Consider the following 57655-nt stretch of genomic DNA (forward strand, 5'->3'; position numbering starts at 1 on the left):
AAATAAAATTAACATAATTGTATAAAACTCATAAACTATGACTCAATGGCCTATGCTGCCGAAGCTGTAACGATCAATAAAAAAAAAAAATTAACATACCAATATCAACTAAAATTATTAGAAATAATATTAGTTAAGTATATAAATTAAGTAAAAAGTAATGTTAAATTAAAGAGGTTAAGTATTATGAAAATATAACTTAATACATTTTTTCAACATAATGATACAGAACAGTATAGTATCAGACATTCAAGGGACCACAAAAAATATCTAATGTTGAGAATACTTCGAAATAAAATATATATTTGTTTTAATAATTGTATACATACCTATATAACATCTTATTATAAAAATGTTAAATTTTAATTTGTCTGCCAAACCAATTAAAAGATTGCATTTGTTTTATATATTTTAAGTGCATTGTGTTTTTCAATTATATACTAATTGTAATAATTATCATCTCCTTTTCTCTGGACCTATCTGAATAAAACATTGCATTCTTGTTGTTCAGAAAACAATTTAACCTACTCATGGTATAATATAATATTCTTCCAATTTTAAAAATATATAACTTTTATAAAGAGTTAATAATTAAGCATAAAAATATATGTTTTTAACAATATTATTCAATTCTTTGTTTTTAGTGTATTTGTGTATTATTAATACATATATTTTAAGTTATAATACTAAGCAGTATTTAAATTAAAATATCAAACAATCAATATAAATTGTATCCATATTTATTATTATATTATTCATTTCAATTAGTTTTATTATTTATAACTTCTTAAAAGATATATTCTTGTAGAATTAGCTTTGTTATAATTATTTAATGCATGCTTAAATACTATGAATTATATAAGTTAAAATAATCTAATTTAAGATATGAAAAAAATGTGATCAATTTATATCATCTTAATATTGGTATGTGTACTTAGTGATAATTAAGGTCACTATAGCCATTTGTATTGGTGCATAACATCAAACATGTATCAATAAATATATTATTTTGACATACTTTTCATGTTGTATGCAACAAACATTGAAGATTTAATAAACAATTTGTGAGTTAATAGTCCCTTAAACATGATAGGTTCATTATATTTTAGAAAACCAGTAAATTAATACATTTTGTTTACAACTCTGTATAAATATACATTCCGTATGGCTAATATTTTCACAAACATATCAAAGTACATTCAAACTACTCTTTCGCTGATAATCGATTAATAGATATCAATTTTAACTATTTTAGATAGTTTATTATGTTATTGTGAGGTAGTTTAGTAGCTGTAATTATTACTTAAGTATTATAGAAATTAATTTGTATCTTTTTTAGATGTAGTGTGTATTAGATTTATTATGTAATGAACATTTAAATAGATTAAAAAAACTAGTTCTTAGTCTTAATATAATAATACCCAGTTAAATATTGTGATTTACTCATCACCTATGTATTATTAACAGTACTATTCTATAATTAAGTTAGTACTTATGTAGACTAGTTTAGATAGGTAGTATTAATTTATTGTAATTTTAGCCTTAAATCATAATTAATCTTCAAAAATATTTTAAACCCAGACACAGATTTTATACCAAATTGTATCTTATTGCTTTTATTTCATTTCTAAGCAGGAAAATTATTTTAATACCAAAACATTTGTTACAACAAATGATCAATATAATATATAATTTCAATATTGAATTTAAATTTTTCTGGTTTTGAGAGAACAATTTAAAATTTAAAATGGATTTTCTTAAAATATATTATTTGACTTTTTTCTTGATACTTTGATTTCAGCTCTCCTGTAAGGGACTGTTTCTGAAAATGTAATGGTTTTTACTCTATTATCTACTGTTAACACATTCGATTTATAATTTAACACTTTAATTACTAAAATATAAATTTCTAATAACTATTTTGAATTTATGCTATTACTATTATTGAGAAGGTTTAAACTTGTAGATTTTTATTAAATTAACTACAAAAATATAAGTGTAATTAATGAGTTTCTTAAGTCTTATCTTGTGAAATAATTTTTTTTTTTGATAATTTTCAATTACAAATTATAAACAATGCTATTGTATATTCATTATTTTAACTTTTTATTGTTAAATGTTTTTTGTATGATTCAACGGCCTCAATCATATGAAAGTATATCTGACTTAACTTTATTATTATTATATAGTTTATATACTGAGAAATATTATTTCTTATTTATTACTTCTGAGAAACGATAACAATAGACCATTAACAATGGGTGGGTCTTGCAGGAATTATATTGACTATACAGTTGATAGAATACCTACAGAAACCGATTTTATCGTCAAACATTGTCCTATAATTAATAGTCTTCGGGTAGTGTAGAGTAGCCATCGTAGCATATTGTGCAGTGTGTTCGTTTAGAATTTAATAATTATAAAACTGCTGACAGGGTAGTGTATGATAAATAATAAATAAATATCTTATAATATTTCAGTTTATTTCAAAAATTGGTCGATTTTCGACCCAACATCTAGAAAAAGCACTTGCGCGGCCACACGTTCGAGTACATTCATGACACATTTATAACAAGGTTAAGCCATATAATACTATACAATACATATCATACACAACCGTTATGTTTTTAATGACCATATAGAGATATGTACGCAATCAGTATCACCATCCAGATGTTTATACATAAAAAAAATTTGTAGCAAGTAAATCGTTGGTAAATAAAAAGCTGGTTGACATTTCTTAAAATATTTTGTTGTTCTTTGAATAAGGTAATGCTCATAACATTATTTAGGCTGTTGAAAGAAAATACCGTTTAATTAAAAAAAAACCAGTGTGTGTGTTACCAGTACGCACGCGGGAAGTTAAAATTCTTTTAACGGTACACGTGAGTGAGTGAAAAAGAAAGAAAGGCATGGATAGACTGGAGTAATGAAGATGATAAAGAAAGAAAAGAAACGATGTAAATTATAATTTTTTATATATTTTTTTTTTAATATTTTTATCACTTGGGTACGTGCACAACTTAGCCACCGCGGGAACGCGGGCAGCCACCGCCGCCGCCGCCGCCACTTCCACCCACCCACAAATCGAAAAACCGCCTCACCGCACGACCTTGACCTTTAATCGCAAGTCGCAACTGCGCGTGTATGATATTATTATTATTATCATAGTCGTCGTCGAAACCGCATCGGCTGTCTACGACCAACATTATAATTTATAATACGTAATATTATGTACAAATATACAATTATGTACTGATACTCTTCGCACCGCCGCCCCGACGACCGTATGAAATCATCCCGGACGATCATTCCGTTTTTAAAGAAACCCATTTCTACATAATAATGATTATTTTAGATACATATTTGTTTAATATTCGAAAATATTAATATTAGATAGGTATCCGTCATATTATTATGAAACAACTACCTTCCAACTCGTTCAATCTATTTTCCAATTGCAGATTTATTTCTATCACTTTTTGAAACTGTACAATGTCAATACTACCGGATACAGCTGCCGGGTCTAAATTGACTTGAACACTTGCGTTGATAGATTTCTCACTCACGCTTACGGCTTACCTAAAGCATAAGAATAAATAATAATCACATATTATTTTATGGTACCAACTACCAACGACCTACATCGAACAGATACATCGTTCGACCCTATATTATTATTATTAAAACATTTTACCAATTTCTTTGGCATGTTCTTCCGTGCGTCATGAAACGATTCAATCAGATGTCTCATGTTTAAAAATGCTAACATCCCGACAACACTAACACGTACGACCTTCTATGATTAAACAATTAAACTCATAAGTAATAATATTCGCAATGCAAATGCTTATAAAGACAGAACTGAATATAATAATACTCAAGTAAACTAAATTGCATATTTACACATTGTGTACTGCAGGGATAGTATACGTTGTTGGTTTTTCTTATTCAAGCCAGGAGACAAATAGTATAATTATTTTTAATCTCCTATGCGGTATGAGGAACGTGGTATAACATTTTCAAGACTTTTGATCCAACGAATTTTTTAATTGACATTAATTTTAAAAAAAATAATAAAAATCTAAAATAGTTTATACCTACTTATAACTTGTTCAACATAATCATTGAACATAATGAGTCAAAATATTTTGAAAGTTTTCTGATTTAAATCTATTATGCCTATAAATAGCGCATAATTCAAAAATGGTGTGATGCATAGATATTACTAATATAATTCAGTGAAAATTGTATGTACCTACTTTTTACTTTTTTTTTTTTAGAGTTCCACTAGAAATAAAATTGATTTCAATACTCAATAAAACTTATACTCGTAGGTCCTTGGTTTTTCCTGACGCCTTAAAAACTATTAGGAACTTTTTACTTTTGATGCTCCAGAGTACCTATTAGATTCACTTTCCTAGTTTTCATTTCGAGTCTGCGGCCTTCCTTTTTTTATTTTTAAATTCTATCAAATTTTTTCATAAATTTTTTTTATTTTGATTCTTAAAATTCATTTGCCTGCGCCTACCTATAATGCCGATGGGCAGCGAAAACCAAAGACATAGCGTAGGTATGCACGTATTAGGAATAACATAACGGGAAGGGGGTCATGGGCGCCCGCGGGCAAATGAATTTTAAGAATCAAAATAAAAATAATGTATGAAAAAATGTACATTAAAAACAAATATTAAAGGCTGCAGTCTACAATATCAGTATTCCTAAACTCAAAGCTTTATTTACAATAGTTAGATCATGAAACAATGAATTTTTATAATGCAGTATATGGTTATCAAAATTTAAAAAATGTTTTTAAAAAATTGAATTAGAGTTTAATTTAAAAATAAAAATGGGAAGCGGGTCATGGGCGCCCGCAGGCAAATGAATTTTAAGAATCAAAATAAAATAAATTTATGAAAAAATGTACATTAAAAACAAATATTAAAGACTGCAGTCTACAATATCAGTATTCCCAAACTCATAGCTTTATTTAGAATAGTTAGATCATTGCATTTTTATAAGGCAGTATATGGATATCAAAAAATTAAAGTGAAAGAGGTCCAAGGGCTCTTTTACGTAAAAGCTATTTTTAACTTAAGTAGTTTAATGAAAAAAAAAAATATGAAACCAAAATTAATTACTAATTCGGGCTTCGGCGGAATTCCTGATATTGTGTGTGCACTGGGAAATAAATCAGAAATACGACTGAACTTAAGTCTGAAAATATTGAAATTTATTATGAAAAAAAACCGTACGGATCGCTTCATGTTTCTTGTTCATGTCTGCAGCTTTGCTAACTGAAATTTTAGATCGATTGCGTCTTTGCGACTACTTCGACAATCGCCACGGATTGCATTACAATATTTTATAAAACGTCAATATGATAAAACCATAGATATATAGTGTATTACAAAATTGTATATCAAGGAGGTCCGTGTTTGAGATTTGATCATTAAGATAATGAAATGAGGTATAACAATAACCAAAATAGTTTATAATTTTAAAATTTAAATTACAACAATATAATATAAAGTACCTATTATTTTAATTTTTAATTTAATAATTAATTAAGGTGGTGTTTAAATATTCGAAGCACAAGCATATTTGTTTATGAGTCATTAAATAAAAATCTTAATGTAAATAAATGTGATCACTACTTTTTAGATTTAACATATAGGTATTCAGTGCCTAATGCATCACATTCACCGTATACCGACTATACCTACCAACTATAGTCTATAGTGTGTAAAATTCCGAGTTAAATTTTTTCTCTGAATACTGTTGAGTACGAAATTAATAATTATTATTTTATGTATTAATTTTGAGTGCATTGGTTAGGTATATTTTAAACAATTCGAGAATATTTAAAATTTAAAATGTCCTTATTTAATTTCCGATAGATATTCAATAATCAGCAGAGCGACTTTACAAGCTTTATAAAATAATTTGATGTTTGATGTACGACGGCGTCACTTAAATTCGCGGTTCGACCACAAGCAGACGGCATAGTAATATTCATTTATTACTCAACATATTTTATATAAATTAAAAATAAAAATTGTTGTATTTTACGGGACATAAGAACTCCCGTGTACTGTACTACTGTATAGTATGACTAGTATGTACAACACTATTTATATCTATTTATTTATTTATTTATTTACTTATATAAAATCGACGGGCCAAAGCCCTTTAACAATGAAAGAAAAACATTATATATGAATTGGCACAATATGAAAACAATAGAAAAGTGATAATAATAAAAGTAAAAATAGTAAGAAATACAAAGACAAAATTTTAGTATATAAAACATAACCATAAAATAAATATTTAGGTACTATGATTTAAAAATAACAAAGTTTTAGATTTAAATACTTGACGAGTTAAAACGAAAAAATCCAAGACTGTGGAGATTCTATTGGCGTTAATAATGGCTCTTGAAAAAAATGAATTTTTTCCACTATTAGTATTAAAATTAGGTGAATAGAACAAATCAGAATTACGTGTAAACCTACTAGAGATTCTAAATCCAATTAAATTTAAAATAGCTTTGCAGTTTATATTATTATTTAAAATATCACAGACAAACATTATATCAATTAAATCACGCCTGATGTTAAGAGGACGTGATACCCGCATGTGTTGTCTCCGTCTTACAAGTGCGTAACATAGCAAATTTTACGCTCAGCAGAACACGTGTAGCTCCGTTAGTTTAAAAATTAGTGCGTATTGACCTCTTATAAAATCTAAAGGTAAGATTATTATCTAGTCAACCTCATAGGTTTTTTATTATATTTTTATTTTAACGTGAGTTATGAGTATTTTAAGATGTATAAAATTTACAATTTTAAAATACTCATAACTCGCGTTAAAATAAAAATATAATAAAAAACCTATGAGGTTGACTAGATAATAATCTTACCTTTAGATTTTATAAGAGGTCAATACACACTAATTTTTAAACTAACGGAGCTACACGTGTTCTGCTGAGCGTAAAATTTGCTATGTTACGCACTTGAAAGACGGAGACAACACATGCAGGTATCACGTCCTCCTTAGAGAGTCAATACCTATAGAGTTTTGAACCAAAAGGAAAGAGTCCCTGGATATAGTACAAATAAGTACAATGCGAATTATTGTTGATATCGTCAACCGTTATTACCAACATTCATTATAAAATAGATGCTAGTATTAATAATCAATGATACTGTCGCCACAATACCACGAATTACATTTCGATAATTGTATGATAATATTTTATATTATTATTATTTAGTGTGGCGATTTATCACGCGGGTCCCTATATCTTCATAAACGCGGCGATAAATCGCGCAAAATAAAATTCATTTAAATTAAATTCGGTGATTAATCACCTAATGTGTAAGCCACTAGGTTCAGACACATTTATACCCTCACTTTGAATAATAAATAACATAATATTATACATTTCATATTATCTCTTATCTATACCAAGGTACACAATTTATTTTGTCGAAAAACTTCGTAAAATAATGTCTCAATCCTCGAAGTAGGTACGTATCAACTTAAAATTTGCTAGTAAAACATGGGAATATGGTAATATTATATAAATAGCATGTACTGATTGGATATTGTTCTGAAAGAACAATTTTAATAAAAAAAAAATGAATAATGTTTGAATAATTCGTGAAAAATGAATATTATGATTTAAATAAATGTATCTAGATAAGTAAATATGCCATCTAAGATAACCAATAGATAAATGGCACAATAGCTATCTAGATAAGATAATAGATGAGTAATTTTTTATCTAGATAATTATCAATACTGGTTACCAGTACGCGCGCGGGAAATTAAACTTCTTTTGAACGGTGCACGTGAGTGGATGAAATAGAAAGAAAGGCATGAATAGACTGGAGTAATGATTATAATAAAGAAAGAAAAGAAACAATGTAAATTATATTTTTATACATTTTTTTATTTTTATTTTTGTATTATAATGATTGATTATCATTTTGCTCAATCGGTATAGTAGTTATGGTTGGCATATGATAACTAAAATAGGAAAAGTACATTTGCGACTGAACATTGTCGATATATCGCGTAAAAATTGAATCGATTGTTGTGCCTGATTTGGTAGTCTATATTACTCTATAATATAGTTGGATCATTATTCAATTGCAAACTGAATTTGTATAAGTTACGAGTGGTGCAGAATCAGAAGATGCAAAATTAACATATTATAGAATATTAATGTATATAATAAAATATTATTATGTAGTAGATATGTCATATTATGTACATGATACGCTTCGTATAATTATTTATCTCATTATGACGTATTTAATATTATTGTTAGCATTCAATATTAATTGCGACTATCTATTTATTGAGTTGTATAGTAACCCAACCAAAAAAACTGCCACTTAATGTTATACTTACAAGCAATGTTGGTATTATTTTCACTTGTCACTAGATAATTTTTTTTCTCTGCATTAAATTATTTCATTTAATATAGCTGTTTAAAAAAACAAAAAACACTATATAAATCATAACTCCCTAACCAAAAGTCGGATAACGTTGAAGTCGGTACCAATCGATACAGAGGAAAGCCCTCTATAAGGCCCGACTACAAAAACGGTTTGACATGCCTAAAAAAAAGTGTCCGTGCAGAACACCTCGAAAAACTCAAAATTTAAACTTTCAGGGACCCGGAAGACAGGGAAAACGTCTTGTACAGTCTCGACACAAAAAGCCGAATTTCATCACCGACCTACGAACTATAAGGAAACTTGAGTTTCAGAAACGTGGGACGACACCTCGAGTTTTTCTGAAATAATTTTGAGGGGGGGGGTCAAAATTACCCCGAATATGGTGGGGGGGGGGCGATTTAGAGGGTCTATAAAGACAAAATTTTTGGTGGTAAAACGGGGTACCCAATATGAAACCGGACTGAGATATACTTAAATAAAAAAAAAGGGGGTGTAACTTTCGGTATATTATACAAGTGGCCAACCAAAACCCATAGCCGCTTACAAAATACAGCTACGACAATCCGCGGCTGCGCACACGGCTATGTACGCATTCGCGTTTATATGATCGACGTTCGTACGGCCGCCTGTTCGTACGGTCGCCCGTTCGTACGGCCGCCCGATCGCTTTTTTTCCTCACTACCCTGCGTAAAGAAGTTTAACTTCAAAAAATTAAAATAATATTGTATCCACGTATGAAACGTATTGTCTTCATATTATATTTTATTTACTTTCATTGACTTTGACAGTGAACTTTGTAAACTATTCATTGTTGTTAAATGTTGTAACTTGATACTGATTCCTTAAAATTGAAGCAACTGATTGTAATAAATATAAATCTAAATATACTTTTAAATAATCAATTGTTCAAGCACATATTTATTAAAAAACAAAAACCATAGGTACTGTCAGCTGAATATTTATTGATTAAAATACGTTTTAAGATTTCAATTAATGTTAAGCTCGGTGTGGCAACAGCCATAAATTAAAATTAATAATCGTTCAATAATATTATGCTATATTTACTACGCTAGTTGTGTCATGAGGACAAATTCTTTCTGAATTACGTCCTAGGTCTTAGATTCTGAACGGTACGATCAATGTAATAGTGACTTAACAAAAATGTGAGTTTTTTAGTCTGTCGTTATATTTTAGAGCATATAAAATGCTACAATTGTTCATAACAATTTTGGTCATTCATAACAATTAAAATTTTTTTGATCTGTTGTGACTTTTTTCCGACCGACAGTACCTGAATCGCTATTAGTACCTATGTATGCGTCGCTTAAACACAGTTGATACGTAGTTTCTACTCGAAATCGGTTAGTACACTAACTTCAAATCGTGTTTAGACGGATTTATATAAAATATAATACACCTACATATAAATTATAATATCAAATATGTATACTTATATTATATAACTAGCAATTCCATACATTTGGGAATACCAGATTTCCTAGGATATAATATCGACGAATCACTAATAATACAATATTATGACGTTATACGAATTAAATTCTCAAATATTTCCACAAAATTACAGAACTATCGCATCATCAGACGTTGAACAAATACTTTAAACTATAATAATGTACTCTGGCATAAACATTTATCGAGCCAGCAATAATACCTATTGTTAAATATATTTTTCAAAATGACCTACATCATTGATACTATTGAAACAGGGCTTAAAGAATATATAGGCCATACAAATATTTAAGCCTAAATGTACTTACAATATACATTTTTTGGTCGCCAATGATAGCATTTAATTTTTTTCTAAGCATCGATATTATTTTATTTCTTAGATACAATACGTATATTATAATAGGAGGAAAAGGCGGAGGATGTGAACGGCATGTGCGAGACAGACTTGACCACATGTAGATAGGTATTGACTGTCGGTCGTCCATTATATAAATAATGGTATATTGGAACGACGATAAAAAAAGCGGACTGTTGATCTGCGGGACTTCGGCATCGGTCGGTTACTAGGTACATATTATTATTATATACAGTATACAAAAATATAATAATATATGAAAATGCATTTGAAATCGGCGCTTTCCACCCTCATCCATGCCATGACCCGGATGTCGTCCATTTTGTATTGTATACATGTAAACGGACCCGAAGATAATAGTCTGTTCGGTTGCTTATTATTATATTTGAAAGTAATGGGACGACAAAAAAAAAAACGGACTTACAATCTGCGGGGTGTCGGCGTCAGACGGTTACAACACATACCATATTATAATATATATTATACACGTGTACCTTCTATAACATAATGCAAGGAATTTGAAACGACCCTGTGTTTTCTATTATATCTCTGGAGATATTTTGTATTAAAGTGAACGGTCCGAAGATAATTCTGTTCAGTTGTTTATCGTATTTTAAAATTAGTACTGCGACAAAACAGCCGACTTACAATGTGCGTGGTGTTGGCGTCAGTCAACATAATCGACATTTTACATCTATATCTTTTTTTTTTCTCTCCATTTTGAACTGACGGCGCCGCGGAAATTGCTTTCGCATTGCTGCCGCGAACATCTATATCTAATACAACATAATATAATATAATGTAGAAAATAAAATTTGAAAATGGTCACGTTTTACCCTCATCTATGTCACGAGAACAGAAATCGCTCAACTGCTTGAGTTTGCGTTTACCATCTCAATCAGTAGCTAGGTAGGTTGTAGATCCCCATTTAAAAGTTGTTAGGCAAAATCAAGAACGAATCCGGTCCCGGAGAATCTGGAGGCCTATAATGCGAAGGCCTATATGGCTTAACATGGCCGCCCGAAACATATGATGTTTTTACGTATTTTATCAAATTTCCAATTATTTTGTTTAATTATTGAAAATATTACTTTACGTTAGGCAATAAATACATTTATATGTATACCTATATAACTACTCGTATATAAGTTTGTATTTTTCATAAAATGTTGAACTCTATTTTATTATTTCTATATGATTTATGTTTAAATGAATATTAACATCACCGTCGGTATGCTCACCTGAAGTGCTGCGGCCTGCGAATGGTATAAAATTGCCTACCTAGGTTGTACATTTGCACTTAACTCGATGGCTCATACCTCTCAATCTGCCGCAAGCGATTTGCCCGTTTGACATTGGTGATGAGTGATGACTGATTTGCTATACATACTCAAACATGGTCCTTTAATTTTACACTTTTTTTTTCACATGAAAAAGCACTGGACAGACGCCGATGGCTTAGTTACAAGTAATTCGACTCACAGCGGTGATGACTGATAACTTACATGGCTATCGACTTGACACTTTCTTTACATACCAAAGACCAGACCCCTTCTATACTTAACGTCAAGCATTACCCCAAACAGGATCTTTCTCCATGCCATAGACTCGGAGGTCATCTTTATTATACATACATTTTTTTTATTATTATTGATGCAATACCCTCGGCGACATGGGCCATTGGGTTTCGTATATTCCATAAGTAAACGGACTCAAAGATAATATAGTATGTTCAACGTTCGATTGTCAATATTATTTTAAAAGTAGGTTGAACGAGGACGAAAGTGGATGTACTATCAGCAGAGTCACGTCTGCCGGGTAATACATATTATAAAAATATGATTCTATTATAATAAAACGCATTAAATATCGGCAATTTTCTACCCTTGTTCACTGTCGTATGTCATCTATGTTATATTCTGTGTAAATAAACGACCCAAAGAATATTTTGACTGTTCAGCTGTATAATATACAGTGAGTTCCGCTTAATGTGATCACTGGTTTATAGAATCAACCGTTTGTTAGAATCAAAAATGAAAATCCCAAGCCAAATTGTATGTTACTAATGTTAAATTGACATTTTATTAGAATCACTAAGTACCGGATAATTGAATCACTTTTATGAACAATCTTAAAGTTTGTATGGTATTTCAAACTGATTAATTTATAAAATTCATTTTATTTTTGAACTTATTAGTATGACAATATATCTTTGTACGTTATTATGTTATTCAATTATCTTTGTGCATCGTGAACTAGTGTCATTTATTATGTATGTTACATTAAATATGTAATTCTAAATAAATATGTAACTGTACAAAAAGATTGAATCATGAAAAAAATGTTGTAAATGTTTAATAGAATCAACCGGTTATTAGAATCAAAGTTACCTGCATCAAAGTGATCACTGAGTGCTTCATTTTTAGTACCTACTACCAGTATATATATATGTACTTGCCGAACTGCCGAAAATATGGTTTTTATGTTTATAGTATATGTAGAATAGTCAATAGAGATCATAATAATATAGGTACTTATATTATATTAATAATATAAGCAAAGTTATATCTATACGATATTGTTACCAAAACGAGTTGTTTCTATAATATTATTACTGTGGGTGACGTAAAATATAGAAATATCATATATCATAATATATTATATATTATCTATAGGTACTGTTATAATATTAGAAAGATATACAATATTGTCTGTGTGTACTGGCCAAGAGGTAATCTTGGAACAACTTACCTCATGGTTTGAATTATACGGTGACACAGGGTCAAATGTTAATGATAAGCGAGTAGCTAATTTTCTACTAAGTGGACAGAATTTGAAGGATTTGAATCAGGCAAGAACCAGCAAAACGACGACGAGCCGCAAACAGACACCGACGAAAAACCGTTCGGCAATACCAGCAATCGCCTGCGTATTAACAATCCTTACTAGCCACGATATTAAATCCTCGCTTCTAATTGGCCTATTTGAATTACTATTACTGAATTATTATTATTTACCGCCAATAACTGTGGCACGTATATTAATATTAAATCACCAAAAACTACCATTTCAATACAGTAATACTCCCCTTTTCAGTTTTTCAAAAATTAATAATCACTGGTTTAGCGACTTACGTCTATTATACATTCAATTTTAAAGCAATGATTAATCATTCAATATTAAAATATTTAAGTATTCAATAATAAAAAATACATTGAAATAAATCAATGATTCACGTATACGTTATATGTACTTACATCCTACATTAATTTGTTTTGAATAAGATAAAATTATTGAAAATATGTAGACTAAGTAATATTGAAATAAAACAAAATTACAACTTTATTACAAACAGGTGTAATTTGTAGGTTTAAATCAAGGTTTATAGATAATCATTATCTATAAACCTTGGGTTTAAATAGCAATATTTACCTAAAAACGAATTTTGTTTACTTATTGTCAGGTTAAAATGTAATTTTTACTTTACCACCATTTCTTTGAGAAATTCATTGATTGAAATATTTTTTGGATAGGACATTAAACATATGTGAATTCATTGTAATATTTTAATTTATTTTATTTCAAAACAACCCTACAATATTCCCATACAGGAGTCAGAAATCAAATGGCTCTCTTTCACATTTGAGACTGCAAGTAGCGATCCACTGTGATGTGGATATGCACTTGGCAATTAATATTCTAATTAAAATTAGGAATGAATACAACTATGAATGTATGAACTAATAATGAGAATTTTTCAACAGTAAAAAAATACTTGGTTACAAGAAAGGGAGTAGTTTCAGAAATAGTTTTAATTAATGGCAGCTTTTGAATTAGATTGGTAGTTTAGAGATTTTTTTATTAAATACTACCAAAAAAAAGATCGATAAATCACTTGTAAATAATTTTTTGGTAGATAAGTTATGTTTATAGATTATTTATTATAGGTAAAACACTTTGGAGACGAGAAAAACCAACGAAAAGCACCGAGAACATTTTAATGCGAAGGATATGGCACTGGACGACCATGTCCAGGAATAATTGTACAGTATCCTTTTCAAGACTCTAGCGTACAAATCAAGTACTTATTATTTGAACTATCATTAATAACTTTCATTGGATTGGAACTTGAATAATGTAAAATGTCTATGTGGATTAGTGGAATACATTTACCAGTATTAAAATGTTCAATATTCTTTTGTCAAATGATCAATTTATAAACACTTTAGCAGTTGATTTATTATTATGCCCTCCCTTAGCTCTTTTAAGTTCTAGATAGCCTTGACTCAACCTATATACTTTAATATAATTAAACCTCGATCTCCGGTAATTCGGAGGTGGGGTCGTTGTTAGTGGTATTCAATAAAATAATAAATTACTAAAAATTAATAAAATAAATTACTATAAAAGTAGGCCGCAATCGTCACCACGCATCAGCCGTTTTTAGTAAATCCAGGGGTTTTCTGTTTGGGAGTATTATTATTATTAAAGTGCAGATGGTTTTCAGGTAGTATTTCAAATCATTTTAGTTTACATTTTCATAATATAATATTAATATTTGAGTAAGTAGTAGTACATTACACAGTTTGAAATTATATTAGGCAGGAAATTGTTTGGATACCCATGCCGTAAAATGGCCGGTAGGCGTGTGACGATCGCGGCCTACTTTTCGTCAATCGCACTATAGTTTTGTCTTTGTTCGGACGATTTCACTTCGCATTTCGCTGACGCATGCGCACGCGTTCGATTTCAGTTGCCATGTTGGCGTAGCGTGTGGATCCCGAGGCATTCTCATCGCTCCACGGTTCCCGTCATTACCGAACTCACCGTCGCCGATAGCCTGACCAACAAGTGCACCATTCTTGCCAGTCGACACCACAGCAGTTTTTACGAATTATTTTTTTTTGTCCCTTCCTAGTTCCCGCCGAACTGCGACAGATACTTCAAAAATGAATTCTGCTATCAACGATCCTGCAAACAAAGGTAATGTTTTGAAATCCAACTATTATATCCACATAGGTAACGTAGTAATTTGTTTTTATTATGTTCGGTATAAGAATGAAAGGTATGCTGAAGCCGTGTCAGTTTGGTTATCGTTATTTATTATTATTATTAATATTACCATATTTTGGTACACGAGCGCTATTATAGTATTATAACAACTAGAGTCCCAACTTAATTCACTTTTCTGTCATAACAATTATCATTTCTATACTATATGGCTATATCATTTAAGTCTAATAACCAAAATCAAATTATTTTTTAAAAATAATAGAAGAGATATTCATAATATTAGTAGGTACCTACTTACCTATTTTATTAATTATTTTGGTGACAATTATTTGAAAATATCTTCTTGAGGTTGTTTTATTCAAACAATTAATTTAGAATGGTAACTAACATTAACCATTACTGTTTGTGCAACGGCGTTTTTGCTCCGCGGGACATCGCATCGGGTGTCGAACATTCGCGAAGATGAACCCCGACCCCCTCATCCACCCATGATCGCGCTGCCAGCCGCGGGCTACAACCGTCAAGACGTCGAGTGTTAACTAGTTCTCCCCGCACGTCCGTGCTTGGACGGTCGAATATTGCCTTTTCGTACCCGCGCCATCTTTTGCCGTTAAAGTAGTGTCCGGATCTGTCCGTCGACCACGTTTGGTTCAAATACACGCCGTTTTATCTACGCGCGTTTTTCGCTCCCTGTGTTTTGTTCGTACTCAGCCGTTTTTTTCGACTTCCACGTGTGTGTCAACGCGCCAGTCCGTTACTGACTTAGGTAACGTCGTTCTCTAACTCTCATTCACCGTAGTGCGTGTTCGGACCCCCGTGTCGTCCATCGCCGTACGCGTGAGTAATCTGTGATCGCGCTCGTGCGTCATACCGTGCACGCCTGTCGCATTGTTAAGTGCGTCCCCGTTCGCTGCTTTGTCGTGGGTCGTGATCGGCCGAATTTTGGTTTTCCCGTAAGTGTCCGTTGCGCCCTGAGGTACGCCATGACGCCGCGAGCGCCGCACCATTCAGGTGTACCAACTCCGTCATCGCGGGTGCGTTCGAACGGGGCACTAATCCCACATTGTTGCTGTCAGTTGGTACCAGTGTTGTCATCGTCGTGTCGGGACGGATACAGATTTCCCGATTTTGATAAACGAAAAATTTTTTTTGATATCTCGATATACCACAACTCGTACCAGAATATACCAGAGATCCAGAAGTGACACCACCAATAAGAAATAATTTACAATGATACCTTGTTAGCGGCACTCGTCGCTACGCTCCTCGGCGCCGTCGCTCCGCTCCGCAAATCGAACATATCCCTCGACTTGCTATGCAACACCACCTGAAGTTGGTCACTGTGTAACCGCTGTTATACCAAAGAACAACCACTCTTATCATTTTGGCCAAAAGCTTATCACTACCGCTATCAAAATCGGGAAATCTGTCTCAGCCCCCGTCGTGTCAAGTTGTCAGTCCAGGCCACTGTCACCACCACCGGCATATAAGATTGTTGTTTGTTATTTATATATTTTTTTGTACATTGCCATTCCCAATCAATAGGTTAGGTTAGGTACGGTATAATTAGGTATTTGAGTTAATTTTATGAGAAAGTAAACTCTAAAGTGTTATCTACTAACACAGTGTCATTTAATTATTTTTCATTTTATTGTTTTTTAAAAGGTTTTTTCTACATTTCTAAATTTGGGTATTTTGAATGAAAACCGTTAAATTTGATATAACTTGATCAGGGCCTATGTACTGGATGAAAGCTACATTGAAATTTATATTATTACTTTCTAAAAATATACTTAAATTGTTTTTTAATTATTTTAGCAATGTCAGAAATTAACTAAATTGGGCAAAAATTATTTACTCAATTAGAGTTCCCCTTTTTATAGATAGTTGTGTTTATGAAGACTTTAAAGAAATCCTGTGTAACTAACTGGAAAATACTTTATTACAACCTTCATCCATGTTTATTTGATAAGATTGCTATTTACAATCCTGAAGTATGAATACAAATTAGTTGAATTTTTAAAACATTTGAAGAGTCTAGGTTTTATGGTTTCATTGTACCAACAATTTTTTTTGATAATTTCTTATTTATATTTGTTGATTTTTAGTAGTTATAGATTTTAGCAAATGACGAAGTCGAGAAAGACATGTTCTTCTAATTTTTATAAATCAACATTTTTAAGTACAATTGTTCAAAATCCATTTTCGAAAAAAAACATTAATACATAATTTTATAATTACATTTCAGTGATAAATGTTATAAATGAACACAATGATCCTAAAATCAATGAAATGGCAAGAAGAATAGTTCAAAGTTATTCAAAAAATGAGTCAACTGCAGTAAAACAAACGTTGGCTATTGCACCAACCATTAATAATCAAGAACAATTATATGAAGATATTTTAGATATTTTTAGTATTAAAGGTAAGAAATTAAAAATCTATTGGTGTTTTGAAATTTCCATGAAGGCACATTATATTTTATGTTCTTTTTTGAAATACAGGGAGGTTTGGTGTAGAATTTATCAGCAACCAAAAAGTGCCATACATCATACGTGTTATTAATGGTGAAAAGTTAAAGTTTGTTTCCATACGGATGGCTGAAGCTTATGTACTCAAAAAATTTTTAGATTGTTTAAATCCAGATATTTATGCATGCACATCAGTAAAAAGTTATTTTATCACTGACAATGAAGCATTGTTATTAGATAAAATCAACCAATATCATGCTCATTTCGCTTTTGGGAAAAAAAAATTCTTAAGAACAAAAGATTGTATTGTACGTATAGAAGATGTTCATCAAATGCGTACATTCATGGAAGTATGTTATACAACATTTGCTTGCAATATTGATACAAGTCGCAAACAAAAATGCGGTCTTATAAATATTAACAACATTCTATGCTCTATACCATATTGTATTAAAGATAACCAAAAATACATTCCTCTATTATATTTTCAATATTTAAATGAAGAGGAAATACAAACAGCTGTAAAGTTTGAAAATTGGGACTTGGCCTATCTGAAGCTGTGTTGTAAAGTTCATGGTATCAATGATGATCTCATCACTAGTGACTCTTGCATGGTGGTCAGTCTTGATGACATCAAGACATTTTATTCAACAGATTTAAATTTTGAGGATTTTTGGCCATTAAATATAGATTATACACAGTTCATAAACGTGAAACGGAAAGATCTATCGGGGACATGGATCAGAAGACCCGTTACTGTAGTACCTGCAAAGAATAATATTTCTCGCGCTTTGACAGCATCAGCAACCGTGACATCTAATAGTATTCCAGTAATGATGAACACCAATCAAAATGGACAGCAAACAAACAAAATGGTATGTAATGTATACCAAGTTTATTCAATTGCTTTTATGTTTTGGTTCTTAGAGACAAAATATGTTGCTTGTGTTTTCACTATGTATTTAATATAACCGTTTATTTTATGCTTAAAATTATTTTTAGTATTGACTTTTAAATTCGAATAAATAATGGATCTGCAATGTATAAAATATAAATAAATGTAAGATAAATACATAAATTAATAATTTGATATTTTGTAGATAATAAAATAATATGTAAATGGAAAAATGATTTAAAGGCTTTTAAATTAACTTTTCACTTTATTTTCAATGCAATTTTACTTTTATTTCCTTATTTAAATTATACATTGCAGTAGTAGTTTTGCCGAGCATGTATTTTAATAAACAATTTTTGACTTCAATTACAAATTATGACTTCTTATAAAAACCAGCAATTAATTTATAGCGCATTAATGTGGAACTTAGTGTTATAATTTCTTATTTTTCTTCTCCTTATAAACCACTTATATGGCATTTCTCAACCTATTATCTGTAGCTCAAAGTTCACACTGTTGACTAAACAGTTTTTGAAACTATAATATCTAGTCACCTTTAAAGATAATAATATAACCATTTTTAAACGTTTATTTTATAGAAACAATTCTTAAAATCTAATTGCCATTCATTAGTTGGTAATTTAAACAACTGAACAATTGTATTATACTAAACATTTATTTACATGTACTTGAAGACTCAAAGAAATTTTGATATATTGATAAATAATAATTTAAAAATAATGTATTTAGCTTTTTTTGAGTGGAAATTGATAATACTTTTGGCCTTTTAGAGTTTAATATAATTGACGCTTTACCAAAGTCCATAATTTAATACAACTATTGACTACAAGTTTTGCTGTATGTGTGATGATAAATTAAAGAATTTGGATTCAATAGTTTTTTTTATTTTTATAATTTTTAATATTAGTTTGTTAGCCATGTACCAATAATATTATTATATATATATCTTAGCAGCAGCAGCGCCAACAGAAGCAGCAGCAGCAGCAGCAGCAGCAGCGCCAACAGCAGCAGCAGCAGCGCCAACAGCAGCAGCAGCAGCAGCAGCGACAGCCGCAGCAGCAGCAGCAGCAGCGACAGCCGCAGCAGCAGCAGCAGCAGCGACAGCCGCAGCAGCAGCAGCAGCAGCAGCGCCAACAGCAGCAGCAGCAGCGCCAACAGCAGCAGCAGCGGCAAATTACAATTCCACAAATTCGACTGTCACATAGTGGCCAATCTGTGCTTGACATTATTGACTTGTCATCACCACCATCTAGCCCTGTTCCTCCAACTGTAGAAGATACTTCTCTCGGCCCTTATTTTAGAATTGAATTCAAGAGTATACCTGAACAGGAGGGGGCAAACAAAAATGCTGCACACGAGGTTAATAATATTTAATATTTTCAGTGTAGATTAACGGACATAATTTTTACTTTGAATGAAATTATATTGTTTTTTAAACTTTAATACTGTCGTGTGTGTAATTACAGAGGTCCACATAGAAATAACTTTTAGTGATAAAAGTGTACACGTTTTCTGAATGAATCAAAATAATAGTAATTTACAATAGCATGTGTATGTTGAATGACTAGAAAGTGCTTAGTTCTTGTAGGCTACGATACATCTGCATGTGCTGTAATACGTACACCATTATATGTGGTATCAGCTACTTTGTTTTGGTGGTTTGCGCGTTGGTAGGTGGATAGTTATTGTTGCCAAATTCATAAAGACAACTAGTTTCAACGATATCTAAAATCAGTATCTGGCCGATAATCCCAAGCTATTTGCATTTATGTGTTTAGGATTACAGTCTATAGATTATGAATCTTAAGCATTAAAAATTCGTCAATTCGCTCTATATGTTAGTACTTTTAGTACTTTTTGAACTATTTACTTTTTTTTATTTATATTAATTATTTTTTTAAGTGGTGGTGTCGCCGAACATGTATTTCAATTATCAAATTTTTTCTTTCTTTAATAAGTCTCCGAGATTCTAAATAAATAAACAATGATTTTGTGGGTTAATTCATATATCATCCAGACTTGACCGCCATCAATAACAAATTAAATCAGCTTATCAAAACCAGAAATTAAATTATAGTGCTATAATGTAGTACTTATCGTTATAATTTCTTAATTTTTTCCTCTCCTTACTGACGCATAATTACCATTTCTGAACCAATTATCAGTAATCCAAAGTTAACACTAAAAACTAAATCATTTTGACTTGATAATTTGGTCACCATTAAAGAAAATAATACATAAGCCTTTTTATACTTTTTATTTAAGAGAAACAATTATTAAAATCTTATTTCATTTATAAGTTGGTAATTCAAACAACTGAATAATTGTTTTAATTAAACTAAACATTTTTTTACAAAAACTTGAACAATCAAAGAAATTTTGATATATTGATAAATAATAATTTAAAAATAATGCATTTAGCTTTTTTTGAGTGAAAATTGATAATACTTTTGTCCTTTTAGAATTTAATACAATTGATGTTTTAAAAAGTTCATAATTTAATAAAACTATTGACTCCAAGTTTTGTTATATGTGCGAAGAAAAATTAAAAAATTTGGATTCAATAGTTTTTTTTATTTTTATAATTTTTAATATTAGTTTGTTAGCCATGTACCAATAACATTATTATATGTATATCTTAGTGAATGAGAAGTATTATATTTAGTTTTCATTGTATTTTCAGAGTTCAACAACGTCACAAGACAGCAGTTTTGGATACGGTGCGGTTCATGTGGTACCACCACCGCACCTGAAACAGCAGCAGCAGCGGCAGCAGCAGCGGCAGCAGCAGCAGCAGCGGCAGCAGCAGCGGCAGCAGCAGCAGCAGCAGCGGCAGCAGCAGCAGCGGCAGCAGCACCAGCAGTGGCAGCAGCAGCAGCAGAAGCGCCAACAGCAGCAGCAGCAGCGCCAACAGCAGCAGCAGCAGCAGCGCCAACAGCAGCAGCAGCAGCAGTGCCAACAGCAGCAGCAGCAGCAGCGCCAACAGCAGCCGCAGCAGCAGCAGCAGCGCCAACAACAGCAGCAGCAGCAGCAGCAGCAGCAGCAGCGCCAACAACAGCAGCAGCAGCAGCAGCAGCAGCGCCAACAACAGCAGCAGCAGCAGCAGCGCCAACAGCAGCAGCAGCAGCAGCAGCGGCAGCGGCGACAGCAGCAAATTACAATTCCACAAATTCGACTGTCACATAGTGACCAATCTGTGCTTGGTAGTGTAACCAACATGATGCGTAATGTCAGGAATAATGTAGAGCTAGACTCTTCTACGCCCTCTGACATTATCGACCTAACATGACCACCATCTAGCCCTGTTCCTCCAACTGTAGAAGATCCTTCTCATTAATACTTCTTGTAATTATTATAATGTAATATTTTTTTTTTATTTAAGAAACTTGGTGAAAACTATTAGTTTCAACAATTACAATAAACATATAAATATATAATAATCTACTAAATTGGAAAAAGTGTTTTTTCTTTTTATTAATTTAAATTTTGAAACCAGCTTGGTTGAATAAATTAATAAATGAAAAAATAACGGATTGAGAATTGTAGGAAATGATACATTGAGGATTGGCTGGAATGTTTAGAGAATTAATTAAGGATAGAAAGCTTTTGCGTTTGGAGGAGATATGTGGGCAGTTAAAAAGAATGTGAGTGATATTTCAAGTGGTGGGAGTAGATTGGCGAGTGCAGAGGGGAGAATCATTTAGGCCAAGCTTGAATGAGTGCGAGGGTAGTAAGGTGTGTCCGAAACAAAGGCGAGAGAGAGATGAAATATTCTTGGGAGATAGTTCAGATTTGTCAAACCATTGGAGAGGAGAAATGGATGACGCAATGTCTCTGTACCAAGTGGCAAAATGGATGGGAAGACCTTCCCATTATCTGAGCCACAATTTATCAACGCTATTTTTTAGCATTGGGAAAAAGTCAGGCTATGGGATTGTGCTGAATGGAGGGCAGCATAAGCAGGCTGTCGATTTAGCTAGAGTCTGCTGTCTCATTACCAGAGATCCATGTATGGCCAGGGACCCAGAGAAGCCGTACATTAAAGTCTAATTCGGCGAGCGTATGAAGGAGCGATCTGATTGTAATAATGAGTGGGGAGTTGGGTGTGTTGAAAACATTTGAGACAAGAGCTTGTAAACATGTAAGAGAGTCGGTTATGATTAGAAATTTGTTAGGGGTTACCGTGGAGATGAGAAGTAGGGATTCAATTATAGCATAGCATACGGCGGTATAGGACGATGCTGTGGGAGGTAGATTATTAGTGAAGGAAGTATGAAACTCCGGAATAACAAAGGCAAAACAGACTGAAAGAGGTGTAACAGATCTACAGATCCGTCATTGAATATAAAAATAAAATCAGGGAAACTGTTGTTGATGTAATCCAAAAATAGGCCATTGACGAAATTAGGTTGAGCCGTTTTGGGAAAATCTATAGGAAACTCCAAAAAGTTTTTACTGATATGTATTGTGGGACAAAGAAGGAGCGAAGGGAAGTTTGTTTCGTACAACGGTAGTTTATTCGATTTAATGATATATTCTCGTATTGGGGCGAGCGAATGAGCAGTTAGAGCAAGAATGGGAAGCGATTTTGATAATGTGATATTATATTATAATATTATTCTTTCATTTTATGATTTTATTTTTATAATTTAAATGCGCTCAATGCCTCAATATAAATAAAAAAACTTTTTTTGGTGCACATCATGGTAATATGAGACGGTACACCGTCACTTCATCGTGGCTATTTCATCGCGATCCTATTCGTTGTGTGTCACTTCATCGCTGACTGTTCGCTCTAAACACCTTCGCCTGCATTTCGTCGTGTAACAGTTTATCGAATACATTTCATCGCATGGCATATCATCGTGCATGACATATCATCGCAATATTCATTAATCATTATCGTATACCTACATAAATACATTCGTCATAAATAATTTAGATGTTTTTATAAAACGTGTAATTTACTAGCTTCATTAGTTTTATTGCACAAACATTTCAAATATTACAATTTAAAAACAAAAATAATTTAATAAAACTCGAAGTTTGACATTTAATGAACACGATAAAATAATAATTTATTTTTGGTTTAAAAATCATAATTTATTCAATCTTTAATATTGATATTTTATTTATATTTTCTATTAGTTGAATAAAATATATTTTATTTCCAATATCAATTGAAAATTAAATGTATCTTATAATTAGGGCTGGGATTTCGATGCACTTAGCATTGTTTTTCAAAGCTTACTGTGCAATGCTCGTCTTGTCACAAATTTGTTTTATGTACATTTGAATAAGAATAAGAAAGTTTATTTTGCATTTTTTGGCATTTTTTGGCATTTTTTAGTTTTTAAGTCATTTTCTTAATTTTTTAGGGCATTTTAGAGTTTTTGGAGCATTTTTTGAGTTTTTGGAAACCAAGTGCATGAATTTGAAATTTTATTTTAAGATTTTTACACCAACATGGTTTTTAAATAAATATAACAGATTATAAGTAGGTACTCGTAATTCGTATTATATTATCGATTTGTCGACATTATAGGAGTATTATCGAGTAACCTCTACCCGCATTTCCTGTTAAATAATCTTAAATCGGTAAAATCGACGTCCGATGATATCGTTCGACGTTCAGTACGAGTTTTGTCGTGGTTAACACCGTTTTATTACTCAGGTTAATTTTTTTTGGTAATTTAATATAAAAATGCCAAAAGTAAAATGTTCGACAGCGAGTCGACTGCGTGCGTTTGTACAAGAATTTGGACATAATATTTTTTCTACCGACGGATTGGTGTTATTCTGTAAAATATGCAACGTCAAAGTTACTGCTGAAAAACGATTTGCCGTACAACAAAATTTGTCAAGAGATAAACACATCAATGGAGTAGAACGGAGTAAATTACAAAACGAAAAAAATAATACAAAAAGTTTTATTACAGACGTACCAAACAGGTCGGAATATTTTTTAGATTTAACTCGTACATTTTTGTCATGTAATATTCCGTTAAATAAACTCGAAAATCCTGCGTTTTCTAAATTTTTGGAAAAATATACCAATAAACAAACGCCTGATCGCTCCACATTACGAAAAAATTACGTCAGTATATTATGTTACGATGAAACTATACAGATGATTAGGTCATACGTAGAAAATAAAAAATTATGGGTTTCTATCGATGAAACGACGGACGCCAATGGTCGTTATGTTGCCAATGTTATAATAGGTACATTAGAAGTAGGTAACATAGGTAAAATGTTTTTATTAAATTCAGAAATATTAGAAAAAACCAATCACAGTACAATTGCCAAAGTTTTGGATAAGTCTTTTATCAATATTATGGCCACAAGGAATAATACACGATAATGTCCTTTTATTTTTAAGTGACGCTGCTCCGTACATTTTAAAAGCAGCCACATCGATTCAAACTTATTATTCGAAAATGATACATGTTACATGCTTGGCGCACGCCTTGCATAGAGTTGCCGAAGAAATAAGAATACATTTTCCAAATGTTGACGAATTGATAAATAACGTAAAAAAAGTATTTTTGAAAGCACCGTCGCGAATCCAAATATTTAAAACAATGGCACCAGATATTCCACTACCTCCTCGGCCTGTATTAACACGTTGGGGCACTTGGCTTAATGCTTCTATGTACTATTGTGACCATTTTGAACTAATTAAAGAAATTATTAATCAATTAGACGGAGAAGATGCAGTTGCAGTTTCTAAAGCTCAGAATTTATTTTCTAATGTAAATTTGAAACATAACTTAATATATATAAAGGCAAATTTTAGCACATTAGCAACATCTATAACTCAATTAGAAACTTCCGGAGTACCTTTGATTGATTCCATTAACATTATTCTAAAAATAAAAGCTGAAATTCAAAAAGCACCAAATCAAATAGGAAAAATAATATACCAAAAACTTACTACTACTTTAAATAAAAACAAAGGATTTAAAATCATTTCCGATATATCTGATATTTTGAACGGTCAAGGCGCAACAAAAGAAATTCCGGATGATCTTACAGCAAATGATTTAGCCTTCTTCAAATATTCGCCAATCACTTCAGTAGATGTTAAAAAGAGTTTTTCCATCTACAAGAACTTACTGGCAGACAACAGAAGATCATTTTTATTTGAAAATCTGAAACAAGCTCTCGTGGTTCAGTGTAACAGTTCAGAATGTACAGGTAAATAAATATACGATCTAAACGTATTAAATAATTTATAAAAATATTTTTTTTTCAGATTGAACGAAGTCCACGTCTATGAGATTAAGTCTATGTGTACAACTTTTTTTTTAGATTTATACTTGTAATACATTTTTATAATACATTTTTTAAAAATTTTTATTGTAATTTATACTAAAATTATTAAAAATAAAAAAAAATTTTAGTTCATAAAAGCAATTTTTTAAGGGCATTTTTCGGGTTTTTTTAGGGCATTATTTAGAGTTTTTAGGTCATAAAAGCATTTTTTTTAGGACATTTTTCGGGGTTTTTTAGGGCATTAAAATCCCAGCCCTACTTATAATGTAACATTAAATAACTAAACAGTATAAATATTTATTTTTTGTTAATACTTATAATTTATTCAATATTTATAATTATTATTTTATTTTTATTTTTTATTCATGAAATAAAATATATATTATTTTCAATGGAATTTTCAAATTAAATATAACTTAAAATGTAGCATGAAATAAATATATTAGAAAAATATCTATACTCTCAATTAAAATAAAATATTTATTAAATTATCTTAATTTATTTAAAATGATGAATAAATATTTATTAAATATTGATGTGCTGTGTGGGCAATTTTTCCGGAGACTTTTTTTCCGGGACTTTTTTTCCCCGAGACTTTTTTTCCGTTCCCCCTTCATTATAGTGTGGGCAATTTTCAATTTTTGACAACGAATAATGTATTGCAATTTATAAAAAAAAAACTTAATATGTATATTTTATTAAATTAGCCAAAAATTATATAATTATGTACTTATTTAAAATATATTTGAACAATTGTATAATTAAAATTAACGACTAGTTGAAGAAGGTGAACAGAAAAAGTTACTCACAACATCGTTATACTGTCACTATAATAGGTCTTTAACGAGATCCTTACCTACCAAAGTTATGAGTTGTAATCAACCTATAGCTAATTTTCCATTATGATATTGAGTTGTAACTATCATCAGTAACTATAGATAATAATATTATATTATGTGGAATAAGTTATCGTATATGATTCTGAAACCTACTCTTAGACTTAAAAATATTACCTAGATTGGACACCTATACAACATAGTACATACAATGACGACGATTAACGCGATAAATTGATGCGCGATGAACTGTCGCAGAATCATAAGAGACACACTGATTGAGAACCTCCGTTATAATATGCTCTTTATTATTTTGTCCTTGTTATATCCATAACAGAGCTGGTCATCTACGGTTTTATGAATAGTCTATGTTTGTTACTCTTTCACAATTTTTTACACGGTTGGCCTAATGGACACAGAAATCTGAGCTTGACACAAATTCCTCATTTGTCATTCATTTTTTAGGCAACATGTTTTTCTTAAAGATTAAAAATTAATTAAATTTTTAATTAAGTTAATTTTAGCTTAGTTAATAATTTTTATCAATTAATTTTTAACTTGATGAAGTTATAAATCATCTTTAACTTAATGAGTTAAAAAAAAATCGTTAACTTGCCCAGCCTTGCTAATAATTAACCTATTATGGTGTGTAAATAGATTACTTGCGCTACTGGCTACATCATAATTTATTCTCTTTCATTGATGGATTTGAAAGTTCAAAGTAGTAAATTGGTGATTAACAATAATATAGGTAAATAGCCTGTACCAGCTAGTAGTTAACGGTAACACATAGTTACCTATGGTCTGATTTTAATTGTTCAAAGCAGTTTTACAGTGCTTTCATATTATTGTTCAAAAATTAAAACTTAATACCTTCATCTATACATTAAAATGTCAAATTAATACAACAATAAAAACTAAACATACTCCTATTTTCATTCACGCAAATGAATGAATGTGACCCCATTCACTCAGTCACTTCATAATCTTAACACAGACTTAAGAAAACTAGAGGTACCCGAGGAACTTGACAAATACCTTGATATTTTGTAGGTAAACGTTCCTGACTGCTGGTAGACGCTTTTGATTTTTTATATACTAATATATTTATTAGTACTTATTACATGACTAATTTAATAATAATTAATATCATACGTTTAATCAATGACGGCTTATCTAAATATTTGTTAAGAATAATTTAGTGTCTTCTATCTTTGCTAATGTTGATGAATTGAATAATATCATGTTGAACAAACAAATTAAAAAAGAACAAAACCTGTAAATACAAAAAGAAATTGTTTTTTATATTCATCTGACTGAGCCAAAATAAGAAAATTGACACAATACACTCTGTAAATGCTTAGAAAAAAAAAAATTCAACAAAATCATGGACGGTCTACAATATACACACACATCTTATATGCATATGTTCATGAAAATTTATAAATACAAAACGAAAAAAACAAATATTAATTTTTTTATTATTAACATTAATCTATTCACAAAAACAGTTAGCTATATAATATACGTACAGTAAAATCAACAAAGAGTAATATTGTTAAAAAAATTTATAATTTCATAGCTTAAAATAACCTAATATAATATGGCATCGTTTTTATTTTACAATCATTAAACAAGGTGAAATATAATGTAAACATCATATGAATATGGCAAATTCAGCATTTTTATTTCTTCGTGGTAGAATATACACCAGCCAACAACCGCTGATATTTCTTTTTTCTACCACCTGAGAACAAAATTATTAATAAAAATGGGTAATTAATATAATTTATAATTATAACAGTTTAAAAAACAGATATATAATCAATTAATTGAATACAAATAATAGTATTTTACTATTAATTTTCATTCATAGTGGAGATACGCTTATATCGTATGACTATAATATACCTGCAGTTTTGATAATTATGATAATTATTAAAAATGATTAATGAAATTACATTAAATTGACGCTTTGGGTGTCAACTAATTGGTTGAGTTATTTTTATTTTTTGACTAGAAAAAAATTAAATTCATGTATTTTTCACAGAATACCATAATCATTAGTACACATACAAGAGTGCATTATCCAAGTATCACACTAGCACCCCCCATTTAATTTAAACTAAAATTGTATAAATATGGGATATATTTTAAAATAAATAGATTCTTGTTTTAACATAAAATGCAATGTAAAATTGCCTGAAAAGTTATTTTAAAGTTTATGAGATCATGCCAGTTAATTTATTTCTGTGTAAGTTGGTGATGGTTCAAGACAGGTGCCACATGGTGGTTTGAAATATAAATTAGGCATGCAAAAACCTATTTATAAATATGATTAACTTATTATTTGATATAAAATCAATGAAATTAACTAATATAATGTCAATAGAATAATAATATTAATATAGGATGTATATAAGTATTATATAAATGTTGATAAATTGTTATTCATGTATTAAGATTAAGTCATTGATACAGTATAAGTATATGTACACATTTCTTTTACGACTTATGTATGGACATGCATGGAGAGGATAAGTACATAAATAATCTTATTTTAATTTTGACCACGTAATTAGCATAATGTAGATTTATTGCTATTGGTTAATTGTTATTTTTAGAATATAAAATAATAGTATATTACTAGCAATTCAGTAATTACTAATTAATATTGTTCTATAAGACATATGCTACTATACATTTATACATACTCCTAGGTGTATAACATATGTCCCGTTATGATTTCTAACCTAACTTAACCTATGTGCGCATTATCATGGTGAACTGTCTGAACTAGGTACACTGTAGTTAGAAAAAGTTGTTTTAGACAGTTAATTGTGTAAACTTAATTAAATATTAAATTTATCGATTACATTAAACGATCATAAAGAATGATTTGACCAAACAATAATATTTCATTCATATATCCTATATTAAACCTATTATTATGTAATTTATTTGATTTTGACAAAAATAATGCTGCAATTGTCATAACGACTCAACAATAATATTTAACTTATTTTTAAAGTGGTGCATTTATTAAGTGATTTCATTCAATACATTCCAAAATGTCATCGTGTGTATACTGTATAGTATGTACAATATTGAAATATACTCTACAAGGCAACCACAAATATATTTATCAACATCACAATGAAATAATTAAAATCATTATCCTTGTTTTAATATGTAATTTTTTCCAAATTTGAAATTAAAAAGATTCTGTAAAAAAAGTGTTTATATATTTTAATAGATTTTTGGGTTACAATATGAAACTATTTATGAGAATCAATGTTATACATTTTCAATTCTTGACTATACAATTTTTAAAAAATATAAAAAAATTATGAATATACAAATCGTCAACTGCTATTATAACATCTTATCGAAAACATTGTAGTACATTTTTAAGCTTTTTGATCCAACAAATGATAATTAATTGGCATATTTTATAGAATAATAAACTAAAAAAATTGAAAACATTTAATGTTTATAAATACCTATCTCATGATGAGTCAAAATATTTTTTAAATTTAATCATTTATAGAAAATGATAAAATGAATGTTTGATGAAAATTTCAAGTACCAACAATAGTTTTTGAATAACAACAATATAAGAAAATCGTTGTATGACAATTTGTCAATTTACGGGTGAATATCCAATTCAAACTTCAAACACTAGTAAAAATTAATTTGACTTTCTGGTAAGTTTTTTTTTTGTTAAACACAGGAAAGCTTAAGGTGGTTTTGTATAAACATTTCAAATCTTAGATATACATTGAACATTTTTTATGAATTTCTAATTCCAAATAATTTGACAATTTTTGTGATATTAGGAAAACTAAATAATTATTTTAACTTTTCTTGGACCTTTAATTTTAAGGCAGAATATATTTTTTTGAGAAGTCTTAGATTTTATGACTTCCATAATGTCATATATGTTAATTTATATGAGTTGGCATATATTGTTAACATCTTCACATCCCTAAAGGGTAGATTTTAAATTTGTGGTTAAATTTTTACAAAGACTTCCCAACTACTTTCTAACTTTTACATTCCCCTAAATTCGATAAAAATACTGCAGTACGATCAAATAGGTAATACCAAAACACGTACGAAGCAAATGTCAGGTGGACGAATAGCTCAAATCGTCTTTAAGCCACTGTGGGATGGTAGTGTGCTCCAGCTTGCGCAATAGTTTCACCAATGCTGTGTTGTACGGCATATAATACTCTCTGAGGTATTTGTATGACTCCGCGTCCATGGTGGCATATTGCCGCCCTTTGCCCTTTCCTAGGCACTTGTTACCACCGCCTTCCAAAACCTTGCAGAAGAATCCCTTCTTGGCATCATATCTATAAAATGTAGGGCGACCAAAGGTGTTAAATTGGAGATAGTTCAGATATTGAGCCTGAGCTATATCATTCTATAATATGACTTAGGTATAATATAATTGCACCTGATGTGAGAAGAATAATCAAAAGGCGGTGTGATTTTTAAGAACTTTTGAAACTGGTCGAGCACATCCACGGGATTGGACTTTAGCTGGTCGCCATCAATTATGTGCAAGTTATTGTGATGGAAATAATCCAACCAATGTTCTATGTGCAATGCATACTTTCCTGGGTTTAAGCATCTGAAATTGGAGTCAAAATTTGAATAAATTGTCAACCATGAGCATATTTACAATGTTGATTATAGTCAATTACAACAATATTGAATGTTCTTATAAATTATATTTATGATATTTATAGTATTAGATTGAATAAAAATATTTTTTCCCTAGATATAAGTACCTACAACTTTATAAAATTAAAAGAAATAATTACAATTTTATAACTAAATGAAACTAGTTGTACGAAAATAATAAATAAAACATAAATAAATAAATCCAAAATAATACCATAATAGCTGACAATTATGCTCAAGACTTTTATAGTCTTTAAAAGGGCAATTTAAACAATTAAATAATAATAATAAAAATACATTTAATTAAATTTACAAAGTAATTCACAATAATGTAATAAATTGCATAAGTATATTATATGGATAAATAAACTGCTTACAGTGCTTACACTATTAAATAAAATGTTTCTACAATTTCTTCTAATATTATGAAATCATTGTTTTTTTTTCAGTTAGAGTCTTATAATTTATTATGCAACTCTTGATTTTACAATACTGCATGCACTAATCAATAATAATAATTGATATTGTATATTCTAAAAATTTTGTTTCTCTATAATGTTAAGTTAGGTTCAGATATATATTATATATTAAGTTCAGATTTTGTTTGTAATAATTTTCTTAATTTAATTTATAGTTAGAAAATTATTTTAATACGTATTAAATAACGACAATAACTTTATCCAAACATACTAGCAACAGGCACAATTTTTTTTAAACATTAAATGTTATTAAGTCATTAATAAAATAAAATAAAATAAAACTATTTTCAAAGACTTATTTTAGTTTCATAGCATATAATTATGATTAAGATAATATAACATGTATATTACATATTTTAAACATATTTCTGACTTTTACTATAGAAGATCATTTATCTTAAAATTTACCAATTATTGTTTGTAAAAACCCAAAATACAATAATCATTAATAGGAGATTGGCAAGATTTATTACCAAGATCAATTGTTAAAAGCCAGGGATTTAGAAATTTGCAGCAGTTATTGATTGGGAATTGGGATTACTGGTTTTCGTACTTTTATACATTATATAACTATAAATATATTTTTTTATAGCTATTTCTATTAAAGGTATGAAAGCTTTCAATGATTATTGACATAACAGTTATCATTGATCAGATATATGTATAGATAGATATTACTAGTTTAAAATATATGTAATAAAAACATTATGACATATTATATAATGAATAAGAAACATATAAATCTGAGGACGTTTACAGTTTAACATTGTTATACAGTTATATAGAAGATAAAACTAAATTTATTAGGGACCTCAACTTATTTAAATTGATTATTTATGGTGGTAACCAAAAACTCATTCAGTCTCATGAGGTCTTTTAAAATAAATTTCAATCCATTTGAAATGTTAAAAAATATGTAATAATTACTAATAGCAATAACCTATTACGAAAGTCCCTCAGTGGTTTTGGCGCGACGGATTCGTTGGCTGTTATCACTTGGTGAAATGAATACTTGAGAGTGTTTGGATCGCCGTGGGCTTTGGCGTGTTGGTACCAGCTGTATGCTCTTTTGGCTGGTGAAATTAATATGGTTACCTATATTCACAGACAATAAAAATGTACATCAAAGTCCACACAACAAAATGGTAAGTTACAATATGAGTATAAACAGGGCTGGTTTAAAATATCTGTATACTCTAAAAACTTGAACCACTAGGTGGTCCTGATGGTCTAAACTTTTGAAGATAGAATTATTGGAAAAATATCATCATTTTTAGCAGTAAAGTGTATTAAGCATCAAAACATAATACGAACATTCAATGTCCATCAATTTTTTTTTTTATTAGCTTAAGTATTTTTGAAATTTTTAGGCTCTTGGATATGTACCTTTAACTCCTAATGATTAATTAAACGAATACAATACTATACTTACAAGTTTTACGTTGGGCAGTAGTGCCTGCACCCGTTTGGGCACAATGTCTGAATCAAAATAAGTGGCGGATTTTTCAAACACAATCTTGTTGTCCACAGAGTCATTTGAAGGGAAGAATTGCATGTACCTAGAACCAAATGCATTTATTAAAAATAATAGTGATTAGCAGCTTTTGTTTAAAATGTCACTAACCAATCCAATCCCTTGTAATAGTTACGACCATTGAAGAATTGGATTTCTTCAAATGTTTCTTTGCTTGGAATGTTTGCTGATATGTTTGGGTGCATTGACAGGAATGTGTACAACGCCGTGGTGCCAGTCTTCTGAGGTCCAATAACGAGAAACTTAGGAAGATGCTGGCAAGATTTTTTGTAAGACCAAATCTTAAGATGACGTTGGTCCAGGCAAGGATTCTAAACAATCATTACATATTATATAATGTATGTATATTATATAATAATCGTTATGCTAGTTACTGTTTGCATAGATAACTTTAATGACTTTTGTAACTTATAATTTGTATTAATTATTAACTCTACAACTTCATATAGAATTATTAAAATTGTAATGTATAAAAATAAATAAAATATAATAGTTTAAATATGAAAGAAATTTTTATTTAAAAAATCATGATACAAAAAAAATGTTTTAGTTTTTTTTTTGAAATTGAATTGCTCATCAAAGTTTAAATTAATATTGGGCAATAATACATTCCATCTGTGAACAACCACTTTAATATAAGTCTTCATTATACCAAAGCATTAGAACAGCTGCTTGAAAAACAATAAGAAGAAGCAGTGAAGATAGAACTAGATATGCAAAAACACGGAAAAGCACCGGGAGATGATGAAATAGTATCTGAATGTCTAAAGGAGGCCAAAGTCGGCTGAACCAGCTTCAAAAACTTATGAACACAATCTGGGAAGAAGAAAAGATACCCAAAAAGAAGACATTATGGAGTGTGAAATCATAGAGGGATTTCACTACTCAATACAACATATTATAAACTATTGTCTAATATACTACTGAATAGAATAAATCCTTATATGAAAGAAATAATTGGAGAATAACAAGCTGGTTTATGCTAGGAATATCAACAACAGGTCAAATACATATAGTAAAACAAGTTGATGAAAAGAGTTACAAGTTCAATAAAGATATACATATACTGTTGGTTGACTTCAAAGCAGCATACGACTCAGTCAACAGAGACAAATTATGACAAGCCATGGGCATAATTAGGAATACTAGAGAAGTTAACAACATTAATAAAAGCCTGCACATATAATTCAGAAAGTAAAATAAGTTTTGAAGGAGAATTATCTGAAGAGTTTCCGGTAACGACTGGTCTCAGACAAGGTGACGCATCACCTGCACTGTTGAACATCGCCCCAGAATCAGTTATGAGGGCAGTAATGTCCCAAGCCACGGGCATAGAAATAAAAGACAAACAACATTTAACAGAAGTTGCTTACGCGGATGTTATAGTCTTCTTAGAAAAAACAGATAACCTAAAACACACAGCAAATATCTCGCTTAAGGAGGGGAAAAAATTGGCTTAAAATTTAATGAGACAAAGACAAAATACATATTGTATCTAGACAAAATCACAGAATAGATTCTTTAAAAGTAAACGAATATACATTTGAAAGGATAGGAAATTTTAAACAATTAGGTGCAGATATTAATTAAGATGTTAATAACAATGAAGAAGTTAAAAGAGCCCTCAGTAAACAGGTGGCCAGATAAGATACGATAGACTTTTTCCGCTATAATAATAACGCTATCGAACGTGTGATCGACGAGTTTTCGTGAGTGTGCAAGTCTAATGTAATATGTACTGCTGTTCTACTGTACCAGTAGAAAACTGGTTATCGGATAGCTAGATATTTGTAGCACTACCGACTATAACACCTTAAACCACCAAACTTTAAAGAACTGTATCTAGCAAACCAAATAACGAAAAATAAAAATTTTAATGGGAAAATTCATAAAAAAATAGTTTTATTAATTTATGACCTTTTTTTTCTTATTTTCCTGTTTGAAAATCAAAAGTTGATAGTATTTCACTAATAAATATAAGGGTGAAAAAATTAAGATATTACACAGTTTTAAAAAAGCATAAATCTAAAAGTTTAAACAAAAAAAATTCAAAAAAGTTTATCTTCTTTGAAATAATTAGTGCACCCTCTTAAATGGATCACCCTATATATGCATTTAATAACTAAAGTATACAATTGAAAGAAGGTACCTACCAAATACCAATGTAAAGTAAACAAACATTTTTATTTTCCTGATAAATATAAATGAGTGGATGCCTCACCCACAAAAACACCACTGCCGTCTTATAAGTTATAGTTAAAGTATCCAATTATAATAATCAATTTAATGCATTGTTTCTATTAAAGGATAATATACACATACATTCACATATATGACGAAAATGTCGTTATATTCACATGTGTTGCTTCCGTCTTACAAATGTACAACATAGCAAAAACCTTTTGATATGTTGTACACTTATAAGACCGACGCAACACATGCTGGTATAGCGTTCTCTTAAGAGGAATGCTCAATGATAAGAGTACACATATTTTTTTTATGGGGCAATATAATATTTATATAATATGCAACCAAATATAAACTCAAGCTAACATCACATGTATATACTTCATCTCATACAATGCAGTAGGTATACGTTAAGACACAAGACGATATAAATGCAAAAACTAGGACAAAAACGAGGATTATGCTCAGCATACTTCTTATTACTTATACTTCGATTATATTGACGTATATAATTATATGGCAATAACACATACACACTAAAATATATTACAATAAACTTACACCCCACACTGGATCAATTTCTTCTGGATACATCTGAAAATATTTGTCTGCCAGTTCCAGGGGTCCTGATGATACCAATTTCAAATTTGTCCAGCACCTGATGAACTGAAATACCGACTCGAAGGTATATAACGCCAGCCGGTCACTGCCGTAATTGGACATGTGGCTCATGAATACGTTGATCTAGAAAACAATGTTATCGTTTTTATCATCGACAGCACATTGTTTACACTTAGTGCAACTAAATTTGCTTATTAAAAAGTTTTTAATAAAATATATACACTAGGAATGAATAATTTTAATAATAATTATAAAAAAAAGGTAATACAATGTGCGATGACCATATTCTCTCGAAATTTACATTTAAATAGTGTTAAATAGACAAAAAAATATCTGTTGTGCAGTTTTTTGTAGTTTTAACTACACTTACGGGGTTATAAACAATGGTTTGAAATAGTTCACCACCCATTATGGATTCGTCCAGTTTTTTGCGTCCTCCCGGGTACCGGTCAACATAGATGGTATGCGTGAACAAGCCACAAGTCTGCCTAGGCAATACCTAAATGCAAAATAAAATCCATTAGTATTATTTTTCATTTATAAATGAAATCGAGATGCCATATATATGGAACAACATTATGCAGTGGTCGGGTAAGCATTTACAATAATTGTTTTATCTACAAAAAAAATGCTGGCAAGAATGCAAGCTATACCTAGGGCAAATCATTTAATAGTGAAAAATAGGCAAATCATAATTTTAACCCTGTGGGAGGACATATTCAATTTCTATGTAAAAAAATCATAAAATTTTGAAATTTAATTATAAGAACTATTTAGACACTTCTAAATAATATTCAAAGAAAAAAAAATAATTCTAGGAGTGAAAGGGTTAAAATGAAGGTTTGCTCGACTTTACAAAAGTGTTTAAAACATTCAAGCTGGGCCTTATATATAATATATATATTTATGTGTGTGTGTGTTACGTCAAAATTACGAATACTGTTGAAACCTAGGATTTACTGGTAAATCCTAGGTTTCTCCTACTGCTGTCGGTAAATGTCCAACATTTTTGGACATTTACCGATTGATTTCGGTAAAATAATTTGGCTAAACCCCGAATGATTTTTGTAGTTCAGACTTTAGCAAACGAGGTTTGGTTAATTTTCGGATAAACAACTAGTGTCAGTAAAAGTCCACCATTTTTGAAAATTGTGTGATATTTTTTCCCTTGCATCATACTCGTATACAAGTATACGTATACTTAAAAGTAATAATTAATATTGTTTAAGTATATATATTAGGACATTAGGTACTACATTAGCTAATACTCAATTCTCAAAGATTTATGTAACAATCATGGTAATAATATCTGAAGAAAACTGGAAAATTTTTTTATGATCAATCGAATATAGGACTTTAAAAATATAAAGTATACTCGGCGCACGTTAAGATCATGATCAGTCGCGGCTTCCGAGCATTGAAAACAACTTCCTACACCGTGAGCGATGCGGTGGAGGAAGTTGTTTTGAATGCGCGACTGGTAATGATCTTAACGTGTGCCGAGTATAGGAAGTTATATATTTTCTGGACACTAATATTTTCGTTGATTGAAATCTTCTAGTCTTTTTGGAATATATAGTTTACATTTTTAATACTTGAACAATTCAATGAAAACATTTTAACCAGGAAGTCAAATTATTCTTAATTATTTACAACACCATGTCATTTTACCTCTTTAAACCTGTGTCAGGGATCGCTACACTAAATTCTATTATATATTAGATACACACATTTGTATTATTATTAAATATCCCTGCAAAAATGAAATTGCACCGAGATGCAAGTGATATTTTACTGCGATTGACTTAGGTAATTTTCATTTCGACTTTAATATAAATCATAAAAAAGGAAGACTTCGACACAGCAAAAATTCAAACATTTACCGACAGTAGTAGGTGAAACCCAGGATTTACCAGTAAATTCGAGGTCCCACCGCTATTCGTACTTTTACAGTAATATATTATTATATAATAATAAGTTGAAGGTTAGATCTGCTTGATACTCGCCTTAATGCTACGATGGACGAATCCTCTCCTCAGCCTGGCAGGCCTCAGATGCGGATATTCTTCAGTCGAAGTCACTCGAATGTTCCAGACCTTCTTCCAAACGGTATATAACAGTTCATGTACCGGATAAACCCCGGAATGGTGGGGTGCTACTGAGTAGCTGGAGTTAGTCGGTATCCCATGCGCCTGTGACACGATAATTAATAATTAATTTTTTTTTCTTCGGTCAGTTAGTTTTAGTATTAGTCGTACATATCCTTATATACATTGTACATTCAAAAATTATGTTTTTTTTTAAGAATTTAGGTAATAGTTTGTTGTTTGTTTAAATCTATAAATATATAAACCGCACACAACAATAACAGGTAACTAGTATAGCCATTGACAACTCACCTCGGCAAATGCCTTGTTCAGTGACATCTCGTACTCCAGATGCGTTTCATTGTTGTACAGATGTGGTTGCATGTGATTCCACATGTGACAAAACCAGTTGAACTTATCAACATTTTCTGCGAATCATAGTTATTTTTTTATGATAGATATATAATATTAGGTATGTAGAAACATTTTCAAAAAACGTTGTTATTGAGTAAACATTAGTGAAGCTCACCCAATATCGTATCGTCCCCTTCGTTTTCCTCCCATGTGCCCCGATGGAAATATTTTCCAGAAAATCCCAAGTTGAATTTAAATCCAGGCACCAGCTGGCGTATCCGATCTTGAGTCTTAATCAAGTCCTAGTTAAGATAAAAACAAGCGCATTACAAAAATGATATAATATCATGTTTATAATAAAATTTTGAGTAATGGGTGACATTATTCTAACGTAATAGGCAATATAGGTATTTTAGTCACAACGTTTTTACCATAGATTTATGTAGATAATCATAACATTATAAACAATATTATATTATGTTACAAACAAAAAATTGCATTAATTACAATTAAATTATAATATACTGGCGTGTCTTAGGTGTAAGGCCATTAACCATACAGGCACCATGTAGACGAGTGCCTGGGTGCTGAAACATCGATTGAAATTTGTTTGTAATGCTAAGCACCCTAAACAAATTTGGATTAAGTTTTGTAATTTTCTTCAAATAAAAATTAATTATTTCGAAAAAGCTTTTTATTTAAGGAATACATTTGATAAATGTATGATTGTACTATGAATGAAACAGCATACATGTATAGAGCAATAGTATCATTATGTTTATGTATTGTCGATGATAATTTAGATGTATCAGAACTGTTTTCAGGGGGTTTTGATCCAAGACTAACAAATTATCTGACTTTTCTTACCTTCATTACAGATGTTCCAACTAAATTTAAACTATTAAGACATGGTTTGGAGGAAAAGGTTAACTCATAATTTTCAGAAATCTTTCGATATTTTAGCTAATATGTTTTTTTGTGATTTTGTTTTTAACAACAGTCAATTAATTGGAAATATGGGATTGAAGGGACCACTGCCCCATACGACCTCCTGGAACTGCCCCTGTAACCGATAGCGGCCACATCGCTATTATTAAGAATGAGTGGTTAAAGACTTTACAAACACAAAATTTGTTAAGGGGGGGGAGGGGGCTTTACACCTATAGTCTGTCCCACGAGAGAATAATCACTTTTCACATATCACGAATGATTCGATTGGCGCGTCGGGAACCACGTGATCAAGGGACCTGGAAGTTGGTGGGAGGTGCGTAGCACTAACGATAATCGGTCGGTGGACTGATTATTCTCTCGTAGGACAGAGTATAGAGCACCAAATGATTTATGAAATAAAGGAATAAAGGGGAGGAGTGGTTGTGCGTTGTAACAGTTGAGAGAGTATATAAAAAAATCTTACGTGGACGTCATCCTTCCACATCCGGATGCCGCTCTCGCCGACGAATATATCGTCGATGTCCACTAGCACCTGTCGTTCGAGTGATATGCTCAGCAATCCCTTACTGAGGTACGACAGCGAGTCGAGGAACAACAGCCGGTGCAGCCAAAAGTTAAGCCCGTTGCCGAACAACACCCTCGATATCCCATCGAACATGCCATGATCTTGCATGACCGTGGCAAGAGGGACGTATTCAGCCCGTCCACCGCTGCTGTTGCTGCCCCAGGCCACTGGTTCATACGTCGTGTGATTGGCGGTGAACACGGACCAATCGTCGCCTGGCAGAGGCCCTTGGTACACGCCACCCGCTCGGGCAACCCTCAACACCGGCGACGCTGAGTTCAGCATGGCATCCTATAACGCACGAAACATAATATACTATTTACATTTTGTATTTTATCTAAAGACAAGTAAAAATGATATAGGTAAAACAGAGTGTAACAGAAAAACTTGGCAAGTACAAATTCAAATTAATACTATTTAAACGTATGACCAAAATATAAAAAATATACAGATAGTAAATAATTTGTGATATTATTACTATTATTATTATTACTATTATCATTATTATTATTACTATTACTTTTCTACTCATGTTAGAGGTTATGTTTGTTGTTTTTTTGATGTAAGTTGTCTCGTGTGAACGTGGGACGCACGTCGTTCCTAACTTACTTTATTAGTATGTATGTATATTGAAGTTACTGAAAGTAATAAATTGTTGTAAGTGAAAGTTGTAGTTATTTCTTACATCAGAAGTGGGATAAAGATCGAATGTTAATTATGGATGGTCAGATGAATGCGGATAAAAATGTCGACGTCGAGACGCAGTACTCTACGGATGAAGTGAATCGTGTGATCTTCGGCCAGAGTACTCAGAACACTCAGAGCCATGTAAAGGAAGACGGGAATACGATTTTGATGCAGACATTACTCAAACAGAATGAGTTACTAATGAGGATGTTAGCGATAAAGGAGAAACCGCCAGAGGAGGTATACGCTCCACCGGACTTTTCAAAAGTACTACCAACGTTTGATGGTAAGTGTAAGCCCCAAGAAGCGGCGGATTGGCTGAGCACGCTCTATGGAGTGGCGACATTACATCGTTGGTCGGATGTACTCAAGTTAGAGGCGGCGAGAGTAAACGTGGATGGTCCAGCCCGCCAATGGTATATTGGGCGAAGATTCAATTCATGGGCAGAATTTGAACAGCAGTTTAAAGCAACGTTCTTCAGAAAGGTTAACACGGGCAGTCGATGGAAGGCATTGGCAGCGCGGGTACAAGGTAAAAACGAAAGCATTCTAGACTACTTCCATGAAAAGGTTCGACTTTGTCGAGATTTGGAATTAGATTTGTTTGATACCAAGGAACAGTTATTAGACGGCATCCAGTCGAAAGAATTATTTCAATATTTGTTAAGCCGTACGCATAATGACGAAAATGAGTTACTATTTGACATTATAGACTACATGCGGTTAGTGGAGCACAGAAATGTTAGATTTCAAAATAAAATAGTTTTTTCCAATTCAAATGAGAAGCAGTGGCCCAGAGGAGAAAGTCCTAAACCCAAAGCGGAAAGTTTGAGTAGGAGTCAAAAAGGTGTTGAGACAGCAACAAGCCGGATATGTTACAACTGTGGATCCAGAACACACATTGCGCCAAGTTGTCCCAGTCCGGTAAGACCAAAAGGAGCATGCTACGGTTGCGGTTCAACAGCACTTCAGCGATCAGCGTGTCCGGAACGTGATCAGAAAAATAGGAATGACACTAATGAAAAATCTCGACGACAGAACGAGCGGCAACCTAGTGGATCAGCAGGAGAGATCAGACTGTTAGAGCCAGCATATAATGTAAGGGTAAGTATAATATTATGTAAGGAGACTGTTACTGTTAATGCATTGGTAGATAGTGGTAGCCCAATTTCTTTAATTAAGTCTCATCTCATCCGGACTAGTGAACGAAAATCGTTTAATAATGATATTTTTATTTCGGGCATCAACGGGTCTCAATTGAGTATTGAAGCGGTTGCTAATGCTACGGTTTTATTAGTTGATTATGATTTAAGTAAGAAACAAATATTTTATGTGGTAGATGATCAGACTATGTTATCCGAATGTTTATTGGGTAGAGATTTTATTAAGGGGATGAATATTTGGTTTGGTGAAGATGGTAGGATTATGGTAAATTCGAAGCAAGAACAGTGTAATGGTAATGACTTCTTGGTTGACTTAGGGTTAATAGAGTATGAGTTGGAAGATGAGGTGGAATTGAACATAGGTGAGGTACCATTTAGTGATAGATGTAACTTGAAAAAAAAATATGATAACTGTTACTCAAAGGTGTTAAAACCAGAGACTCCTGAGATAAACTACGAAGTCAATATAAGTTTGAAAGACCACACTCCTTTTAATTACCAACCTCGAAGATTGTCTTATGTAGAAAGGAATGCAGTGAAGGACATAATTTGTGAGTTATTAGATAAAGGTATTATAAAGGAAAGTAAATCTGAATTTTGTTCTCCCATAGTATTAGTCAAAAAGAAAGATAATACATATCGAATGTGTGCGGATTTGAGAGAATTAAATAAAAGAGTTGTGAAAGAGCATTACCCGATTCCACATATAGATTATCTATTAGATAATTTAAGAGGGAAGGTCTTCTGCACAAAGTTAGATTTAAAGAATGCCTATTTCCATGTGAAAGTATCGGAACAGTCGTCCAGATATCTCTCTTTTTCAACATTTTTGGGGCAATAAGAGTATGTCCGATTGCCTTTCGGGTACTGCAATAGTCCCTCAGCATTTATGAGATACATTGAAACAGTATTTAGAGAATTAGTTAGGTCTGGAAGGTTATTAGTTTATTTAGATGATTTGTTGATAGCAACAGAAACTATAGCAGAAAATTTGGAGATAATAAAATCGGTATTAATAGCATGTAATAATAATTTACTTGAATTGAGGGAAGATAAATGTTTTTTTCTGCAGTCAAGGATAACATATTTGGGTTGTGTGGTGAAAAAGGATGGAGTGAGACCTGGTCCGGCTAATGTAGCAGCAGTGACACAATTCCCAATACCTAAGTCAACAGCCGATGTACACAGCTTTGCAGAGCTAGTCAGTTATTTTAGGAAATTTATTGAAAACTTTTCCATTTTGGCAGCACCACTGTATGTGCTAAGGAAGAGAGCTCAATTTAAGTTTGGGGAGAAGGAGTCACAGGTCTTTGAGTTGTTAAAGAATAAGTTGGTACAAATGCCGATTTTGGCATTATATTCCCCTACAGCTGAAACCGAAGTACATTGTGATGCTAGTGCGTTGGGTTATGGAGTGATCCTATTACAGAAACAGAAATACGGTTTAATGCATCCTGTGTTTTATTATAGCAAGAGAACCACTGAGGTAGAAGCTAAATATCATAGTTATGAATTGGAGTGTTTGGCATTAGTGTATGCAGTGGAGCGTTTTCATGTTTATCTCAATGGTATTAAGTTCAAAGTGTTCACTGATTGTGAAAGTTTTAAGTTGACTATGAACAAGAAAGATATGAACCCTCGGATTGCAAGATGGGCGTTTTTATTTCAGAATTATGATTTCAGTATTGAACATCGTGCAGGAAGTAGAATGAAACACGTTGACGCATTAAGTCGGAATACCAATATATTAATGCGGTATGAAAATACTTTTGAGCAAACGTTGTCGATTAAACAAATTGAAGATAAAGATATTGACAAGTTAAAAGAGCGGTTGAAAAAATGTGAGGATAAGTACTTTAAAATGAGAAATGGTTTGGTATATAGGAAGTATAAAAGTGAGCTGTTGTTTTAAGTCCCTAGTAGCATGGAGGATAATGTGATAAGGTCGGTGCATGAAGAATATGGTCATTTGGGTGTAGAAAAAACCAGTGAGGTAATGTTGAGAACATTTTAGTTTCCTAATTTGAGAGAAAAAGTAAAAAGTTTTATTTAAAATTGCTTAAAATGTATTTCATATTCGCCAGTATGTGGTAAGAAGGAAGGTGAGTTGCACCCTATACCTAAGACTCCAATACCGTTTGATACAATCCATATCGACCACTACGGTTCACTTGAGAAGACCGGTAAGAAAAATAAATATTTGTTTGCAATCATTGATGCGTTTACAAAATTTGTTAGATTATATCCTTGTAAAACGACAATCACGGTAAAAGTATATGAATGACTACTTCAGGTGTTATAGTATACCCAGAAGGGTAATATCTGACAGAGGTTCAACGTTCACATCTAATGCATTTAGAGAATTCTTAGACCAGAAAAAAATAGATTTGGTATTAGTGGCAACGGCAACACCCCGGGCAAATGGTCAGGTCGAGAGAGTTAACCATTGTATAACAGCAATGCTGGCGAAAAAGACAGTAGATTTAAATAGGTGGGACAGGGTACTGCATGAGGTCGAGTACGCATTGAACAATATGTCATGTGCTTCGACGGGTGAAGCCCCATCTAAGTTATTATTTGGTGTATATCAAGGTGGTACGGTGGAAGGTGAGTTTAGGAGGTTATTGTTGGAAGTGGATAAAGACAGAAACTTGGAGGAAATAAGAAAAGCGGCTAAGGACAAGATAGTAAAAAACCAATCATATAACAAAAAATATTATGATGAGAAACATAAGAAACCTACCTTATATAAAAAAGGAGATTTTGTTGTGATTAAAAATACAGATGTTAGTGTGGGGGTGAATAAGAAATTAATACCTAAATTTAAGGGCCCATATATAATAGACAAAGTATTACCAAATGATAGATTTATAGTCAAAGACATTGAGGGTTTTCAGCACACTCAGGTGCCTTATGAAGGTGTGATAAGCTCAGATAACATGAGACATTGGGTTAGGAGCTTGGAAAAATGATCCTTTACTATATTTCATGTATTATGATTATGTTATTATTTATTGATGTTTATATTAAAATTGTACTGTTTACTTATTATTTATTTATTTATTTTTTTTTGTGGTTAATTAATATGTTATGTACGATGTACTATTATGAATGTAATATCCTATTATGTATTGTTATAATATTGTTCAGATGTTATTAGAAATTATGATGTAAAGTTAAAAATATTGTGTAGTGATCCCAGGGACTGGGATAGGTCAGGATGGCCGAGCTGTGATATTATTACTATTATCATTATTATTATTATTATTATTATTATTACTATTATCATTATTATTATTATTATTACTATTATCATTATTACTATTATTATTACTATTATCATTACTATTATTATTACTATTATCATTATTATTATTACTATTACTTTTCTACTCATGTTAGAGGTTATGTTTGTTGTTTTTTTGATATAAGTTGTCTCGTGTGAGCGTGGGACGCACGTCGTTAATAACTTACTTTATTAGTATGTATGTATATTGAAGTTACTGAAAGTAATAAATTGTTGTAAGTGAAAGTTGTAGTTATTTCTTACAAATTTAAGAAATATACTTATACAGAAAATTCTAAAAAATAATATTTTGAAAAAAGCTAAGTTTCAAATTAATTTAGAGAAGTACTCTAAAAACTATTGATAATTTCAAAAATAAACTGTTTAACTTAAATATATGTTATGATGACCAAAATTTGTCGAAACATTAGATTTACATAATTGGCTATTTAAAAAAAAAATGTTTAGGTACTATACTTGTACCGAAAGCGTCTATAAATTATGTAGGTATAAAACAAAAACAAGGAAAGACGTGTTTCTTTATTTTTAACGAGCTATGTTTTTAAAACAATTTCAAAATGTCTGAACACGCAGTTGTACCAATATCAAAATCAACTTTATTTTTTTCAAATGGTAACAATTATATTTTTTAATGGATTCTGGTAAAGCTTTTTTCTGAAAATGTTGATAGACAAATCATCAATTTTGGATCACTAGTTTATAAATTATGGTATTCTAAAGTTCAGTAAATGAGTAAATACTTTGAATTGAAATAATGGGTATACATTTAATTTATAAGCGCTAAATAATATTTTCCTTTAGCAATTTTTACACTGAAGTCGGTTATCTAATGAAACACTACTAAAAAAATTTTTGGGATAAATGCCTACAAAATTGTTGGCAAACATATTACATTGTTTTTTATTAACATACAACCATCAAAATAAGTATTATTATCAGGGTTGGGAGTGAATAGCACTTATAATTGAACAAATATGCATGTCAACAAGTTCAACGACTATTCAATACATAATTATATTGAACTATTTGATTGAGAGCTATTTTTATTATTAAACATTGTACTAGATTTTCATAGGTACTTATTATTTCAGCTTTTAAAAAATTCATAAAAAGATCACTGACCAATCTTAAGTTTGATGTTGAACATTAACACAAACATATGGATATCTTAAATCTTTACTGGAGAAAATTGATGATAAGCTTTCGGTTCAGTCAAACATTTTTGCTATAACTTATGCCACTAATGACATGACAATAATCAAAAATGACGCCAATCTTAACAAAATAGAAGACAGATTAACAATTGATTCATTGTACAGATCTACTGTGGTATGTAACTTAAAATACTAATAAACAAAAAAATCATCAATACATCTAATACACAAGTATTAATTTTAATTTGTAATAATTCGGCACAATAATTTTTTTAATACTTTTATGTTGGTACCTAATCATTTTTTTTTTTTGTATCACATTATTTCTATTTTCTATCAGAAATGATTTTCTTTAAATAGTAAACGATATTAAAGAAGTTCAGATAAAATTTAACATTTAAATAAGTAAAATAAAATGCATCTAGGTAATTATATAATTCGACTAAAACAAAAATGGTATACGTCATTATAGGTATCTATATTGAAAATAATACTTAATGTGTACCTCATAACATCGTTACTTATAAAATAGATATTTGCAAAATGATGCAAAAGTTGTTTAGTGACACATTTCTCATGAAATACGCTTATATTGGTTTTAAAGGAAAACATCAATTTTCAACATTACAAAGTTGCAGTATTTCATTAGGTAAGTGAAAACAAATATTATAAATAAATTATATATAACAATTTTTGTAGAAGCTATTATAAGAAAAATTTATGAAAAAAAAAATCTATACTCTATTCACAAATATAATGCAACTTGTTTAAGCCCAACGCTGGAATAGCAGTGGGTATGAGCAAGAATTGTTCTCTAGTTTTGGTCTCTGCCCAGTTGCAGTCTAATCTTGAACAGAGTATAGAACTACAGTTGTAACTTAGCATTACTAAGGTTAACCAAATAGTGACTCAACATTATATATTTAATTAATACTATTTGGAGGAATTTTAATTGTTTTTATCTTTAAATATTGTTTCCATATAGTTACCATACTAAACTGTAGGGTTTAGTAATTTACATCATTGGATCATATACCTACGTATACTTGGTCAATTTAAATTGTATAATTGAATATACTGTAAGTTGTTAATAGGGATTTACACAACTTGCTTGAATTAGTAACTTTTTGTCCAATAATTTTTTGGCTAATTTCATACATGGCTACCAATGTTTTGCACCCAGATTTAACAAATTACTTATTAGTTCTATAACACCTACTTTAACCACATTATTTAATTTTTTATACATCTTGTCTTTATATTTCCTATTGATACGTTATGTTTCAAATTTATATAAGTATCTAAAATAATAAAATAAATGTATACAAGTCACTTTTCCAACTAAAAATCACTTTATTTATATATTAAAACACTTAGGATCACTTTTGAACATTTGTTTACATTATATAATGCATATATGATACATGAAAATTGAAAAACAATATTTTTATGGTGTTAACAAAATTGCCCTTTAACAATTTTTGATTCTGAATGAAGCAAAGAAACTAGAGTATTTCCAATGATTGTTATTATTTTTTTTTTTTATTAACATTTGGGAGTAGAAATATAGTTCCAACATTATTATCTAACATTTTTATGGATTTGAAATAGCATGACAATTTTACTTTAGAAAGGTCATTTCCGAAACTCTCATTAGTGCTTCCACAATTTGAATAGAAAGAGTTAAAATAAAATAAAATTACATGAACTCATTTATTTTATTTATTTTTTACCAATATAAGGTTGATATTTTAACACTGTGAAATATGTTTATGTATTTTAATGTCTATATGTAAACATCTTAAATAAAATAGGTAGGTATGTATCTTTTATATTAAGGTATAAAAACACTAAAATTAATTTATAAACTTATTTTTCCAAAATAGAATAAATTATTTTAAGTTTATATGAAATAAGTAGAGGACCAACATTTGGTGGTATACCATTGGTATACCAATAGTCCTCTAATCGCTTATCGAACTTACTTATAAAGTTTTAAGTTACAATTATTAAAAGCTGTACCAAACATATCATTAGAAATTAGATTTTTGTAAGATATTAATAATACTCCTAAAAATATTTTGCATGTGAATATAGAATAAAATATGAATGTTATCATTCAAAAAAGTAAGACATTTAAAAAAATAACGGCGAAAAGATATACAAAATTGTGTTCTTTTCAAAATTTTTGTTTTTTTATATCATCGAATAATTTGAGTTTGGAAAAACTAGAAGGTGATAGAATTGTTATGTTTCAAGTTATCAATGCCGAATAATTTTTTTTATATATATTTTAAATCAGTCAATGGGTGTGAGGGGGGGGGGGGGTTGAAGCACTTTTAGTCTCTCCCCTCCTAGGTATGCCAATGGTTTATACTTTATAGCCAGAGTGGTTTTCAGCCATGTGAAACTTGGTTTTCAACAAACAATTTATAAACAGATAAGGGTCATCCTCTTAACCAAGAAAAAAATGTATAAATTGTATTATTATTATATAGTTTGATACTATCAAGGACCAAGTAATATTCATATATACAAACCCTGAGAGATAGTTTTGTGTGCAAGTACAACGGAAACCCTTTGACCTTGACGCTGGTCATGTGGCGGTTGGCTGGCGGAAAAAATCCCAATATGCCGACCCCGTATTCCCTACAATACTTGTCCAACAGCTCTCTGTTCCATTTGTCCATGTTCAGGTACCGGTGGTAATTCTCGAACACGATGACGGAATATCGGCCTTTGTCCAAATTCGTCAGCGCCGGTAACGATTTGCCGGCCACTTCCATTTTATATCTGCAGCAGTGATATAAAACATATTATAATACATGTGTGAACGTAATACGATGCACGTAGGTATATTATATTATATTATTATATAAATTATATATGATATGCCAACTCAAATTAAAAAAAAATCGTAAAAGGGCCGCCGCCGCGTATTATACTCCTTCTGCACTTTGTCGGCGTGATACCGACCGGCCATTCCCGAGCAACCATTGTACATATTATATTATAGGTACTTACATGGCCCATTATGTCGTACATAATGTATCTATATATGATATATTATTATATAGGTATACGATGGATGGTATGAAATTAACGAGTGTGTAATGTGTACAATAATAATAGGCAATATATATATATATATATATATCGAATAAGAAGAATGGGCACTATATATGTGTATATTATTATGTTTACGAGCGAGTCAAGTTTCACCGCCCGCACGTGTGAGCGAGAGAAAAAAACCATAGGCAGGTGAGAGATGTGTGCGTGTGGTGACGAGAGATTGATAGAGAGAGAGAGAGAGAGAGATAGAGAGAGAGAAGCGGATTGCAGAGACGACGACTCATACCGTCCATATACCGCCGGGCGCCAAACGCATTAAATATTATTATATTATAGCGTAGTTACACGTCCTGCGCAGCTCTCCTCGATAGAAATTGTTGTTGCTGTTGTTATTATTATATTTTTTTTTCGCCCCTGTCTCAAAATAAATCTCCGATTCATTATGGTGCGATAATTTTGGCACACACGTTCGACAAAACGCCAGTACTGCCGCCGACAGGGAAAGGACAGCATATTATAGCATATACGAAGGGTCTTATATTTCACACATGCCGTCACGTTTTTATAAATCACTTACATGCCCTTAATGGACAGTTGTAAATCCCACCAATATTTAGGTTTCCTGCCGAAACGCCACAGATCATATGAGATTCGAAAAAAAAACCATCACGTAAACCCTAAAGGTGGTACCGGCTTTTTATTGTTATTGAATTGTATACATAATTTGTATTCGTTTTCACTTTATAAATGTATAACTTTATAACTTTATTTATAAATATTTTAAATTATATATCTTGTAGGGAACATAAGAATTTGATGAAATATTTAAATCAGATTGCTCCACGATTCACTGGTATAAGAAAAATTGCTTGTAAAAAATATAAGTATCCAATATCATAATGATTCAAAAAAAAAACTATAAGATCTAAACATCAGAAATAAAATTTAAATAACCATATTTTATACTTATTAATTATTATACTTAATATTTTTGTGACACGACAAAGAGTCAACCTCCATCCCTTATAATATATAATAACTGTACACTGTAATAGGCACCATCATAATTGCCACTCTCGTTCAGTCTCGTATCAAAACTTAACGTCAGTGGAGCGGCGGTTTTCACAACTCTCGACCATAGATATATACAATGATGTTGAATATATCCATGCTCTCGATGAGAACTGCACGCAAATCGTTAATGTCAAACAAATACGTCGGCGACAGAGGCGGATTTTTTATTAAAGTCGCTGTACAGCAGCACACGCCATAATATTATGTACCCACACACGGCGACCGCGGCAAAGTGAACAGTTTTTAGTTATCGTTTCGTCTAAGATTATAAACATTATACTTCCGACGAAAATCTAATACGATGCGACGTGATACGATATCCCACTCGCGTTATTTTCCGCGGACCAGATTTAATGAAATAAGTTTTCACAATATACCATATACGACATTACATGACGTATATATCATATATATATAATATATATATATATGTGTAGCCGACGACAGTCGAAAGTGCCAAGGTTACTCTTGGCGACGTGTATCTAGGCGAAAAAGAAAAATGTCAATATATAATATTGTGTACCTACGTCATATTAATAAAATATAAACAATACATATATAGGGTTTATATAAAATGTGAACGAGTAGTTACTAAGTTAGTAAAATGTTAATAATGTGGATAATAGAGACATAAAGTTATTAAAAATAAACAATAGTTGCGGAAAAATTATTCAGGTCAATATTATAACATCACAGTTGCTTACAGAGTTTTTTTAATAAAATCCATGGGAGTTGTGGACACAAATATTTCAAAAATTTTCACTTCGTTAGGTGACAAAAACGGCCGACCGAAAAATGTTTTTAAAAAGTTTCTCTTTTCATACTCAGAACTATATACTTCAGCTAGACCTTATGACTGTATTTTTCTGTACCAATAGCTTGTCCGAGATCCGACGTCCTTTTATTTTGCTCATCGGTCATACTATATGAACAGCTGAGTGGATATAAATTGTTTAAAATTTATATGAAAAGTGGTTATTATAGTATGGGTAAACGTTGTTTCAAAAACTCTAGTGCTGTTCAATAATCAGTCATTGATTTACCCACCAACCAACAGAAAAAATAATGTTACGTAAACTGATAAAACATATTTTTTGACAGCCGCCTCAAAAGCACCGGCACAATCTTAATGCTTATAAATAATCAGTCCAACTATATGTCAATCACCATTTACACATCGTCTATGTCAATCACCATTTACACATCGTCAATATCAAACAGTAATTCCCCAACGTCAATAATCGTTGTATCAAAAATAATAATTGGATATTTGTCAGCAATTCATATGTTACCTTTTTAGGTTTCGTCCGCAACTCGCATGGTTTTTGTCACTTATTAGTCCGCAATTAGGCAACACCGATTAAAATGTTGAAATCATCTCAGCAATCACATTTTACAAACAATCCAAACCCATTATCATGCACATATTATCCTTAGCACACTAAATTCAATAATTCAACAACTACTCGTCAAAATTTAACAATTCTGATTTTCAGAAATATTTTCCTTTAGATAATTTTATTTAATGTAGAAAACTGGGTTCCTCATTCAAAAAATAGAAGTTTTTATCCAAACAAGGCACTATCCATAAACAGAACAAATGATCTTAAGAATTTGAAAATATTAAAAAAATAGTCTAAAAATTCAAAAAATCAAATTGATTCTGACTGGAGCTATGAATAATATATATTGATTTTACAACGATAATATGTATTATTTTATTTTTTCATTTTTTTTGTGTGTGTCTGTCTTCAACACCTTTTGGGGCAGTAAAATGAAACTGTAGTTGATTCGTTAAGTAGAGATTTTCTTCAACAGCATCTTTACTGGTAGGAAAGTGAATCTAGTTGGTACTTTGGGGGTCAAAACTAAAAAATTCCCAATTGTTTTCAAAAACGGCAGGAAAAACGGGAATTTTCACAGAAAACCGGTTTTTGAAAAAATCGATTTTGGTTTTTTTATGTAACTCTAAAAAATATACCATGGATACATGAAATTTTCACCGAATGTACATATCTGCATTTTCTATACACCATACAATTTTAAAAATATTTTGACTCTTGTTGAACTATTTATAGGCACATGCAATTTTCGATTATTAGTTTTTTTTAAACTAAAGTCAATAAAAAATTGTTGCTTGGTCAAAAAACTTGTTCATAATATATAATATATAATACTATATTATAGTAGGTTGTTGTTACTGGAATGAATGACTGTAGACTTGACACAACATATTTTTTATGATTAAAATCACAGTTTTATGAGCTTTAAATTTAATAAAATCTACTTCGCAAATCTCGATCATCGGCAAGGCAACCGGCTAAAGGCGATCACTCTCCGAGAACGAAATTCACCCGGATCAATGTACATTTCTGTACGGCACTTAATTTGTTATATTACGATTGTATGAATATTATTATTATCTATAATATATAAAACTAATGAGTGCTTGATAATCATTGTACTTGGTCATAATAATATAATAATATAATAATTAAGATTCTATTGTTGTAGCAGTCGTGTATACACAAATGATAACGTGACGACTTGAAAATGTTATACGTACCTACTTTATAATTGCATACAATTACAATTTTAATGACTAAGTATATACCGTATACAAATTTTTTAGTTACGAATGAACATGCAACTATACGGTTCAAAAAATACTGAAATCGTTATTAAACATTTACAAAAACAAACAAATAAAAGCCGAATATAGTATTATGGATTTTTTTTTATCCAATATCATTGTTAGCCATATAATACTATTTCATAATAAAAACCGAAACCTAATTTATGTCATAGGTAATAATTAACATATTATTATGTAGAAAAAAACTTGTAAGCGAGTATAATCAGCCTATAGTTTTATTTCACTTAATGCTTGGCATGACCCACTGTGTCTGCATGTGAATAGTATAATATGGGTATATATACAATATCTTTTCATTGTATATATGATTTCGAAATTGCTTCCGTTGTTCGTCATTTCGTAGCGCTCGTAAACACTGGCTTTGAACAATAGTTCTGGACAAAACATTTTGTATTTTTTTTTTTTTTTTGAACTGTTATCATCTATACTATTGTAGCATAAACGACAAAAAAAAATGATGCATGCATGGAGTTCCAGAGAGGGAACAATGTTAGCGATTAAAATTGATCCAAAATGAATGTCGATTGTATAATATATATATATAATGCCAATAGGTATAATTAATTAGATCCATTCAAACGTGTATATTCAGGCACGAATAATCTGTATCTCGGACAATAGTAACATATATGTTACCAGATAGGTAGAGAAAAACAATTACATTGTAGATTCTACCCCGATGGTGCCACCTACATAAAGATTTGGCAGAACAATCGGATTAAACCCGTGGGACTTATAATATTGTTGTATAAAAAGTGACACACGCCCATTTCATTGAAATGCGATTATACGAACGGCCAATAATATTTATATTAAAAACCTGACCCCGTGCACTTCGTTGTCTGTTAAAAATGCCAACTTCATAATATGAACCAAACTTTGTAGAATTCGATACTTAATATTCAGTATAATGGTGTTCAAAACTCAAAAAATTTCATCAGCCATCTTCAATCTCAAAATACTTGTGTACCACTTAAAAATGCTTTCTTAGTGCACACTTGCCGTGAAAATTTCATATCTCAAGGTATCATAGTTTAGGCTTAACGTTGAACAGTCAGTGGTTCAGCCAAGACACGTTCGATTGCATTATATTATATAGTCACCCCACCCGTAGTTGCCCACAAGACTTGCTTGCGAAGAGTATACATTATCAGGCAATCCACAGTGAAGGCCTGGTGAAATCGGCGAGACGGCGATCGCCGACTGGGCCAGCTTCAAATAAATTGAAAAAAAATATGTCCGAGACTCCATGTTTTCCTAACTGTACCTGAACGGAGTAGACCTTTTTTATTTAGCTGACCAAGTAATGTACATTCGTACACTTCGTGGAACTCGGTGCACCCCATGTTAAATCTGGTATGCATTTTAAAAATTTTACTATTTAGACCGTGTATGGACGGACTTAGAACGCAGTGCAGCACCGCTGTTTTATATAGATTTTAAACCGTGTATGAACCGAAGTTGTTACTCGGGGTGTGGTAGGGCCGCCACTGGCAATCCACCCACCATAGCGGATTGTGGACCCCGCGAGGTAAGTATACTTAAGTGTATAATTTTCAACCTATAGTTTTAAAGTTAAAACAAGTTTGTCATTTTTACTTGAACCAACTTATTGGATTGGATACAATGTGCCATCCGATGGTTTTTGATAAAGCTATATAACCGGAAAAAATGATTAGAAGGATAGTTAAGTGTTTGTATTTGTGGTCACACTAATTTGGAAGAAAACAATAGATTAATTTTTACTGCCATCTATTATAGTAACAGATTACAACTCTGTGTTAAATCCAACGGTGTCCGCTATTCAGAGGCTTCAAGTTCAATCGAATAATTTGGTTAAAGACATATGTACAACACATTTCAGTAAGCCTACTTAAATCAGGAGGTCTGCAAACCAATCCCGCCACTAACACAAAAGTTAAAACCATTTACTCGAACTAGAAAAAGAAAAAACTGGATATTCGAGTCTTATTATTGTTCTATATACGCGACCGCCACCACGTCCAACGTCATAATAGATAAAACACACAGCAAAACTTTCGACAGTTTGACATAACAAAGTTCAATGCCGAACTAAAAGTTAAAACGGCGTTCAGACACACGTGACCCTCTTAACTAGGTATATCTAGGTTTTGCTTTGATAATTTCGCCAAATATAAGAGGTTTGGTCGACGCATTGATAGACGTCCCAAAAACTATTAGCAATAGCTATATACAAGTAACTAACCTATATATTATACTATAGTATAGCTGTTAAGGCTGTGTTTTCGACGGCTTATTAAATATTTCAATCTAATTACTATTATTATTATTAAAACACAAGCGCGAGCGAGACGTACACGAAAAATACGCTCGGCAAAGTCCATTATTCATTAATCATTACATTATCCCGCAAAGGATTAATCCGACGCCACAATCAGGATAATATCACGTCATAATTCGCTCAAGCATAGATACACTATATATTATAATAGTTATACGCGTCTGATAAATAATTTTCCATCATCGTTCAGCGATCGAATAGATTGATTTATAATTATAGCACTTACAGTTATTCACAAATATAATGCAATGTATCCGCTATTTGTTGATACATTTTATGTCAGCTGCATAGCGTTAATTCCAAAATATGTCAGAAAATACATTAATTTTGCGCAACGAAATTATTAAAATCCCACTAAAAATAATTATTATGAAATTAATTTTTCATAAAAATAACGGGTTATTTAAAAATCTTAATGATAAAGCAAAATTTGCTGTAAAGCGAATTTTAGAACAATATACTTAACTTCTTAGTTAAAAACAATTATAATTATGATTGGATTATGAATTTTTGGTAGTTTTCTAAGATGTAGAGCTCGTAAATTATAACAGCTGCCTTTAATGCAAATTTGTAGCAACTTATTAAAAGCGATAGTATATAACTTATAATAACAAGTTTAGTTTAAGAAAACTCTAATTATGACTAACACTCAGCTGGAGGGTCTAAATAATTAATATTACAATGTCATCAAGTCAAAATAAATAGAACTTTCGATTATACGAGGCGTTTCCTTTGCAATAATTATGGCTATGCGAATACTCAGTTAAAATACGCGTTAAGTTAAATGTTGGATTTATAAATAGTTAATAATTTTGTTTCACAAGTTCTTTAATAACATCCAAAACATTTTTATATTGTGTAAGAAAATAGCAAAAAGCCAAATATTAAAAGAAAAATAAAGATCACAATGAAATAAACAGTTGTATACGTTTTTAAACATATTATGTGTTCCAAGTAAAACGCAAATAAAGATTTTTCCAGGTATACACTTTTAAAATAATATAGTTTCTGAATTTCCCAGGAACTAGCAACCAAATAAAACAAAAATAGTGGATTTCTAGACACTTGGGATGACGCGAAACAATTCAAACAAAATTATACACAACATGTGATAAACTGTAAAATACAACTTTAGATTTAGTAATGACTTATGATAAAAAGTTTTACAAAACATTTCTATTGAAATCCCATATAAGGGGGGGGGGGTAGTATTATCGAAAATAAAGTGAATGCTTATAGTTGGAAAAAATATAATTATTTAATTAAGATTCTTAAGAATTATGACTGCTCATATATACAACATTATACTTATTTAGTTTATATTATGAACAAAAGACTGCATATAGGAATTCATCATATTATACAATACATTTTAAAAGGCTAAAAGAACTTAATATGATGTCCATATTATTTTTGGAAACTATAAATTACTTAATAAACCTACTGCAAATCAAAAATCCATAGTTTATTTATTTTAAGGGACATTACATAAAATAGTACATTACCTATTAAATTAATGTTTAACAGAAACTATAGGCTTGTTTGCTAAAGATAGAGGGAAGGGTCGGTAATGACAATGCATATGAGACGGGTAGGTAATTGAAGAGAAAATAAAGTAATTTGACAGAGATGTACGCTATCAGAAAGGCTGCGTACGAGTTGATTCCCGGGTACCTGTTTACCTGCACCGACACCGTTGAGTTGATTCCCGGGTCATTAGAGGGTACGTACGAGTTAATTCCCTATTGTTGTATATCAATTATCAATAGAATGCAAGAGTAAAGAGTTTACGACAGTATAAAGAGTTTGACCGTCACACACAACTCGCTCTTATATCCACCGAGACCACGCGCGAATTCACAAAAAAAAAAAATTTGAGAGAAGAGATGTCACGGTATACTAGTAATCTCATTACCAGATACCAATTTATAAAAACAAT

At 31.0% G+C, this 57655-nt stretch overlaps 2 protein-coding genes across 3 annotated transcripts; one reads left to right on the plus strand and one right to left on the minus strand.

Moving 5' to 3' along the window:
* Positions 1-15245: 15245 nt before the first annotated feature.
* LOC111033855 lies at positions 15246-18746 on the plus strand. The gene is made up of 4 exons (XM_022314791.1): positions 15246-15279; positions 17558-17725; positions 17814-18655; positions 18708-18746. Exons 1-4 carry the CDS (start codon positions 15246-15248, stop codon positions 18744-18746), a joined length of 1083 nt encoding a protein of 360 aa, XP_022170483.1.
* A 9705-nt stretch (positions 18747-28451) lies between these two features.
* LOC111033851 (bifunctional heparan sulfate N-deacetylase/N-sulfotransferase) lies at positions 28452-49408 on the minus strand. Of its 2 annotated transcripts, none has more exons than XM_022314786.1 (13): positions 49132-49408; positions 40179-40571; positions 38940-39066; positions 38723-38838; positions 38330-38515; positions 36694-36822; positions 36264-36446; positions 33606-33826; positions 33414-33540; positions 32922-33076; positions 31273-31449; positions 30930-31168; positions 28452-28557 (listed from the first exon to the last, which is right to left on the minus strand). In XM_022314786.1, exons 1-12 carry the CDS (start codon positions 49375-49377, stop codon positions 30940-30942), a joined length of 2289 nt encoding a protein of 762 aa, XP_022170478.1. In that variant the 5' UTR covers positions 49378-49408; the 3' UTR covers positions 28452-28557; positions 30930-30939. The 2 variants fall into 2 exon arrangements, with proteins under 2 accessions (XP_022170478.1, XP_022170479.1); XM_022314787.1 differs by having other exon boundaries at positions 30918-31168.
* Between the last annotated feature and the right edge of the window lie 8247 nt (positions 49409-57655).

The sequence above is a fragment of the Myzus persicae genome, unplaced genomic scaffold (assembly GCF_001856785.1).
Source record: "Myzus persicae strain clone G006 unplaced genomic scaffold, MPER_G0061.0, whole genome shotgun sequence".
Classification (NCBI taxonomy): domain Eukaryota; kingdom Metazoa; phylum Arthropoda; class Insecta; order Hemiptera; family Aphididae; genus Myzus; species Myzus persicae.

Excerpts from the sequence above, each read along its gene's own strand:
- LOC111033851 (XM_022314786.1), bottom strand. The coding sequence starts at position 49,377 with ATGGAAGTGGCCGGCAAATCGTTACCGGCGCTGACGAATTTGGACAAA. Across the intron at positions 38,516-38,722 it reads TGAACAAGGCATTTGCCGAG|GCGCATGGGATACCGACTAA; the intron begins GTGAGTTGTCAA and ends ATCGTGTCACAG. Across the intron at positions 33,077-33,413 it reads TACTGCCCAACGTAAAACTT|GTAACCATATTAATTTCACC; the intron begins GTAAGTATAGTA and ends CTGTGAATATAG.
- LOC111033855 (XM_022314791.1), top strand. The coding sequence starts at position 15,246 with ATGAATTCTGCTATCAACGATCCTGCAAACAAAG. Across the intron at positions 15,280-17,557 it reads CAACGATCCTGCAAACAAAG|TGATAAATGTTATAAATGAA; the intron begins GTAATGTTTTGA and ends ATTACATTTCAG. Across the intron at positions 17,726-17,813 it reads AGATATTTTAGATATTTTTA|GGAGGTTTGGTGTAGAATTT; the intron begins GTATTAAAGGTA and ends TTTGAAATACAG.